This window comes from Populus nigra, chromosome 7 (assembly GCF_951802175.1).
Source record: "Populus nigra chromosome 7, ddPopNigr1.1, whole genome shotgun sequence".
NCBI lineage: Eukaryota > Viridiplantae > Streptophyta > Magnoliopsida > Malpighiales > Salicaceae > Populus > Populus nigra.
Window position 1 is genome coordinate 11,586,354 of NC_084858.1, and position 60,948 is coordinate 11,647,301.

Consider the following 60,948-nt stretch of genomic DNA (forward strand, 5'->3'; position numbering starts at 1 on the left):
AAGCTTGTTGAAGGAGAAAAGCTAAATAATTAGGAGATTCAAGATATTTTGATTGTTCTAAAAATGTAATTCATCCAAGAGTGCTTGTGTCTAATATGCTTATTATATATGTTTTTCATAGCTCTTTTCTTCTTTGTTGTTATTTTTACATGTTCACCCAACTAATAATCACAACTCAAGATATCAATTTGGGGACTTTATATGTGTTTAAGCCACCCTATCAATTTTAATGAGATCATGTATTTTTCTTCCTTCTCTTATCTTTACTTAATTTTTTTTGTTTATATAAACACCTTTTGTCTTTCAGAAAATCTGAAAGCAGAGCCTCAATAAACATGCAAACCTATTGCATTGAGAAAAATTAGTCAAATCTTGATAAAAACACAATTACTATGAATAATGAAGAGTTTGAAGAAGAAGACATAACATAATTCATTAAGAAAATTAAGTAGTATGAGAAGGCCTTATAACCAGTTAAAGAAAAATTAGAAATGGTTGGTGTAGGCACTAAGCATGAGAAAAAAGAATTAAAGATCATAATATAGATTTCTAATTATATAAATTAGAAATGGTGGTTTAGTATCTTTGATGAAAGAGTTCTCTAATATATTTGCTTGGACATAAATCAATATGCCTAAACTGGATACCAACATTGTTGTACATAGGTTGCCTTTGATACATGGGTGCAAACCTATATAACAAAAAATGAGAAGAATGAGGCTAGACAAAGTGAGGAAGCAATAGGATACAGGTTTACTAGAAGTGGTCAATACCCACAATGGGTATCCATTATAGTGGCAGTACCTAGAATTGGTAATAAGATCCTAGTAGGTGTGGATTTTAAAGACTTGAATAAAGCTAGCTTGGAAGATGACTTTCCTCTCCCTCACATTGACATGCTTCTATATAATGCCACCAAGAAATCCACCTACTCTTTTATGGATGGCTTCTTAGGTTATAATTAGATCAAGATAGCCAAAGAAGACAAGGAAAAAACTACCTTTGTTATCTCATGAGGAACATTTTGTTATAAGGGAATGCCTTTCAAATTGAAAAACATTGGAGCCACGTATCAATGAGCAATGATAACTCTATTTCATGATATAATGCATAAAGATATAGAAGTATATGTTGATGACATGATCGTTAAAACCCATATAAGAGAATATCATGTGCAAACTTTGAGTAAATTCTTTGAAAGACTAAGAAAATATCAATTAAAGTAAACTCTTTGAAAGAGTAAGAAACTATCAATTAAAGTTGAATCCTAGAAAATGTATATTTAAAGTTAAAATTGAAAAGTTATTGGGATTTATAGTAAGCAATAAAGAAATTGAAGTGGATCCAATTAAAGTTAAAGTCATCCAAAATATATCATCACCCAATATCAAGAAAGATATAAAGGGATTTTTAGAAAAGTTAAATTACATATAACTACATGCGAACCAATAAAACCAATCTTTTATTGAGGAAGAATAATCTAGGAATTTAAAATAAAGATTTTCAAGAGGATTTTGATAAAATTAAGAAATATCTTATAAAACCATCTGTTTTAGTATCACCAATTCCTAGGAGACCTCCGATACGATACTTATCATTCCATGAAGCAAGCATGAGTGGTGTTTTGGTTTTTCAGAATTCACCGTAAATCTTGTTATTATGAATAACGTAATCACAAGGTTACCAATTGATATTAGCTATGACATGCACCTGTGAGCTTTGGGAAAAAGTGTGAGCTTTGGGAAAAAGTCATAAACATTTTAAATTGCTTTGTCACTGTGCACTTGAAAATAAATTGATGCCAAATTCAATTAGAACCATTTTCTGCTTCGATTATTTCCTTGTTCTTATGATCCAGTCCAAAAGCGAACGTGGAGAAGCTGCTGTATTCCTTCTGTTCTTTTAACTAACCCGTGCAGCTAATCCCATGTGTTATTTTTGGATATAGAACAAGGCATCTATCAATTGGCTAGTTTCTACCGGAGGTAAAATATAGGAGTGGGCTGTTTCTCTTCTCAACAAATTCATATTTCCTACTTTTGGTTTTGTGTGCAATCCATGTATCCTGCTTAAACTATCTGTAGAGTAACATAGATATTCAGATTTAATACGCACAAGAGATGGAAATACTTGAATTAAAGAAGGGGAAAAAAACAAATAAAGATTTGATTATTGATAATTCTCAGATTTGTGTTCAACAAAAACTGTTCTCCATGAACTTTACAAATTCATTAAAATCTAATCTTCCGTCTCCATTTTCATCGAAGATTCTGATAATCTTTCTGCACTTCTCTAGCTCAAGTTCCTCCTTCAATCCCAATATGTAGAAAACTCTCTGCAACTCACTTGCTTCAATAAAACCATCACTGTTGTGGTCAAAAACATTGAAAGTTTCCTTAATTTCCTCCAAGCTCGGCTCCTTCTCATCAAACAGCTGTGAAAGTTCATCAGAATCCATCCACTCCTTAAGATCCTCACTTTCTCTGCTGCAAAAAAGTCCAAAGTTTGCCATCACCATCTCCACATCTTCTCTGCAGATATTCCTTTCGTCTCTCTTGTTGTCAAAGCAAGACTCCTGGGATTTCATTGATGTCTCAGAATCCCGATTTCCATCATCAAATTCCCAAAGCTCTGAGTTGCCAAGGCTTAGTTGGGATTGGATGATGAACCGAAATCTTGAAAAAAACTTCTGAAAATTATTGAACCTACTAAATATCAATTTAGATAAGAATAAATGAACCATTTTAAACAATAGAGAAAAGGATTGGTTGGCGTTTGATGATGCCTTTTGCACTGTGATTAAGCTGGCTAAATGGCAAGCCTCCATTGACAGAGTAATATATTGCTGCAAGAGAGGAAACTCAAAGGCTAATTCTCTTCTACGGAAAAGAAATTATGAATGATGTGCTTCAAGGAATGGAGAGGAGGGATGCTAATTATATAGGCTCAACATAGTCATAGAGGCGGCATCTGAATGCGTCGAAGAGTAAGCTTTCAAAGGAGGTGAAGGGAAGCTGCTTGTATGTTGCCCATGGCGGCAAAGAAGTGGAAAAAACACGAGGAAATGGTCACTAAGATCCCAATACTTGGATGGAAGTTTCTCTGCTCCTTCACCACAAAGAAAAGGAAATTCAGGCAGGAATGTTTTAAAAGCAAAGTGGGGTTACTTTTTTATTTGTTTATTTTTATATATGGTGATACGAGTGACTATCTTGGAATTTTCTTCTTATTCCTCTACCATTGTTGACTAATATTAATTAAATTATTGCTTTACTTAGTCCCTGTATTCTTAGAAAAAGTAATTACCTAGTCCCTCTGGTTTTAAAAGTCCAATATAGCATCCTTATGTCGCTCTTTCCATTAATCTTTCTGTTACCTATAAGGTTACAAGATGATTATTAAAACCCGCGGGTTAGATTTTTTGATATTTATTTCTTATTATTCATCCATCAAGATAAAAAATTTAAATATTTATAAAAATATCTATTGGATTATAGATATCCAAATGGTATCTATTATAATCAATAGAAAATAAAATAATTAGCGTGTGTGTATATTTGAAGTGTGTATATGTATAATAAATAATTAAATGATAAATATTATTCAAATATATGTGTTTTATTTCAGTATTAAGGTATGGATATATCTTATTGTATTTAAAAAATCTAAATATTCTACAAATATATTTATATAATATAAATATATATTTCGGGTTAGGTTCGGGCGGGTTTCGGGTCGGGTTTGTTAATATTCATACTCTACTTATTATCTATCAGGTTCAAAAAATATTTATCATCAAGTCAAGTTGAGTTGGTATCATCAAACTCCATTAATTTATCATCTCTAAATAAGGTGTTGAGCTATCACTTATTCATTTATTTTTCTTTTCAAAATACCCTTTCTACTGTATATTAATTGAAAGATATGTAGAGATGGTTTGGTCATTTAAAAAAAATAAAAGTCAACAGAGATTTTAAAGAATTGATAGTGATAGAAGGTCAAAGGACTAAGATGCTGATTTTTTAAAACTACAAGGATTAAGTTATAGTATCACTAAAGATAAAGGGAGTAAACTATTATTGTATTTGCGGTTTCCAATCATGAATCACAATGTTCCAACAATCTATTAGCATTTTAAAAAATAAAAACTTATTATTTTTCTAAAAATATTTAGCATTATTTCCAAATTAAATAGCAACTGAAATTCAAGGTAGTGTTTGGTTACAATCCTGAGATAAAACAAAAATAAAAACAATAAAAATATAAATGTATTTGATTAAAGAGAAAGAGACACAAATAATTTTGCCTTTCAAATATTTTTAGAGTGAATTTTTTTTATTTTCAAAACAAAAGATACAAAGAAATATGTTTTCAGAACCAATATTTATTTATTTATTTTTCTAAAATATTCTTGTAAAAAATTTTCAATTCCAAAATTATTCAATTAAGACATATAAGGATAAAAAAGGTTATTATCGTAGTTTTTAAACCCAACTCGAGGGGTCATTCCAAGAAAAGTTCAGGTCATTGTTCGAGGTCCAGGTCACAAGTTAGGTCAACCCAAGTTAATATAATGATAAATATTATTATTATTATAATTTTAAAACCCAACTCAAAAGTAAATTAGAACAAAATCCAGGTTACAAGTTAAAAGATTCAATTTTCTTAGTCAGTATTCTTTATTCATGTATTTTTTTTCATTCAAACATGTTTTTTTTATTCAACAATCTTCAAATAAAAACTCATCATTATTTAAAAACCAAGTTACAATGAAAAAAAAAAATCATATCAGAATAATTTTTACATATTTATATAAAAAACACAAAATAATAATAAAAAATCAGATAAAAAATTAACAATAAAATATGTATATTTTTCTCATTAAATATTTATCATCAATTTCTTAAAAAACAATTATGTATATTAGATTCATATATAATTATTTATATTTTTTATATTTTAATTATTTTTTATTTTCTTTTTATTAAAAATATAATTCTTTTTAAATAAAATTATTTAGATGGTATGTAAAAAAATTCAAAAATTTCACTATAAAAACTATAATCTTATTTAAAATTATGGCACAAACAAATAATTTTTAAAATATCATATTAATAATTTAGTTGAAGATAATTTTATTTTAAAATAAAAATAAAAACAGAATAATTAATTAAAAAAGAAAGAAAAGAGTGGGGGAACTTTAAAAAATCAGCCTAGGTGTTGCTTCGTCTTGAAGTCTAGGTCTATAACGCCACGCCCACACATTTGACTTTCCTTTTTAAAAAAAATTGAACGGACGCTTGGTTTTCAGTCATTTTCAATTATCATAATGTTGGGTCTTGTTTTTGAATCCTACAGTTTAATTTTTAATTTATTTTTATTTCAAAATATTTCAAAAATATATCCTAAAAATTTTGATAAATTAATCTTCAAACTAAATAAAAAGAAAGTTGTGAGCCTCTATCTTTTTTTTTTGGCATGGTTAAAGAAAAAAAATATAAAAAACTCAAGGGACCAAATTATACTTTTACCATGGAAGATCGCGTCGGAGAGGAATAGTGCAGTCAACATTGACGAGCTATAACAAAAATCCTAACTCTCAGTTATATTGAAATTTCTTAAACATGTTTTGAAGACATTATTTTATTTTTTTTAAGATATTTAATGTCATAAAGTTTTTTTATTGAGGTTTTTGGGACTCTTTTAGGGGTTTTATGGATTTTTTTATGGGTTTTTTTATTGACTTATTATGGGTTTTTAAAAGCTTTATAATTGATATAAAAAATTTATTTTAATTATCTAACTTTCCTAGACTAGAATTCTAGTTCGAAGGAGAAATATCTCCCAAATTGCACAAATGGTTGAAGTGCCACCCATTTCGTTGATCTTTGCAAAGCTTGCTGACATCAGCTATAGTCAATCCAAAATAAAGTTAACAACAAATCTCAGAGCTTTCAACCAACTTGGCCTTTCTTTCCTTGGAGGTCGCTTCTTCAAGTTGTGTCTGCAGAAAAAATCAAGATTGAACAAGATTCATCAATAGAGATATCCAGAATAGTCTTCATGAAAAGTTGTCAACTAAAGGGAACATTGCCAATCGTAGTATTAAAACCCAGCTTGGTGCGATGAGTCGATCCGGAACCCAGTTAATACGGAGTTGGAACCAGATTTATGAAAAAATAGAGGTAGTTAAGAATCCAGCCGACCCGACGGGTTGACCCAATAACCCAGTTAAAAATTAGGTTAAAATCCGTTTATTATTTTTTATGTTTTACCAAAACAACGTTGTTTTGATTTATAAAAAAATGAGGTTGATCCTGCGTAACCCGGTCAAAACCCATGACTCAACCCATGGATTGAATCGACCACCAAACCGGGTTTAAAAACAATATTACCAATAAACCACAACTCAATTAGGTCCCAATCCCTACAAGTCTCCTAGCAAGCAAGCAAAAAAAAAAAAGCTCACGGGTTTCTCAAATTGTGTATCATGATTAACCCCACAACATTTCACCAAAAAGATTATGCTGAGCTTTTCATTTCAGTGTTGATTTGTTATTCACTTACAGTAAATAAAGCTAAAAGGACATGTGAGAATTGCAAGCAATTCGAACACCAATTCTTGAAATCATCGAAGCTTTGCATAATTTCATTAAAAAGAAAAAACACTCATAAATTACAAACAGATTTACACTAGAATTATTTATGTGAATTGCATATATATATATATATATATGAACAGATCAACATTATCATCAAATTTGCTTAATAAAAAGAAAACCCATTCATGAAAAACAAAAAACAAAATCAACAATCTCCTCAACTTTCATCTCACATGAGAATTGCATAATTACTGAAACATTTTTTAATTATGATATACAAAGAAAGTATTGCAGCTATACATGTGTGTGTAATTTCTTTTTTCTTTTGATAAAAATGAAACTTTATAGCTAAACGAAACGATACATGGTTTATTACATAAGGAAAAATACAGTATAGAATATAAATGCAGCACAAACACACCAAAAATAGGCTATGTCATGATGAGATGCATATAATTTATTGTTGGACTAGACAAACATACCTTCAATCTTCATATTTATTTTGAAATCAAAAGGTTTGATAGATTATTCACTGTATTATTAGGTTCTCAAATATCATACATGCAGTAAAAATAATACTAAAATATTATTTGAAAGTCTTTAAGATCTCATTAGATAGATCTATAGTTGTTTAGGAATTTTAAGGTTGGGTTGTTGCAAACCACAAATCATCCAATTGTCTGGCCTCCAACGATAATCCATGCAAACCACCAGTGATAAATCTCTTAAATCCTTATTTAAAATAGAAGAATTGTTATGTCTAGAGTGTCAGCTCTCTGTTCTGTGACTTACGTATTTTTTGTCTAACAAACAATCACCTAAAAATCAGAGGCATAGCTTACAGTATTTGTAGAAAAATATGAAATATCTTATTAATTGGTAAAATATCAATTAGTCCATTGAATAATATTCATATAGTAGTTCGAAATAATTTTAGAAATTAACTCAATCAGTTTTTTACTTGATTTTTCTAGGTCTAGAAATATAATCCATGTATTAATTATATTATAGTTCTTAATTTTTAAAATATATTTTAATCAATTCATACTTAATTAAATCTTCTCAGTTTAATTTCTAACTAATGGTTCTTAATATGTGTGACCTATTAGGTTCCTAATATGTTGACCTAAATATAAATTATAATTATATTTAAATAGAATTAAATAAATTAAATAATTTAATTTATTATCAATTCAACAATTAATTAATTTATATCTAAAGATCAAATACATCATCTATCAATGTGTCATGATCCATTAAATATTAAAAAAAATTATTAGTTGTTTGACTTAACTTTTTAGTGATTGGTTTCTCAATATAATTAATATCCTTACATCAATAATGTTTTGATTTAACATTAAAGAATGAAATATGCATGTTATGTTAAATCATGTTTATTCTCTACATAATAGTTATTGATTGTTTGAAGAAGATTTGAAACTCTTTTCAAATCTCATTCTACCTTGGCCAACAATTTCTCAGTCAATATTATTTGAGAACAGATAAATCGTTTTCTCTAATTCATCTAGGGTGATGAATCTTCTCTTGATCACTCATGTACCTTCATATAGTTCATGTTATACCTAATGTTTGTCCTTTTGTTACCTTAATTAAGAGAACATGTAACAGAATCAAGCATGAAATTCTCTATATAAGATAACTTAGTGATCTCAATTCTAAAAATCACTTATACAATCGTCATGTGAGCCTTTCTATAGACATAGGTGATCGCTCCATATGAAATTCTCATACGGGTTAGTTTAATGTGCATGTCTTATGACATTGTTTTTGAAAACTCACTTGGCTCCAATTATGTTGTGACTATTAGGACATGGAACCTATTCCCATAAATCATTTATTATGAATTGATTTAATTCCTTATGCATGATATTGGTCCAACTTTCATCTTGTATGACATCTTCAACCTTTATATGTTCAATCTGAGACATAAAACACACATATAAGACTTGATTGGTAACTCTTTTACTTAATTCTCGTACCTTCATTCAATTTTTCAATAATGTTCTTCTAAGGATGATTGTGTTTTATCCTTGAGGAATGTTCTTTCTTTCATGATTCTTCAGAAATAAATGAAGAACTCTTCTTCTAATTTTTTTCATCCTGTTTTGATGAGGTTTCTTCAGTTATCTCAATGATGTTACTGATATCTTTCTTGAAAAATTCCTTCATATAGTCATCAATAACCATATTGATTGATTCCATAACAATTTGAGTTTATAGGTTGTAGACTCTATAGGCTTTGTGTAATGAGTATTTAAGAAGACTATTTTATCACTTTTTCTATTGAACTTCTCTAAGTTTTTTTTATCTCTCAAGATATAGCAAGAACTTCCAAACACTCTAAAGTATTTAACCATGGGTTTTCATCTATTTGATAACTCATAAGGAGTGAGTTTTTATTTTCAAGTCTAAACACAACACAATTCAAAATGTATACAACAGTGTTAACAATTGTCCTTTAGAATTTCAACGCAACTTTCTTACTATTTAGCATAGTTTGAGCCATTTCTTGTATAGATCTATTCTTCCTCTCAACTACACTACCTTTGTACCCAATAAACCATAGATCTCAATTTTATAGATTGTTCTCTTATGCCTAGGTATAGAAAACTCGTGTATGATCAGTTTGAAGCAGAATTTAACTCAGAATCGAAACCCTAATCAAACAATATTAGAAAGAGCTCTAATTTAATATATAGTCTAATTTCACCTCAAAAAATTATTATATCAATTTTGAAGTGATTTCAAGATGGTTTGATTTAGTTTTTCTATTGCTTGTGTTATTATAACAGAATTGTAACTAGCTTGAATAACATCTATTCTTCTTCTTGTTTTTTTTTTTTTTTACTTATTATGTTACTAATATATTTAGGGGCAATAACAAAACAAAAAAAAATATCTTTTTTAGGTACCAAGATGCTAAAAAAACAAAGAGAAAAAAAACTAAAAAACACATCTAAATTTATGGAACATAAAGAAAATAAAATTTTCAGAAAGATATGACCAAATTTTAAAGCCTAGTTGTGATATCAACTGATGTGAATCTCATGGTCATGCAACCTATAACAAGATTGACAATGAATCCTCGAAAGACAAAACAAGTCTGACAAGAGTATGACACAATGAAAATTTATCCCAAAGCACTAGTACTATTGCATAAAAACTCCTACCTTAGAAATACCAATTTATGAATGAGAAGAATAAAGAAGATGTCACGAAGCCAATTAATCTTTGATAAGTCAATTTAGTTCATTAGAGAACCAAATAATACGAAAATTTCTCTCATATAAGCTGAATAAATTTAACAGCATTAGTATTATCATGTCTTCATATTTTGTCCTTACAAAAAGTATTTATACTCTTAAAAATAAAAACCTAATGGATCTACTTTTATGAGCTGAATTGACCCACGTATAGAATTGACTCCAAAACTTATACTAATAAACCTAAATTTATGGACCCAAACAAACTTTGGGCCATAGATGAGAACTAATTATTAATTAAGCCCAAACAAAACTTAGATCTTAGCTAATTAATTAAACCCAAGCCCAACATGAACTAAGCCCATTAGAAATAATGACAAGGTTGCTGACTCATTAGATAGCCCAAATAGAAGCTATAACAAAAATAAAACCTATAAGAATAAATTATCTTTTTTGTCGTGAGAGAAAAAAAAGAGAAGAAAACAGAATGAATATGAAACATGGCTTTTATATAGAGCTTTGTTGCTACCACTATTGTCCTTGAAAACAAGAAAAACTTCTCGCCTTTTACTTTCATATTTTAGAAGAGAACTTGTTGCCATTTTGTTTCCTTCTCAAGTATGGACTCCTTTAATTAGCCTCACATAATCTCTCTTTTAAATAAACAAATCCTGTAAAATAATGAAAAGAACAACAAAAGAATCCCAAACCTTTTTGCCACTATATGCATTCAATAATGGATATGGAATCCTTGTAAACTATAGATAATAGTTGCTGCCATAAATATCTCCTTGTTTGATATGGAATCCTTGTAGAATAGGTAAGCCAATAGTTACACACATGCTTCCAAGAGCATTAAGAAATCATTGTATTGACTGGAATCTATAATAAACAAAGAAACAATGTTTCTCCAATTTTTACATGTTCTTAACAGATTTTAGTCATAACTTCAAGCATGTCATTCTCTCTTGTTCAGATGAATTATTAGTCTGAGTTAATGCAAAGATACCACATTACCAATAAATATTCAAATCAAAATTTTTTGAAGGATGATATTTATAAACATTTTGAAAATGAGTAAAGACCTTCTAACTATCAATCATTTTGATTGGTTCCTTTTGTATTTTTTTTTCCTTTCAATTTTAATACCTAAACCATGTAGTGTTTGTATGAGGTTCTCTATCATTAGATTTCATCACTATTACGTTGAGTTTGATTGATGTACCGGGATATAAACATATTTTGTTAGATGAATAGAAACAAAGGTATAAAAGAGGAGACATATCCTCTTTGTCTTCTTTTTATCATTTTAGAGACGAGAACACCATCAAATGAAAGTTATGATGAACACAAGTTGATTTAAACTAATTTTAAATCCAATGATTACTAAATTTAAGTATTTTAAGATTTGCAAATTTCAAAAAAAAAAAAAACAAAAAAACTCAAATTTCGAGTTCATTTGAGTTTTGAAATGGTTTTTGATGTTAAAATATTGTTGACAAGATTGAAAGAATTATTCTAAATCAGCATATTGTAATTTAAATCACAAATCGAAGCAACATGTATCTGATACAACCCATATCTGAGATAACCCAACTCCAACCCATCTAAATTCAACTTCAAGTCTAGGATTTAGGATGATATAGAAAAAAATTGCATAAAGTTCAGGATGGAATTGTGAAATTACACTAGTTTTGTATGAAATCGATACTCAATAATTTACTATGTGGGTTACAGACTTTTTTCTTCTTCCCAACTTTTTCCAGCTGAAAACTAAAAATCTAATTCTCTTTCCCCTAATTTCAGCACATTTACACGACGAGAAGCCTTGTTTTTTTTTTCTTTCCCCTTTTCATTTGTTTCTAAGCAATGCATCAAGAACTCTACAGCAGTAAAGAACAGAAGAGAAAAACATTGAAGCATCTTATAATAATAATAAAACAGAGAGAAAGGAGACAGAAAGTATCGTTACAACAAGAGATCCAACATTGAAGCATCTTATTCACAAATTACAGTTTGCCAAAAAAGAAAAAGACACAGCCGGTATAATTCTGAAAACCACACTGTTTTACAATAACACAAAAATTAGAAAAGGAAACAAAAGAAGAACACAGACACAAACAACTATCAATCATCCTTGTGGAGGAGGGGTATATATATAGCCAGTTTTGGGGTTAGTATTTGGCTTTGGATCCAAATCATAGTCCAATTCATACATTCCCCTTGAATTCCCTGCACTTTCCTGCGAAACAAACAGGGATCAGTTTACAAAATTATCAGCAACAGTAACAATTATTATAAAGAGAAAGATAAAAAAAAAATAGAGGAAAAAAACCAACCTCTAATTCAACCGAAGAATCTCCAAACTCAAATGTCTCAATCACTTTCCGACCGAATCCTACAATTAACATAAAAAAATTGTAAACCCCCCTCCCCCGAAGAAAAATGATTCCTTAGAAAAGTCCTACAAAAATAACCCATCAAGAGGTTGTAACTTGTAATATACCACGTCCATGGGAGAAGCTTGGGAGAACCAGAAGAGCTAAAACAAGAAGCACCCTGAGAAAACAAGACCAACCCATCATTTTTTGCACAGTTCTGGGAAATGGGTATGCCTATGTATAGCTTTTGGGTGACTGTGAAACCGCCCAAGCTACAGATCCAAGAAAGAGGGTTTTTTAATGCCTTCTCCGGTGAGTAAATAATGCCATGGCACTTGGAAGAAATGCAATCCTACAATAAGGCAGTTAACGAGGCCTAGGAGACAGTAGGTGTACATTATGGTTTTATTAGGACATCGAGACCCTACTTATACTCAAACCTCTTTGACATGGAAAGTGCTAAGGAGGTTTCGAGTGTTTTCTATTTATATGTTGTTGGAAACTGCTTCGATGATGTCAATGAGAAGAAATCCTTGATCCTAGTCAGGTCCAACCTTGTGACGTCATTTCTACTGTTTTTTTTTTTTTTAACTAGTTCTTCATTTTTTACAGGTAGTTTAAAGGCATCAATCATGCCTGTTTATTATTTTTTTTTAGTTGATCTTTATTTTATTTTCTATTTTAGATGATTATTATTACTGCTCCTTGGTTCTTACAACTTTTTTTTTTTTTCTGTTACAGCAAGAATATCTTTGTTTCAAAATGTATGGTTACTTTATTGGGATAAAATAACAAAAAATAATAGAGGCGTGTTTGGTTGAAAAGAATAAAAATAAAGATATAAAAATGAATTTGTAGTTAATTTTTATAATTTCAAAACAAGAGAGATAGGAAACATGTCTCAAATAACAATATTTTTTATTTTTATCTCTAAAATATCTTTATAAAAAACATTTAATTTCAAAATTGTTAAACTAGTCATGTAAAAATAAAAATAGTTATTATTATAGTTTTAAAACTCAACTTGAGAGTCGATTCGGGGCAAATATCGGGTCACGAGTCGGATTGACCCGAGTCAATGTAAGAATAAAAATGATTATTATTATAGTTTGAAAATTTGATTCGAGCGTCACAAGTGAGATTGATCATTGACCCGGGTCAAGGTAAGGACAAAAATGGTTATTATCATATTTTTAAAATCTGACTCGAGGATCAACCTAAGATAAGGCTAGAGTCAAGTAGTCAAGTATAGGAGAGTCAACTCAAAATAAAAAATTTTATTATCATAATTTTACAACTTGATTTGAGAGTTAACTTAGGGTAAGGTCTAGGTCACAAATCAAGAGGGTCAACCCGGGTTGACTCGAGTCAATATAAAAATAAAAGTTGTTCTTATCATAGTTTTAAAATTCAACTCAGGAGTCAATTCAGGCAAGACCCAAGATATTTATTAGGAGGATCAACACGAGTTGACCCGAATTAATGTATAAATAAAAATGAATATTATCATGATTTTAAAATCCGAATAGGGAGTTAACCCAAGGCAAAGTTTAGATCACGAATTGGGAGGGTCAACCTGTCAAGTCGGTCCTGGTTTGATAACTAGTGTTACTATAATATTATTAATGTCAACACTCAATATAAACTAAAGTAAAAGCAAATATATCTAATTATTTTTCTAAATAGATAAGTTTGACAACAATAAATATTAAAATAAATTATTATTTTATTTTATTTTATTTTGTCTTATCCATCATAACCAAATAGAATAAAAAAAAACAGTCATTTTGTATTATACATCACTACCAAATATAATTATATCTTTGCTTTATTTTTTGTTTTATCTCATTTATTTTAATTATCATCTTTTCTATCATGAGATAATAACCCAACACTAAAAAGAATAACCTCTTTTCTATCCCTTCGTAAGTTCCTTCATAGTCAATGCTTGGAATCATTTATATATATATAAAATCGAATCTTAAACTTATCAATGCTTGGAATCATTGATATATATATATATATATATATATATATATATATATATATATATATATATATATATATATATATATATATATATATAATCGAATCTTAAACTTATCAATGCTTGAGTTGAAATACTTCATGATATGTCACTACTCAAGAAGCTAAATTTAGTGTACAGAAATTAAAGATACTCAAACTTAACCTACTAATTATATATTTAATAACTTTGTTTAACCTAGTAATTGTGCATATGATAATCTCGTTTAATAAAAACATGTTTTTGATGATCAGAGGCAAAGTAAATTTTAAAATGGAGGAGCTGAGCCACTGTAAAAAAATCTTATGATAAGTTCGAAAATAAAATAACAAACAAAAAGACTAAAAGACTGCAGAGATATTACATAATTTTTTAGGTACAACATACATATTTTCTAAGAAATAAGTCTGAAATTTAAGGTATTTTTTTTAAAAAAAAAAACATCAAAATTGTAGGACTAAACTATAAACTTTCTCAAAGTTTAGAGTTCTGGCAGCCTTAACCCTATACCTAATTATGCCCACTACTAATGATTTGACTAGAAATTATCTAGTCAAGCATAGATGGTGCGAGAGTTGACCTGCCTGCATCCATTACAATCAGAAGATAGACTGCAATAATTGATATAAAGCCTCTCTATCTCTTCGTATTTTAAAAGTATTTTAAAAACAAAATTATTTTATTTTTATTTTTTATATATTTTTAAATCGTTTTGATATACTAATATTAAAAAAATAAATTTTTTAAAATTAAAAAAATAAAAATATTATTTTAATATATTTTTAAATGAAAAATATTTTAAAAAATTATCGTTACTAAAATACCAAATTACGATCATAATGTAGTTCAACTCCACGATAAAGTATCCTCATGCGGATTATCCAAAACTTTGATTATTAATGAACAATTAGATGCTTATGCATCAGTGCCTTGATCAAATTCTGGAATGCAAGCCTCCACCGTGCTTGCTGTGAAGACTTGAATGGGAAACACAATCATACCAAATAAAATTGAATAATTTTTGGGTAAAGATCGACAAAGACGTTTTCCTATCACTCTTTCGATTGCTTTGCTGAGATTAAATTAAAGATTCGTACAGCTTTAACAAATTAGGTCTTCTTGCACTCCACGGAAGCTAGCCATGTTGGAAAGCTTCGATACACCCACTTAATCGTTCTTTCTTTACTTGGTTGGCTATGACAGACTTGTTAATGTTCCTGTTTGTTCATTCAACAGTATATAAAACTCGAAATATGCTCCTTAAACATCAATAGAGGCAGGTTCTTTATAATTAATGGATATCCAAGTCATCATGCCGAGCCTCTAGCTCTCCTTGTTTGGATAGATGATTGGCTCGTCATATATTGTTTTAATTTTTCTAAACATGTTTAAGATGATGACCATCCTCAGATGGCATCCGACATTTGGATGCATCTTTCAGCTTAATTTTTATGGTTTCGCTGCTGCTACAATATCTCAAGGCGAGAGAGATGTAGTTGCATATCTTCTTCACCACACCCCCGCTCTGTCCTCCGGTTCTCTCCATTAATTCTTCCGTTCTGAACTCTGTACTCTTTGGCTTTGACGCACTGCTTGGGATTCGAAGTAAATGACTCCACAGTTTCAGGATAGAGCATGGCAGTGAGGATCAGATACACAAGATAGTTAAATTTGGTTTGCAGCTAGAGAAGTTTTGAGCTCACGGTGATGGTTTCTATCCACTCATGGGGTGTGATATTTGGATTACCTTTACATCAACTTTACTGCTATATATGACCTCAAGACTTTCAACTCAGGAATATTTGAAAGTGATATTTGAACTTTTTAGGAAACAGTGAATTCTTAACAAAGTTTCAAACTTAATTATTGTCACCTAAACTTTAATCAGACTAATAATCCAAGTCAATACCACAGCAGAAACTAAATTTCAAACTACCATCAGCACCGCACATAGTTTCACAGCATTTGAAGTACAAAAACATAACAATAATTGAGGCATGTTGAAATAAGTAACAACACAACAACCATGACAGTCCAAATAGTGGCGAGCAGTACACTGAAGCATCAAACCTCATCCAAACTGTTTTTTAAATAGAATAATTAAAATTAAAATTAGTATCATAACCTAATTTTTGAATTTCCAAATAATAATAATAAATAAATAAATAATTTGAGAATTAGGTCAAGACAACACAAATTAAAGGTTTGGGGACTACTAAGGAGGAAATTATAAATTTGGAACTCAATTTGGCCAAAAATTAGGAGAATTAATAAGTTTAGGGACTTAATTAAACTTTGAATTAGTTTAATTAATGAAATCAGGGGCTTAATTGAAGAAATATCAAAGTTCGGGGTCAATTTGATTCAAAATTGCAAGAAATTAAATTTCAGGGACCGAAGTGAATAGGGGGGTTAATTGATTTTTTCCAAGGGTAATTTTAAAAGAATTAAAAGTTGAGAAGTCAATTAAAAACTGAATTGATTAAATTTAAAACCAAGAACTATTTTGTAAATGACACTGAAATCCAGGGTTTAATTGCATTGATCTAAGGGTGAAGTTAAAAAAAAACAAAGAAAAAGATATTTTCAAAAATAAGGACTTGATTGCAAAACATCAGAACTTCAGGGGGCAAAATAAAAATACTCATTTCAGCCGAAGAAACAACATCATTCCAAGGAGGATTGATCACCCTCTTCCTCATTGGAATAAAGGAAGCCATCTGAATGAAAAAAAAAATATGATGGTCTCTGTTAGATCCATCGAACACCATCAAATCCAAGCACATTATAGAACAAATGGTCTATTAGAAATCCCAAAACTGATTCATTCCCCTTCACCCCCATGATACACCTTTGACATTAAGAAAACCCATCGCCAACAGTCTAACAATGGCAGGATTGTTGGTGTCCTCATCCTACCTAAATATGGAGTCAATTCAATCTATATAAGATCACGATCCCAGGAAGATAAGGATCAAATTTCTCTTGAAGTTTGGCTCTATAAAAGCCAGTAAAACATAGAACAAAAGGATGGAAAAAAAAACCAAGTAAGATTTTGTCTTCCCTCCATTTTGTAATTTTAATTACCTCCTCATTATGCAAAGCATGTGTGAATAAATTCACATGTGTTTGCTGCTGCATGACTTGGTCACTAGCTTGTATGGCTGGGCTAGATGCAGCTCGTAAGAGACAAAAACTATTGAGACTGGGTTAGACCTCGGCTTCAGGCCTAGCCGACCCAATTTTATTTAAGCTAAGGGTGTGTTTGGCAAAACAGACCTTTATCCCCTTTCTTTTTTAAAAAATATTTTTTATTTTTGATATCTAGCTAAAACGTCTTTTAACATATTAGAAAATTTTGAAAAACTTTGAGGACTCTTTTGGATTTATTTGTGGGTCCCCTGTTTTTTTTAACGATTTATACTGTGAAATGCGAACTAGTATGCAATACATATTTGTCTTTTCTTTTTTTTTCTCTACAAAAATAATAAAAAAATATATTTTGCTTTCAATTTAAATTTTATTAGTTTATTCACTAGCACAAGAGTTCGGAATATTCGTATTCACTAATGTCAGAATTAGAAATACCTTCGATGTTCACTAATATTAGAGTTAGGAATATTGACAATAGAATTGAAAATTATTCTGAACCTCAATATTCACTGACGAAAGTCAAGAATACCATACTTGTTTTCGTAATATTTACCAACACTAAAGTTTGAAAATATTTGTAGTTGAATATTCACTGATGTTAGAGTTAGGAATATTATAGGTAGACCATTAAATATGCTTGATGAATTTTCTAAACAAATAAGGATTTTTTATATAAATATAAATAAAAATATTTATTTTTTTATATCAAAAAATCGACCACAGGATGATACACTTCTAAAATAGATCTTACCCTCGATAAGTCCAGACTTTTTTGTTTTCTAAAAAATATATAAATAAAGATATTTGTTTATCAAACTCAACCTATGGATGGTGCATTCCTTGAAATTATCCTGACATTGAGAAGTCGAGACTTTATTTTTTCCATATAAAAATCAAAAGTTCATTTTGATTATTTTTTTTAAGTGAGAGTAATGGTCTTTGGACTTGCTTTATAACATAGACAAAAAAGATGAGTCAAAGCTAAACTAACCATTATCATCAATTTAGGTCTAACACCCATTTTTTAAAAGTAATGAGTAAGTCTTATATCTCGGCTTAGGTCACAAATCATTGTTTTTTAAGCATTGATAATAAATACACACATACTAGTTTAAGCAAATTTCTTAGCACCTAGACATAATAGACACCTTTTATTATAAAAACAAATATGAAATAACTTATTTTAGGTAGGATATTTTATGGTGCTTTTAATCTTGCTTTTAGCAGAACTATCTCCTTACCTAGAAAATTTTGAATATAAGTTAAGGTTCCTAGTTATCATAAAAATAGACGTTAATTTTGTTTTGTCTATTTTACCCCTATCAATCCTAAATCAACTTACCTAGATGTCTCTTGTGACAATTATTGTTATTAATTTTTTTTACTTAATTAATTCTAAAGGATATACAATATATTTAATAGTGAATTTCTTATGTGAAATTACACATTTAATTTTAGAAAATGCAAGAGTAAAAATATTATTTTAATAATGAAGTGTTGGGTAATGTAAGTTTGAGACTTTAAGGTAAATTTTTTTGTTAAAGTATAATTAGATTATAATTATAAATAAAAAATAAAAGATCTAGCACATTTATTGTACTAGCTCTTATAGTTGTATACTAGTTTATTTCACGTGTTATCGTGGCGGCTTGGACCAAAACTTTTGGAGCATAAAAAAATAATATTTTGATTGTTGGAAACATTTTAGCAATGTCATTAAACATGGTACAATGGTTTAAATTTGAAAAATCTTGAACCAACTATTTGCTTAGATCGGGTTTTACATTAAATTATATGGGAGTTATCCCGATCTTTTCAACTGAGTGCGTCTAAAGGAAAAAAAAGGTCAGGTCCACCCTAGTCATTTTATCAAACCCACGACCCAGGTTATGGACTCCACCAGGTTGAATTAATTTTTTTATTTTGTAATATGGTAAAAAATACAATAACTTATTTACCACTAACCCAATATTGAATGATAAAATTCAATAAAAATCCTATATTAAAAGATAAAATTGGTTAAAAAACTTGAAAGATAAAAAAATAAAAAAAAATGAAGTGCTAATAAAAAAAAGTCGTGGGTCCACTACAACAAAACCCAAGCATGTTGGCTTAAGAGAAGCCCGCACACTTGGGCCAATATTTATTTTTCTTTTTATAAGGAGCAGACGAGTGCCCTTTTTTTTTATAGAAAAAAATAGATAAATGACAGGTCATTTGTCTTCTAAAAAAATGATGTCAGCGTCACTTAGCTCACAACTTTCAACTAATGAGCATCACATGTTAACCACTTAAGCTATGACAAGAATATGTTATCAAATGATTAAAATAATATATTAACCTAGTTCAATAGTTAAATTAACCTGAATTTCTTTAGTTATTTTGATAATTTATGGACACTATGGATTGCATTATGCAATCCACAAAAGTCCTTTTTCCTTTTCTTTTTTTTTGTGTTTTAGTTCTGCATTTGCCATGTAACCATATCTTTTGTATAAATATCAAGTAAGGTGAGTCGAAACTCTAGAATTTAACTTATAACAAACCTTAAGTCAACTTTTTCATAATAACAACTTCAACTTTTAACTTTTTATCAATTGACTTTGCACTATTGATTGAACTATAAATATCATATTATGTATTGTTCAATATATTCAAGATAAAATTACAATACAAAGATACTAATATCCTCATTAATTTTTCGTATAGTTATCACAAAAAATTATAAACTAAACAAAGACTACACATATAAAGCCTTAATATTATTGTCAAAAAATCACAAAACAATTAGACATTAGACAAGTGAGAAAAATATATTTAGTTTATAATCATGCAATATAATATAATATAATAAAAATATGACAACTTGCAATCATATTAAAAAGGTAAACATGTTTACTATATAAATATATAAAATTATGTTTACTATATAAATATATAAACTTGCTTAAATGATTGAATCACAATCCTAGCATGCATACTAATGTATAAGATTAAACAAAACCAAATAGGAAACTTACTTGTTAAAGCATTTAAAATTCATCAAGCTTTATTGTTGTTAATGATTAATTATTCATCTTTAAGACTTTATTGCTCATCACTTGGTGCAAGTAACCTTTCTTCTATATATGCCTTACAAGATTCTAACAACACCACTTTTTTTAGGTGAAGTCCTAAACAAGGTCCAACGAACTGAGAAAATTACACTCGATTATCTCTCAACAAAAACTAAACCTAAGGTCTAGATGAAAAAGAAATTAAAAAGGAAAACAAGAGTTTGAAATGGAGGAGCAAAACTTGAAAAATTAGGTAGAAGAAGAGTTGACAATTCTGCAACAATATTGTCCAAAACTGTGCAAAAATACCAACTTGAAACTCTTCTTCTTCAACCTCTTTTAAAGAGAATTTTAGGAGCCTAAAGCTACAGAACTCCCCCACTAACTTTGATTACCTAATATAAAACCAAAATTAAAAGTGAATATTTTTTAATTTAAATCACATGACTTTTGAACTAAAATATATGTTCAATTACTACTAAAAGAGTTTTGGAAAAAGGGATCAAATTCTTCATTTTATAAGTTGGACAAATCAATAGGTTGGCAAAATAATTCTTCATGTACTAGGCCGAAGCTCAATTTTCATTTGGCAAAAAATAATCCTTTTTTATTCTAAAAAAACCATTTTACAATAAACCCAATTCAAAGCCTAGGCCTGCTCCGAAGGCTAAGCACACGCAGGGGGTTTTAGCTCAAAACTCACTTTACTTAGAATATCTTCCCTTTAAAAATTTGGGTTTCTCTATGGATCCAATTTTAACTTCTTGTTTTTTCACTATATAAACACTAAGAAAGTTTTGTTTTAGAGGGTTTTGGGTTTCATTAAAACTTGTTAACCAAAAGTTTTTTAAGATTAATTTTTCATTCACCTGTAATTTATTTAAAGCATGTTAATATTCCATACCAAAGAGTTTATATGAAAGATTAAATTCCAATAAATTGTTTACATGAAAACTTGTATGCAACCATTACACACTTATTTATATGTGATGAATATAACGGATCTTACATGAATAAATAGGTGAAATTACATCACAATTCTGCCATTATATCTGTTTCTCTAAAATTCATTAGCTTTTTTTTTTTTTTTTGGTCGTTTTAAGTAGCATTATTCATATGGAGATAACTATCCAAAGTAAATTAACGTTGCAACACAAAAGACACCACTTTTGGCCAATAACCATCACGATAAGCCTATTTAGATTTTAAGCCTATTTAGATATATAATAATAAAAAAAATACCCAAACAAGCTGGAATGTCCATATATTTATGCCAAAGTATTATAACCTTTATGATTTTTTTTCCAAAGATTAGGGCTCGGAGGAAAAAAAAACGTTTGTCCGTTGTGTTCAACTCTTTTGTCAATATGTAGCTCTCCTTTTTCTATGTTTTTTTTTTTTCGATTCCTTGGATCATATAATAAAGAACAAGAGGATTCTTTTGACAATCATGCCCTTTCCAAGCATGCCCAAATCCACTAAATAATATATATATATATATATATATATATATATATATATATATATATATGATAGGATATGGTACCTTAATGAGTGTAAGCATAACCCTATCTATCTCGCAATCTTTTTGCCTCTTTTGCCCCAACCCGTCATGCTTTTAAGCGTGTTGGCGGCACAGAAAGCCTCATTGCCGGCCGTCCCATTAACATTAAAATAATATTTTTTTCACTTGTTGACGTGTTGATCCATAATTAATAAGGTACTTATCTAACGCGAACAAAGAAAAAGATCGCAACGAGCTTTTGGCCTCCCCACACGTGTCAGTTCTGTAGAAAATCTCCATTTGCCAGGAAAACGCTGAGCCACTAGAAATGGAATCTTTCTGAAACCCCTGGTGGATGCTTCACACGTGTGATAACTGGGAGCGCGTGTGGTAAAAGTAAGGAAATTCAGTGCATGTTCAGTACAGTGGTTTGAGTGTTTTTGTAAGATATTTTTTATAATATCACATTAAAATCATTAAAAAAACAAAAATAATATTAATTTAATCATTTTTCATGCCAAACATACTGCAATACAATTTCAAATTGGAATGGGAGAATTAGAAAAAGTGGGTATTTTTCACTTTTATTTTTTATGATGGACCCTACTTGAAATATGTTCTGACGTGGCAAAAAGCTATTTCTATTTAGTAGGCGATTGCTTGTTGGTTTTGTGGAGTCTATCTCTCGTGAGATGCGTAACATCAGTTTTTTGACGGACTAACAAACTTAGAATGGTTGGACTTAGATATAAATATAAAAATATATTTGATTAAAAAACAGAAATAAATACATAAAATAAGATTTTCATTTAAATAGTTTTATAATGAATTTTTATTCTTCCAAAACAACATAAATATGGAAACATAATATTGATATTTTTTCTTGAAATAATCTATATAATTGTCATTATTATAAATACATATTTTATATGATTTAAAAATATTCTAAAGCGTAAAAGTTATGCGGTTATTATTATTAAAAAAAACTTTATATGTGATTATTCAAATTTTTGTTCACTTAAGTCTTTTTAATAATAAAAATAAAAATAAATGGTTATTGATTAACTTTATATGTGATATAATACATAATTAACATTGTAGCTTATACTTAACCAATACCATATCTATTCACGAATAATGGTGTTAATTATTCTCACTTTATAATTTTATTATTATCATATGATAATTATCTTTTTCAAATATAATTTCTTTGACAAATTTTTGGTCATCCAACATCTTTTTCATGTGCTAGCTCTGAGTGTCACAAACACATTCGGTTTTATTGTCTTCTTTTTTCCACTATCTTCTCGGTTTCCCTTTTAGCTGGATTTCACCACCATTAATTGTTGCTATAGGTGAGATGAGGTGCTGTCACCAAAATCAATGGTGAAAAATTATATTATTGATAAGAGATTAATTACTCCGTTTATTTTTGGCGTTTGAAAATATTTTTAAAAAAATTTAATTTTTTTCTTAACTTTGAATTAATATTTTTTTAATATTTTCATATCATTTTGATACGCTAATATCAAAAATAATTTTTAAAACAATAAAAAATATTATTTTAATATATTTCTAAATAAAAAATACTTTAAAAAATAATCGGAACTACACTGTCAAACATACTATATTTTCTTATCAAACTCGACAAATATCGCAAATATAGGGGGGGATCACATTAATTTATTCATGATAAGATAAGAGAAATTAAAACACCCCTCGTAATCAAAGAGAAAAAACCTTCAAAAAGAATAATAGGGTCAACAGACGATTTCGTCCACAAAATTGGTCCCCTCAAGCAAAATATCATGAGCGGGCAAGGTTGAGAAGAAGCTTTTTTCATTCACAGAGAAAAGGTTTTCGGTCCAAATTATTATTATTATTATTTTTCTTTTATATATATATATATATATGTATTAAGGGTTAGCATGATGGTTAAAAAGAGCTATTTTATTTTTTAATTTTTTTAATGTATTAAATTGATGCGATGAGTGTGTTTTAACATTATTCAGTACTAAAGAACTTAATTAGTTTTGATTAAAACATAAATGGATCCAATAATATTATTTTTATCATCAGATCATAAGCTGCTTTTAATTAATTAAATATCTCAATCACACCATATATAGAGAAAAGATCAGAAGTATCCTATTTATTCTACACTTTAGATTTGGTAAACCTCTTCATCAATCATAATATTTTTATGCTTTTTTCTAGAATTTTATATATAAAAAAAAAGAGATAAAGGTTCTAGTATATATTAGCTTAAAAAGAAATCTTTGAGCCATCAGTCATAAGTTAATCCATTAATTTATGTAATGCAAAAGTTATTTGTATATTCTCGTAGCTTTATCTTTTCTTGTTTGTTTTTTTATTTTAAAAATATTTTTAAAAAAATTAAAATTTTTTAAAAGAAAATATTAGAATTGAAACGAATAATAATGATAATAATAATAATGGTAAGATCTTGAATTTTTTTTTGAGAAGTTATTAGTTGGAGTGTTATAAATTTTAAAGTAATTAAAAGTTTATAATGTGTAAATTAGTTCAAATATTTATAATTAAATAATAATAAGGAGGAGGAGGAGGAGGAGGAGAAGGATCAAGGAGGGACAAAGCGGACATTTGAAAGAAATGGAAAGGGGGTGGCTGACTAGGACTGAAACGAAAAAGAGTGCTCGGAAGAGAATCAAAAAGAGAAGAAAGAGAAAAAGGAAAAAAATAATCTTTCCTTCAAGGCCACAAACAAAACTCCTGGCTCAGAATTACTCTTCTTGCTTACGTGGCACCACCCACCTGCAAATGGATCAAAAACGGAGAACAACAACTTTTGACACCAAAAACTTAACACTAGTGTCAGATCTCTTTACACACTTTCTCTCTCTAAAAATACCAAGTCTCTCTAGAAGCTTACAGTTTTTTTAGTTGAAAAAAAAAAAAAAAAAAAAAAGACGCAGAGAGCAGCAGGCAGAAATGTTGGAGCCAAAAGACCCGGCTATTAAGCTGTTTGGGAAGACTATTCAAGTGACAGAGATCTCTTCTACTACCACTACAGATAATGATGATAGTCAAGATCAAGACCGTCCATCTTGTGCAAGCTCTTCTCTTTATGACACCGATACTGATAATAATAAGAGAGATCATGGAGAAGAAGATATAGAAGCTGATGATAAGGTAAATGATTATTATTTGATTGGTTTATGAGATTTTGAGAGTGACCCATTTCTTAGAAAGTCAAAAGAATGAATGGGTTCTTCTTAGTTCTTGCTGAATTTGAAATTCACTTGCTTGCTGTTTTGGTTTCTAAACGCCAGTGTTTGACTGGTTGTGCTAATTATCGATTTGGTTCAGATGGCTTATGTAAATTTTCTTTCGCTTGGAGATTGCAGGTCTATAGTTAACAAGTGTGTTTCAATTAGCTACCTAGATGATTCGCAGAATTATTATATTTGATTTGTGGATTTTGTTTTTTAAATTTTCTTTCGCTTGGAGATTGCAGGCTTATGTAAATTTTGATTTGTTGCCTTTTTGTGCTCTCTCTCTCTCTCTCTCTCTCTCTTAAACCAACTTCTGTATTCTATTTTACCGTCTGGATTTTGGGTGCTGAATTGTTAGATCTCAGTAGTATAATTTCTTCCTTAAGTATATCTTTGAAAACCCATTTTCCCCCAAAAAATAATCCTTTTTCTTGTATAAAAAGTTGTTGGTATTTTGAATTGTTCCTTAAAAGGCTTTCTGCAATCATTTTCTGCGGTTAATTTTCAGTTTGACTTTTCTTGATAGCTCATCTAACAGTATTTCCTTGATTCATCTAAATAAAGGGTGGAAAAAAGGAGTGTGCTTGATGCTTGTGGTTGAAATTTCATACCACCATCCATGCTTACTGTCTACCTAACCTAGCCCAGCCTCCTTGTAGAGGTTTCTGTCAATTTTCCATTACTTAAAGTACACATGATTAGTGGTGCTTACTTTTAATTTAGGAGCAGCTTAGATCAATATACTTCTGGCTGTAGATTCTCATAAAAGTGATCAGCAAAATCTTATTTCATCTTCTAGTTTATCATTTTGTAATTCTGCTCTATTCAGATTTACATAGATTGGGGGGGTGGGGGGGATAGGTTTCTTTTACCATTCTGACCAATCAAGTGTGTCGAAACACAAATGCTCATCATTTCTTGGTTTTGTTATTTTGAATGAGAAATGCATCAACCTTGTCATACAACAATATCCTCTCTTGCCATATCCATATTGTCTGTGTGAGTAATCGAGTTGTCAATGGGAACAGCATCTAGTTTAGGGTTAATGGTTCAAGGAAAACAATGTCACTGACCCCAAACTGCTATTAAATGGAGGAATTGAGATAGGATAAACCTCATTTCACATTCTTATTCCTCTTCAAAGTTTCTCAAGAATCTAGTGTTTTTACTTGTATTTATTAATTGTATTACGATCAATTCAGGACTCGGTGGAAAAAAGCTTTACTGAGAAAGAGGAAGATGGAGTTTCTCCCGTGGCTACTGAACAGCCTTCAAATCCAGATGCAACCTCAGGGACAAGTGAAAACCCTACAACACCTTCCATTGAGAAAGAGAGTGAAGGATTGAAAACTTCAAGGACAGAAGAAGAACATAGTGATACAAGTAATTCGCAAGAAAAGACCCTGAAAAAACCTGATAAGATCCTTCCATGCCCCCGCTGTAATAGCATGGACACCAAGTTCTGTTACTACAACAATTACAACGTGAACCAACCCCGACACTTCTGCAAGAATTGTCAGAGATATTGGACAGCTGGGGGAACCATGAGGAATGTGCCTGTGGGTGCTGGTCGTCGCAAAAACAAGAACTCAGCTTCTCATTATCGTCACATAACCATTCCTGAAGCTCTTCAGAATGTTCGAGCTGATGTTCCAAATGGAGTCTACCATCCTTCACTGAAAACTAACGGAACAGTGCTAACCTTTGGCTCTGACACACCTCTTCATGAATCAATGGCTTCTGTATTGAACCTTGCAGATAAAACAACGCTGAATTGCACAAGAAACGGGTCTCATAAACCTGATGCAGTGAGGATTCCAGTTTCTTATGCAAGTGGAGAAAACGGTGATGACCATTCTAATGGATCTTCAGTCACAGTGTCAAATTCAATTGATGAGGCAGGCAAAAGCATGTCGAAAGAATCAGCTATGCAGAATTGTCAGGGCTTTCCCCCTGAGATACCATGTTTTCCTGGAGTTCCCTGGCCTTACCCTTGGAATTCAGCTCAATGGAGCTCCCCATTACCCCCACCTGCCTTTTGCCCTCCCGGTTTTCCCATGCCATTCTATCCTGCAGCAGCATACTGGGGTTGCACTGTACCAGGTGCTTGGAATATCCCTTGGCTTCCTCAGCCATCTTCTCCAAAACAAACCTCCTCGAGCTCTGGCCCAAACTCTCCAACCCTAGGGAAACATTCAAGGGATGAAAACATGCTCAAATCTAGCAACTCTGAAGAAGGGGAGTCGGCAAAAGAAAATAACAGTGAAAGATGCCTTTGGATTCCAAAAACGCTCAGGATTGTTGACCCAGGTGAAGCTGCAAAAAGCTCTATATGGACGACTCTGGGGATTAAGAATGATAAGCCTGACTTGATTGGTGGGCGAGGACTGTTTAAGGCGTTTGAATCAAAGGTTGAAAAGAATCATGAAGCCGAAACCTCTCCAGTCTTACAAGCTAATCCTGCAGCATTGTCTAGATCACTCAAATTTCAGGAGAGCTCGTATTTTGGGTAGCTTTTAACTTAGTATTTGTTCCAAGTTGTGGAAACAGATTCTGGTGTTTCAACTTTACAGCTTTATAAACCGAAGGTTCACAGTTCAGTCACTGGCCTCGTTTGTCAATAGTATCTTGCAGTGAATCTATACGAGGAAAGAGCATAGGAGAAGAGAACTATCCTAGTTAGCAGAAGTAGCCACTGAAGTATTTATCTTTTTGTTGGATGCAGTCCAAGACGATGCTTTTTGTGTCCAGTTAGATGGTTTGCCAAGTTAATGTACATATTTATATATGAAATAGTGAGAGACTGAGAGCTTAGCACAGAATTGAGTTTGTGCACCATAAATCCCATTTGTACTAAAATAAATTTGGGAATGGAAATCCAACTTGTTCATACTGGCACTACATCTATACAGGGAAGACTCCCATGTTTAGCTCATCCCTGGATTGTTCAGTGCAGGCATATTCTATGCTAGCTCTTTTTGGAAGCTCTAGAGATCAAGGCCTCATGATGAATCTATGATACAAACAAAGTTAGGTTGGAATTTATTCTCTTAAAATATTTGCTCACCAGTTTTTCATGATCGGGTATATCTCTTAAATCATATATCAGAATGAGTTAAATTTTACAATGAGATACTAGACACATGAAAATATAATTTGGTAAATTTCCAAGTCAAATGAAATTCGAGAACATATTATTTTAGAGGGTTGAAGTTATTAGACAAATCTTGTTAAATCTATCAGACTAGATATTTGTATATTATTTGGAACATATCTGGAATTATAAGTGGATGTTTGTTAATATCAAGTTGGGCTAGAAACTAGACATTTTAAGCTTTCCAACCTTATATGGTAGGCTTAATATTTCAATCAGACAAGAGAGAACGATGTACTTGAAGTTAGGACTGAAAATTTACCAAGAATATGCGAAAATTGAAGATTCAGGCTATATGAAGGAATTTTAGCATGAAGACTATGTTTTTATTATCTTATTTTATTTATTTAATGTTGAATTATTATTTTATTTTAGGTTTGCTCTGACCCCCTAGACAATGTTTAAGAGTATATTTCATTATTGGACTTATGTTAATTAATTATTAGTTTAGACTCATTAACTTGCAACCTAAAAGAGGTCCACTAGGGTTAGTTAGAGAATGTATTTTGTTTTTTAGTGAAAATTGTAATAGCAAGTTGGAGAATAAATATGAGTTTTCTTTTTGTTTATTTATGACAAAACAACTTTTCTTTACAGGGACAAAGATCGTTCTTATCAAAGAATAACTGACTTCGTGGTGTCATTCGCATACTTAAGGTTTTTAGATACAAGGTTATCTTTGAGTTGAAGTCTTTTTTCAATAAATTTGATTCTTAAATACATGGTTAACTCTAGGTTAAAATTTTAGCTTTTCAAATTATTATCTACTTTATTAAAGGTTACTTAACTACGATGATCAAGAGTTTTGCATCAATCCAGATTCACAAATTCTAAATACCTTAAGAAATGAATACCAAATTAATAATGTCAACAATGATCAGCCCAACCATCACGCAGTTGCTGATAAAATAATGCAGCCTTTTGATAACAAAATCAGGCGTTAGATTTAAAGATTGATCCTTTGTTCATTTCTATTGAAAAAAATAAAATAAAAAATTCAAGGATACAGTTAAACCGGATTGAATGAAGACAGAGAAGTTAATGAAGGCCCTTCAGATTTCAAGTGCATTGGAGAGAGCCGAACACCCTTGCTTTTCTTTATAACAGAGAATCCTACCAAACTAGGTAGAAAGTTTAGCATAAAAGTTATTTCCATTTCTTGTTGCTTTTTTTTTCCTTCCTTCTTTATGTTTCTTCTTTGATATGCTTATATTATCTATCATGACAAGAAAAATGACACATAATTTGGGATCCTCTTAACCCTATACCAAACAAACAAGGGTTCTTATAGCAGCCTATACCAAACAAACAAGCAGAAGTAATTAAGCAACTTAAGGTTAATCAAGGTGACTCTTCCCATACTCCTCTAATTTTGAGTTTTTGTAAAATTGGATACCTCATTTGTCTAGATCAAGGCTATCAATTTCATCATGTTATGTCCAAAATGACTAATATATCTTCCACCAGTTTAAAAAACAGAATAATCTAAAACAAATTTCATCTCATTCAAAATTTTAGGTCATTCCAGTTTTGTTTTGTCTATTCTGTTTCATGAATAGTATTTTTTTCCTCTTAAGTCGTGAATTATAAAAATTAACCTAGATAGATCCAATATATTATCATTTTTATTTTTTTTAAATACCATCTTGAAATTTTTAGTCAATTAAAAAGTGTGGATCCTTTTGTGCACTAATTAAATACCATACTTCAAAATTAATCATTCCAATTAAAAAACACAAACACAAACAAATTGATAACCTTGATTTAAAATATCTTGAAGTATTGATGTATTTTGTGGATCCTTTCGTGCACTAACTCATCTTATACAATAATTTAATGATGTTATTGCCAAGTAATTAGCTTAAATCCATGATATGTTATAACTTAATTATCATATTATTGGTAGCCCTGTGAATTTACTAGAGATGGTTTGATCCATCAAAATCAAACCAATGTCTTATTATATATATTATACGAGATGCAAGTCCGTGCGCTGCCGCGGGCTTATAAAACAAATATATTTAATAGTATTATAATTGTGAACCAGCGCTAGATAAGTAATAGAAACTAAAGGTATGATGGAGCCAATATTTCACGACGGAAAAAAAAATGTGTTGATGATCAAAACTTAGAGACTGAACAAAATGATTTGTAGCAATCCACGGTGTTTTAGGAGGAAAGATACAGTGCTTTCGCCACATGATTTAACTTTTCTAGTTAATAAAAAGCAAAAAAAAATTACAAAGCTAAATTCTCTACCAACTTAATATTAAAAAAAACCAACAAATATAATTTTGGAAGGAAAAAAACCTATGAGAAAAACGTTGTAGCAATTGACAATGTTTTGTGAGGAAAACTACAGTGCTTTCCCCAATAAAATAAAATAAAATAACCATTTAGAGAAATACTATAGAAATCCATAGTGTTTTGTGAGAAAAACTACAATGTTTTCCCCATATGATTTAACTTTATTGTAATTATAATTCTTAACCAACTTAATATTAAAAAAAAATAGACAAAGATAATTTTGGAAAAAACAATAAAGCTAAATTCTTAATCAGCTCAATATTAAAAAAATCAAATCGACAGAGACAATTTTAGAAAAAAATATTAAAAAAAAAACACAAAAATGGGGGAAAAATTCATGTTGGAAACACTGTAGCAATTCATAGTGTTTTGTAATGGAAGCTACAATGCTTCCCCACATGATTTAACCTTATTTGTAATGACTTATAATTGTAATTTTCAACAATGTTTTGTGAGGAAAGCTACAGTGTTTTCCCCACATGATTAAGTTTTATTATAAAGTTAAATTCTAACCAACTCAATATTAAAAAAATAAAATCGATGAAGATAATTTTGGAAAAAAATATTACAAAAAAAAAAACATAAAAGAAACTAGAAAAAAACCATGTGAGGAAAAACTGTATCAATCCATAGTGTTTTGTGAGTAAAAACTTGTAATTGCAATTCTCAACCGGCTTAATATTTAAAAAATAAAATTGACAAAGACAATTTTAGGGAAAAACATAACAAAACAGAAAAAAATTATATGAGAAAAAACACTGTAGCAATCCACAGTAATTTGCGAGGAAAGTTACAGTATTTTCCTCACATATTGTAAATGTAATTTTTAACCAGCTCAATATTAAAAAATAAAAAAGATAATTTCAGAGAAAATCATAAAAAACAAAAACATAAAAAAAAACCATGCGGAGAAACACTGTAGCAATCAACAATGTTTTAAAGAAAAAAATTATAAAACTAAATTCTCAATCAGCACAATATAAAAAAAATCGACAAATATAATTTTAAAAAAATAAAATAGAAAAACTATATGGGAAAACACCGTAGCAATCCACAATATTTTAAAAGAAAAAAATTACAAAATAAAATTTTTAACCAGCTCAATATTTAAAAAGTAAAATCAACAAAGATAATTTTTTTAAAAAAAATTTAAATGAAAAAAAGAAAAGCAAAGTTGGAAAAAAAAAGCAATTTTGGAAAAAAAACAAAAAAAAAGAGGGAAAGTTGAGGAAAAATAAAAAAATACAAAAAAAAACACTATAAATTATTGTTATAATCCACAATCAATGATTTTTCCACGTCATTGAGATACTATTAATTAATTAATTAATAATAGGGTAGTAGAAACCATCCGAGATAGATATTGTGTTTTTTTTTCCGGCAAAGGGTGGCTGCGATTCCATGAAGCACGTGATGCCATGAGCTGTTAATGGGACCCAATGCACGTGATGCCATTAAGCTTCTTGACTTTCTCCCCCCAGGCCACTTCAGATGAAGGTCCCTGGATTTATTATATCCGCCTTCTCATTTTACGCTTTTATTTAGTATTGCATTCCAAACATATATGGATTAAATTTTGATTTTTTTGTCGAATTTTTTTTATATATTTTAAATTATTTTAATGCGTTGATATAAAAATATTATTTTAATATATTTTTTAAAAAAAGTACTTTAAATAAAAACCATTATCCTAAACTAATGGTTTTAACTCTTAACGTTGTAGATGGGAGCCGGGACCTCCCACAAGTCATGATAATATCACACACACTTGAGGGAATCTTGTGGTTCTTCTTTCCCTTCATGAATTTCCAGCTCTTAATTTTCTTGGGTGGTGGCCCAACCAGTAAGAGTCCATGAATGGACCTCCAATCACGTCACAAATTCCTTTATTTTCCTTTTTTTCTTTAATAACATGAGAAATTCTTCTAGTAATAATTGAGGAAAACATATAGTTGATGGTGAGATTTTATCAATGAGTAGTAGAGGTGCTATCTTCTTATATATTCTCCAAGATTTGTGTCCATGACAGGATTCTTATTCATATGTTCTTGCTTGTATACAAATATTCTTATTACTGTATTTGATATAGAAAGTTTTAACCCAATATTTTACATTATTCTTCTTAGACCTAAAACTACTCGGTGGGTAAACCTATTGATCCGGGACCTTGCTCGGTTCCAGTTCAAGTTAGTGAAAAAAAAATAGTGTTTTCTTTAAATTAAAATGATATTATTTTCTAAAAAGAGAGATTGGATGCTCACCTTTTATTATTAACATTGTTCACTCTATATTCACTATGTGTAAAAACTCTACGCTTTAATTGAATTTGGTTAGGTTTTGTAAACATTAAAATTTTAAAAGTACAAATCATGGTTCAAACACTTTGGGGTGTAAGCTGGTTGGTTTGGGCTCAAAATAAATTATAAATCTAGAGTAAATATATTTCATGATTCTTATTTAAAAGATATTTTAAGTAATTTCTATATTGATTTTTAAAAAAAATTTCCCTTTAATTGAAGGACATTTGAGATAAACAATACATGATATGTTAATGAATAATTAAGAGAGCAAAATAATAATTAATTCCTTTTTAAGTCGGAAGACAAAGTTCACAAAGAATGGAAATGATCAAATGTCTTTACTTTCAAGTCAAGTCAAATAAAGACTTCACATGAACAAAACTTTGAAGCTTGTGGAAGATCTTTACATCCAAAGCAAATATTCATATCCTTTTAAAGTCCACAAAGAATGCAAATGATCAAATTTCTATGCTTTCAAGTCAAATAAAACCTTACATCCACAAAAGAATTCATGCACAAGAAGTATACACTAAAGATTTCCCAATTATTTTTGTACCCAAATTAAATATTGTAATTTCCCCCCCATCACTAGTGTATTTAAATATACAAAATGTGTGTGTATGATCGGTCTTACAACTAGAGGTCACCAACATGGCAGGACAAGTTAAGTGCTTGGAAGCCTCTCCCTTAACTTGTTATAACATCAAACCCAACAATAATATTTAAAATATTAATCATAATATTTAATTTATTTTTCAAAATTTTTATATTTTTTAATCTTTCAAAAAAAATTATGGATTTTCTTTGATAGTAATAATAGTTTTTTTAAAATTTAATAATATTAATATTAATTTTTAATTTTACATTTCAAATCAAATATATGGTTATTTTTCAATATTGATAATAATGTTTTTCAAATTTATTAATTATTTTATTAATAATATCAATTATAATAAAAATAATAATATTTATAGCATAAATAATAATATTTTTATATTAATATTTTTAATTATAATAAAAATAATAATATTTATACTACAAATAATAATATTTTTAATATTAATAATTTTAATTATAATAAAAACAATAATATTCATAATACAAATAATAATATTTATAAACCTAAGACCTGGAACTTTAGGTCATGAAGCCGGACCCAAGAGAATTGGATCTTGATGCAGGACCCATTAGCCATGAATCTAGATGACAGACCTGAAAAATGGAAGGAGGTGGAATTTAAAGGTGAAGGAAATGGGGTGTGTGTGTGAGAGAGAGAGAGAGAAAGAGAGAGAGAGCGAGGGGGGTTGTGTCAACACTCACTGCTAGGAAATGGTGAGAAAAAGGGGTCATGTCTACCTCACCTATGTAAAGGAAGAGGGGAGAAAAGAAATGAGATTGATGAGAATTTTAATAGCACGAGAATTTCTAAAGGTATTTCTAGAAGACCTGCCAGGATTGCCTCCCGGACGGGAGGTTGAAATGTCAATAAAATTTTTGTCGGGTATGGCCCCAATGTCGCAAAATCCTTATAGAATGGCCCAATTGAATTGTTAGATTGAAGACTCAACTACAAGAGTTATTGGAGAAAGGATTTATCCGACCTAACAACTCATCTTAGGGAGCCCCGATATCGTTCATAAAGGAGAAGGATGACATATTTTGGTTGTGCATCGACTACCGACAACTAAACAAAGTGACAATAAAAAATAAGTATTTGTCACCTAGGATTGACAATTTATTTGACAAATTAAAGGGAGCACATGTGTTTTTGAAGATTGATTTAAAGTTGGGTATCACCAGTTAAGCATTAAGGAACAAGACTCGTTATGAGCACTATAAGTTCTTAATAATGCCTTTCGGATTAACAAATGCTCCCGCAATGTTTATGGATTTAATGAACAGAGTTTTCCAACCGTATCTAGATAAGTTTGTAGTAGTATTTATTGATGACATCTTAGTTTACTCTTACTCCTAAGAAGATCATGAGCAACATCTGAGGATAGTATTGAGAAACATTGAGAAGAAATCAGTTGCATGCGAAGTTGAGCAAATGTGAATTTTGGCCATTCGAAGTGGTATTTTTAGGCCATATTATATCTAAATAAGGGATTTATATTGATCCTAGAAAAGTAGAGGCCATTTTGAAATGAGAGCAACCTGTAAATGTGACACAGATTCAGAGTTTTTTTAGGTTGGCTGGGTACTATCGAAGATTTATCAAGGGATTTTCAAATATAGCATCCCTAATGACCCAATTGACCCCTAAAGGAGTCAAATTTGATTGGATAAGGGAGTGTGGAGAGAGTTTCCAGGAGCTTAAGAAAAGATTGATATCGGCCTTGATGTTGGCCCTTCCAAAAGGATTGAAAGGGTTTGTCACTATAGTGATGCTTCAATAAAGGACTGGGGTGCATACTAATGCAATATGACAAGGTAATTGCCTACGCCTTTAAACAACTGAAGACACATGAGATGAACTATCTAGTATATGACTTAGAATTAGCTGCAATTGTATTTGCCAAACGAGTTTGGAGACACTATTTATACATGACTCAAGTACAGATTCTTACCGACCATAAAAGTCGTAAGTACTTGATAACACAAAAGGAGTTGAACATGCACCAGAGAAGGTGGGTGGAACTAATCCAAGATCACGACTACATAATCAATTATCACCCAAGAAAGGCAAATGTTATAGCTGATGCCTTGCACTGAAAAAACAAGGAAGTGATAAATGGGTTAATATTACGAGATCATAGAGAAATTTTGGAGTTAGAAAGTTTACAAGTCCAACTAAATATAGGGGTAAGGGGCTCGTTGTTGGCTAGCTTGAGGGCCCAACCATTTTTATGGGATAAGATCCGGGAAGTGTAAGAACGAGATGTGAATGTACTTAAAGAGAAAGAACAAGATGGAATGAAGTAAGGATTTCCCATTTAGAATGACAGAAAATGGAATAAGGTTTATTTGCCCAATAATAGGGAGTTGAGGGAGGAAATACTTAAGGAGGCCCACGAATCAAAACTGAGTCTTTTTAAGAGTTGATCAAATCCTATAAAAAGGAATTGATCGTCAGGTAGTCTTTAAACAAACCATAAACAACTCTATGTTGTCTAATAAAATCCATGGATTTTGTTTTTTTCTTTGTTTTTAAATACCATTTCCTTTGCATTCATGTCTTTTGAGAAATCCAATAATTATTACAGTTTATTGAGTGTTAAATAGACTATAGAGAAGTGGGAGAGTGGGAAAGATTGATTAAGTGTTTTTCTATAAGTGAGTGTGTTATTTGAAATTTGTGTTCTTTTGATGAAATTATAGATGAAATTTCTCAACATTAATTTCTTTGGAAATAGTGATATGATAAAATTATAACAAAGAAAGATACATATTTGTTAAAGCATTTTAAAATAAGGAATCTTTTATTGTTATCTATAATAAATTATTTGTCCTTGAAACTTTATTGTTGATCACTTGGTGCATATAGAATGTTTACAATAATCCTTTCAAGATTTCAACAACACAACTTTATTTAGATTCACTTCTAAACAAGGTCAATGAACTCAAGATAATAAACTCAAGTATCTTTCAACAAAATCAAACTTAACTTATAGATTAAGATGAAAAACAAAGCTCAAAACTAGAGTGAGAAAAAGTGTAAAAAACCTAGAAAAACACTTTAGAAAACTCTTTCAAAAACTATTTTTTATATAGTGAATTTTTGAAAGCAAGATTTATAAAAATTATTTTTATATATAAATACCAAAATAAATTCCCTACGTTATCAATTTTTGATTGCTTACCATAAAACCAGAATTAAATTTGACAATTTTGATTTTATAGAGTTAAAAAAACGGTTCAAAAAACTATCAAAGTTATGAAGAGTTATTCTGGAAAAAGAAATTGAAGAAACTTATCAAACATAATTCATAAGCTAGACAAAAATTAAGAAAGGCTCGACATGTAGCTTAGGATCTAACGAGGATGCAATAAGTTTCTTTATATTATGGACGGGCTAACATGGGAAGGGCAAAATACAAAATTAACAGAGAAACTAAGATCTAGAATTTGCATCTAAAATGGTCGACAGCTGGCACACTCACCTTCAACAATCGATCATTAGATCTATTACCTTTAATACTCCTTCTCTGAATAAAAACTTTAAAGTAAAATTAGGCAACTTGGACTGACAAAAGAAAATTAGTCGAAATAATAAAAAAATAATCCATATCTAAACTTATTTATTTATTTATTTATTATTTTTTAAGTAGGAACATATATTATGCAATTTATAATTATGAAATAAAGACAAGTTTTATTAAAAGGAAATGATGTACGAAATGACATAATTATAGATTTTTTCAATTTTTTTACTGTAGTGGATATTATAGAGGTGGGAAATCTGTATTATTTTAGGAAATGATAAATCACCGGACAAAATAACATAATTATATAAAAAAAATTATTTTTTATTTTTTATTCTTGAAATATTTATTACTATACACTTGATTTATTTATATTAATTTTTTATTCTTGTCTTCATTCTTTTATAATTTTTTTGGTAATTGTTTTATTTTTTAATTATATTTATTTTTAGAAAATAAAGACTAAAAGAAAATGTTGTTTCACTGTAGCAATATTGTTTTATTTTTTTAATCATTAAAAATTAACATGAGATTTTAAACGTTTCTATTAATGAATATAATCTTTTTTTCATTTTATTATAGGTAAATATCAATTTTTTGATTCACAGTTATAATTTTTACTTAATGTAAAAAAACACGTTAGTAACACCTATATAAAAAAATTGTTCAATATAGAACAAGGCAAGTTGAATAGACATGTTAACACTATTTTTTATATTTATGAACACATACGATTCTTAACTTATTTAATTAATGCGTGTATATATTTTCAATTTATAATTAAAATTTTTTTATTTAAGAAACCTATATATTCATTTTAAAAAATATAGATTATCTGAGCCACGCCGAGTTAAATTCTATTTGTTAGATAGCAATGGTTAGCATATAACATAACAAATATGTTGAAAGTGCAAGTTTAGCTTGATTATAATTATCAAGAAAAAATAAAATGAACGGAAGTCGAGAGGAGAATGAAATCTGAAAGTAATTAAAATAATAATAATAATAATAATAATAATGAAGAAAGGAGGTCGGCCAAGCCCATAGGATACCCCACCAAATCATTCAAGCATCATTAGTCCGAGCCCACTTCATATCAGCCCTCGTATGTGACCACCGAGAATGATTCTCTTTCTCTCTTTAACTAACGTGTATGACCTTCTCTTTATTTATTTATTTATTTATTTATTTACTTCTAAACCAGAACATAAATAAACAAACAAACCATAAGCGGCTGTGATGGATTAAAAAAATCAAAACGAAAAGGGCTAGTTAATGACTCTTCTCTGCTTCTTCTTGGCTTGGCAACATCATAGCCGGCCAGCCCTGTTAAACCCATTTAATTCAATCCAAAAACACTCAGCTAAAGATTGATTCCTTTTCCTTTTCCTTTTGTGGAATCATTTCAGTCTTAATTGAGATTTACGGTCTTCTCTAATCATTTGTTGCTGGAGACACACACACACACATATAGGCACCGACGAGTTTGCTGCCTTTTGATCTTCAAGAGTAGGTGAATTTCTTGATCTTTTCGATTTTTTACGAGGTGGGTCGATCTGAATTTAGCTCTAGATTGGTGGGTTTCAATTGTTTTTGTGATCTGGACTGTTTAAGATTGCTGGGTTGGCGTCCTCTTTACTTTTCAAAAAACAAAATTATTGGGTTTGATTTGAGATGGTCTATTTTCATAGCTCAATCTCGGTCTGCAACTCATTTGACCAATCATCAACAGCTTCCATGGCAAATTCTGTGAATTCCAGTGAGTTTAATCCAAAATCAAGGCACAACAATAATCATGTGCACAAGAATAGGAAGACAGTGAATGGCTCCAATTGTAAAACTATACCTGTTTGTGATAGATCTCAGTCAGCTGTTATTGATGTTGTGATCTTGATAGCTGTCATTGGTGCTTGTGGATTCTTGTTATTTCCTTATATCCGGATTGTAACTCTTGGTTTTATTGAATTTGTTGCTGCTATTCATTATGTGGTCAAAGAGGAGGTTATGAGAAATCCAGTGATATACGGATCTATAGGGATTAGTTCTTTATGTGCTGCAATAGTTGCCTGGATAGTGATTTTGTGTGCTGCTAGGAAATGTGGGAATCCGAACTGCAAGGGCTTAAGGAAGGCAGCAGAATTTGATATCCAGTTGGAGACCGAGGAGTGTGTGAAGAATTCTAATGGTACCTTGGTGAAAGATGGACTGAAAAGGGGCCTTTTTGAATTGCCTCACGATCACCATCGAGAATTGGAGGCAGAATTGAAGAAGATGGCACCAACTAATGGAAGAGCTGTTCTTGTGTTTCGAGCAAGGTGTGGATGTTCTGTTGGAAGATTGGAGGTTCCGGGACCTAAGAAGACAAAGAAGATCAAGAAGTAGGATGTTACTTTTGTTGTTAATTCTATAGGGATGATACAACCAATAAAGGAGTGGAGTCAAAATGGAGAGAAGTGCCTTCTCCAATGGATCTTCTCAGAGCTACTGTGTACTTAAATAAGCTCATGGAAATAAGTTGTAAGGGATTATATATACATTTGGTTATATTGGAGAATATAAGAATCCTTTCTTTCATCAACTTGATATAATAATCCGTTTCTTTATTCCTGTATTTGGTTCTCCATTTTTGTTTTGAAATAGTCGTTGTTGCAGTATATCAAATCTCGTTGAAATATGGTGATTGTTCTAGGTTAACTTTAACCCATTTATTGTTGAACTTGATATTTCATAATTGGCGTGATCTTATTATAAACTAGCTGTTGTTGAATAGGTCTGATAAAAGTAAATTGCAAAGTTGTGTTCTATCATTTTCCCTTTGCATGAGTGATGGTTCTGCAATTATGTGCTTTGGAATCTATGAATGATTATGTAATGGCAAATCATAAAACTTTGGGCAATGATTGCATAACATGGAGCTTTCTAAATGTCAAGAGTCATCGAAGACATGAAACTTCTGTTCTGCACACTGAAGTATAGATTTTGCATGACATCAAGCAATAGTTATTTCACTGTACCATACAAACTTCAAAATTCTAAATAAGTTATTGCAAATAGTTCTGCATATATATTAGCCATTCAACTCTACCATACAGATTTCAAGATTCTAAATAAGTTCGTGCAAATAGTGCTCTATCTATATAATAGATAAGTAAATTTTGGAACTTGAAAAGGGAGGGGGTGGGGGTGGGTTACAGAAGCAAGGCTCTGTTCAATAAGTAGATGGTCTATAGCTCCTTTTTCTTTATTTGGTGTTCGATGTGATTTTCAGACTTGGCATGGCAATAGGAAATAAAGAACTAACAAATTTCTCATAGAAAGGTTTGTTCAGTTGGCTTGTGAAAGCAATTTTGTGTGCCTGAATTAATTGTAGGCCCTTGTTGGCAACAAGGAGTTGGCTCTTCTGCAATGTTATGGGGGTATGGTGCTTACCTACCCGACAGGAAAGGTTCTTTATCTAGTCTGTGAATATAATTCCTTTTTTGGGTCGGCAACAGAAAGGGTTTTTATTGAGCTGAAAGGACTTTTTCTCAGATCTATATTTTATCACTGTTATTATTTCGATGACACCTTTTTCTCTTAAGCTGGACGAAAGTTTTAAATTGCCTCTCATCTCTTCCATGTGAGCCACTTGCAGTTGAAGAGCACACTCTTAGAGTTTGATTTATTGGTTCACGTTGTTTTTTCTTTGCAAAAGAGATACAAACTTGTCTAAATACAATGATTCTCTGTTGCAACTTGCAAGTATCCTATAGCATCACCAAAGAGGAAATTTAGGTGCACTTGAATTTTGATGGTATTTGTTTTAACTTAAGAAGAAACTAGCAAAAACTTTTATTGATGCGAACCATGGTCACAATACTCATATGCAAGAAAGACAAATCTAAAAAAGTCAAAGAATCAGGTTTGATATAAGTATGATATAAAGATTACTTGAACCAAAATATCAACACAATTGGAATGAATCTCCACCCAAGTCATATCAATTCGCGAACAAAAAGTATAAAGAAGACACTTCAAGGTCAATTTTACCTTGATAAGTCAAATCTATTTTTTGTTCCAGTAAAGAGAAAAGCATAAGTTTATTCAAAACATCATGGTTTCAAAAGCTAAAAACCTAAAACAAGCAAAATAATCTTATTTATACTAGGTAGAAACGTTCTAAACTAGATGGAAAAATAATAAAAGAGTTACAAATAGAATATGAAAAAGAATCGTAAATCAACTAGAAAACTAATATATATCTTTATTGCAATGCCTTGCTGAAATCAGATTGACTTAAAATCTTAAAATAATATAAAACAGAATCTCTAGAAATGTCTAGTAAAATTTCAATTCGATCTAATGGTTGAACAAGAAATTATGCTTGTTAGGATAGAACTGTACAATAGAAAAAACCAGCCAAAAATCCTTCTAAGAAAAGGATTTTGGAACATTAAAAGAATCATTACCACACTTAAAAATTATATAGTTGCCCATTAAAGATCCTTGTAGAACTAGAAAACTCTTAAAAATAAGCTATTAAATATCCTTGCATTATGAGAAAATAATCCTCTAGTCCATAAGTCAAAAGACAACAAATAACAAAATATGTATTGTATTTGCTAACCTGTATCGTGATACCTTTTAGAACTCTGATAGACCTAAAATTTTAACCTAATGTAGAATAAGTTTTTCTGTAAAATCTTGGTAAACTTTCAACCTAGTCCAATGGTAGGATTGAGAGTTATGCTCGATAGCGTAAAACTAGATAGTAAGCACAATTACACTAGAATCTGAATTTCTTATTAAACCCTTTCTTGGATCGTATCATTTCCTCTCTCTTTAAGATGATTCATCCTTGAATTACTAATAGGTATAATGAATGTTTCATAAGCCTCTAGTTTAAGTCTTTGGAGCTCTTTTCTTCCCAACACTGTTAGGGCATTTGTTAACCCAAAAGACATCAATAGAAACTCGTAATGTCTATAATAGGTCTTGAAAGTAGTTTTCTATATATCCCGATCCTTAATCCTTAATTGGTGATACCCAAACCTCAAATCTATCTTAAAAAAGACTCTGACATCCTTTAATTGATCAAACAAATCGTTTATCCATAGAAATAGGTACCTATTCTTCATGGTTACCATGTTCAATTGATGGTAGTCAATGTACAACCAAAGGGTACTATCTTTCTTCTTTATAAAGTGTACTGGAACTTCCCAAGAGGAATTGCTAGGTCGAATGAATCTTTTATTCAACAGTTCTTGTAGTTGAACCTTCAGTTCAACCAATTCCACAAGTGTCATCCTATATTGAGATTGTGTTATAAAACTAGTTTCTAGGAAATTGTTAATTAAGACTTCAATTTCTTTGACAGGAGGCAATCCAAGTAATTCCTTTAGAAACACCTCCGGGTATTCCCTTACAATAGGAATATTGGCTAGTTCCACACTCTTTTTTTTTGTTTCCTTGACATGGGCTAAGAATACGTGACGTCCCTTCCTAATCAATTTCCCAGCCGTCATGATGAAAATTAAACAACTTGGAACTACTTTTCTCTCTCCCTTTAATACTACCATTTTTCCACCTATACCTTGAATTGTCACTATTTTGGTGAAACGATCCACTTTTGCTCTATATTTACTCAATTTATTTATACCCAAAATCACATCATAGTCATATAACTCCAAAAGCATTAAATCTACCCTCAATTCTAACCTTTCAATATATAGTTTTACTACTATAAACATTATCAATATATATATGTACTCCCCTAAAGGTGTACCATCCATTATCCCCATATTTAATTCGCTTGGCAATACATGCAATTTATCTACGATTCAATATGCTATAAAATAATGACTAGCTCCAGGATCAATTGAAGCATAAACTTGTATTGATTCTAACTGTAATGTGCATGCCACTATGTCAGGTGCAACTTCCACATCCTCTTGGAACATATGGTATACTCTACCACAAGTCCTCTCCTTTAGGAATCTAGGTTGACCTTGATTAGCACTCATCCCAGACTAGGTAGGTCTTACAGGTCGACCAATAGTAACCGACTGTTGCTGACTCTGTGCAGCTTCTTACGAGGACAATCTCTCTTCTTATAGCCTGCATCCTCACAGTAAAAACATTCTCTCCCTAAATATTGGTAGTCCCTCCAACGGTGCCCCTTACCTCTACAAATAAAACACCTACCTAGTATCGCCGAACAATATTCGGTGTGTCTCAAGTTACATCTCCCACATAATGGATACACTTGTCCCCTCTACTCAAAAGACCCCTTTATAGCATTGGCTCCCTGTTGAGCCAAACCTTCTGAGGATCCCCTATTAGTAATCTGTCTGGAACCCCTAGATTCTCCACCTACAATAAAAGTCCCCCTCCTCTGAAATTGTCCTGAAGACTGCCCGTTTTTCCCACTCTTTAAAAGAGGAGACCTATTAGTAGAATATACAAAATCTCTCATTTTGACCTTAGTCATCTGGCCTTGTTCACTCACCGGTTTTAGTATGTCCTGAATTACCTTCTTCATCCTATGAGCTATTTGTTCTAATTCACGGATGGACTGAAATAGCATCAATATCAACATTATCTTCAACTCCTGTCGAAACCCATCTCAAAACCTCTCTACCCGATGGTGCTCTGTAGGGAGATAAACAGAAGCAAAGATAGACAAATCTTGAAACCTCCTCTTATACTTAAGCATAATTATATCTCTTTGTTGTAAGTTTAGGAACTCCTGATCATTTTCTTTCCTATACTGCCATAAGTAGTATCTTTCCTCAAACTCCTCCCTGAAGTCTATCCACATAAGTGCCTCCCCAGATCTCCTCTCTCACACAGTTTCCCATCAGAAATGGGCACTCTCAGCTAACAACTGGGCAACACAATCAACTCAAGACTCATTTGGCATTGGTATTTGAGTCATCACCCTTTCTACCTTTTTTAACCAATGCCTCGCTACCTCAACAGCCTCTTTTCCTAAGAAGGTCACACAACCTATCTCTCTCATCCCTTTAACACAATGCACTAAAGGGACTACCCTTTCCAGTCTAGGAGATGAGCCTAACGCTTCAACCATTTTTGTTGCAACAGCTTTTGCTATCTGTTCTAGAAAAGCAAGATCAAAGTATGGATTAGGCGCAACTGTTGGTGCCCTAGATGGAAGTCCATCCGGTCATCTTTATCTCTTAGACACTCCATGTAATGATAATTCTGCTCATTAGGAACTAGAATCTTTCTGATTGCCTGCAAATTCACCCCTCTCAAAGTGAGCTGATGCCACTGGTACATAAGTGGCATTATCTGTCATCAACGGATCCCAATCTGGATCACTCCTAGACTATATGTTATCATATCCTCCCCGCACAAGGGGTAAGTTAGTATGTGTCCCTTGTTTAGTCCGGACCATCCTGAAATACACTTTAAAATTTCATTAGTATTCCAATCCCTGGAACAGTAACCAGTAGCTCTGATAACAAATGTAACAGTTCCAAATTTCTAGGACAACACATAATAGGTAACTAGAAATTTCAGGAATGTTTTTTTAAATCCATTGAAATTTAAGTCTCCCCTAGGAGGTCCTAAATTATCGACAATACTAGATTTACACTTCCTATGTTATTTCAGAACCCGATCCAATCATCTTGGATCTTAACCAAACTAATTATCATCAACACAACACATCTTATTCAATATCATTACAAAATTCAAATTCATAAAAAAAAAACAATGCATAATTCAATTGCTACATATTATCATTACATAAACTATATCATGCCTAATAATATCATATAATGAAATTCAAATGAAGGATCCAATTTCAATTATAAACATGCATGGTTAAAATAGATACTTAGAATTACATCATTAGATTAAAGTCATACGTCTGAATTTATAGGTCAATATTACATTTTAAGTTTAGGAGATAAGTGTCTTGAATTACAACATAATTACATAACAAAAGATAGTTAAACTAAGATCACTCCTGACATGACCCCGATGGACCTGAAAATAACAAATAACATTTACATATAAATATAAAAAGGTAATAACAACAACAATAACAACGATAAGTAATAATTTTCATGGCATTTCTTTTAACACATAAAATTTAGACACAGATTGTTTTTTACAATAAGTATTTTTCATTTAATATCCTAATCAATTGCTAAGAATAGTTTCATCTTGAAAATCACAACATGACTAAAATGATTTTGAACGTCATCTTTTTATGGGTCAATCCTCATTTGATACCAAGATATTCTTCTCTTGATATCATTAGCTTATCTCGTTCTTTTGAAATAACTATTTAACACTTTTCCTCCTGTTCGTCGGAAGTTAATTGTTGATAATAAAGAATCTTATTAGTATCATTAGTTTTCCATTACCAGGTTAGACTAATCAATTATATTCAAGTGTCGATATCAATACAATTGATTGATATAATTAACTATTTCTAACCTATAATAGTTAATTAATTCTTATACATATCTGGTTTACCATCTAAGTTATCAATGTCAAGAATCCTTGACATCATTAGCCTCTTTATCCAGAGTAGTTAATTACACCATGATTATGATTATTAATAAAGATAGTTGTACTAATGTTACTAGCACAACTTTGGTTAGAAAGTTGAACTTGATTACTACTAAGCATGTTACACTGTATAAACTTTAATGGTTGAATGAATGTAAAGAAGTTAAGGTGACTAAACAGGTTTTAATCTTATTTTTGGTAAGAAGGTATAAGGATGAGGTTTTAAGTTATTTCTTTGCATGTTGCACACCTAATATTAGGCAGACTTTGTCAATTTGATAGGAAAACCAAGCATGGTGATTTTAAAAATAAGTATACAATGGAAAAGGATAGGAAAACATACACCATTACATCATTATCACTTAAACAAGTGTATATAGATCAGTTAAATCTAAAAAAAGCAAAAAAAGCTGAACAAACCTCATTACAAAATAATGGTGAGTATTTGAGGCTAAGTAAAAATAAAGTGAGTCATGAGTGGGAAACACCTAAGGATAAAGTTTTGGCCATTAAAGATAAATTTCAAGTATTTAGCCAAAAACAAAAGAGGAAAGTTAAGTGTGGAGAGAAGAAAGAAAGAGTGAGAAAACAAAAGTGTGTAGAAAAAATTAGGGAAACACGTTAATTTTTATACAAAACAAAGTGATCTTACACTTGTTTATTTTTCTGATATGTCTATGATTTTACTCTTGTATGAGGAGGCATACTTTAACACTAACAAACTTGATTCCTATGTTCCTAATGTTTGTATTTCTTTGTTACAAGAATTTGGAGATGTATTTACCAATGAAATTCCAAGTGGAGTGCCACTTGTGAGACGAATAAAACATTAGATTGACCTAGTACCAGGTTTGAATATTCCTAATAGACCAGCCTATAAAAGTAATCTTGAGGGGAAAAAAAGCATCAAAGATAAGTGGAGGAGTTAATTTCAAAAGGGTACATTCGAGAAGGCATGAATCTATATGTTGTTACCGTACTTTTAGTACCTAAGAAAGATGGTACTTAGAGAATATGTGTTGATTGTAGATTAATTAATAATATAACGGTAAAGTATAGACATCTTATCCTAAATTAAATGATAAGCTTGATGAATTACATGAATCTTATTTGTTTTCCAAAATTGATCTTAAAAGTGGATATCATCAAATTAGAATGAACGAATGTGACAAATAGAAAATTGTTGTTAAAATAAAATATGGTTTGTATGAGTGGTTACTCATGCCTTTTAAACTTACTAACATGCCTAGTACTTTTATAAGATGGATAAATCATATATTACATGCATTCATTGGTAGGTTCGTAGTTGCTTATTTTGATGATATATTAATTTACAGTAAAGGATTGGATGAGCATATAGATCATTTAAGACAGGTACTTGATGTGCTTAGAAAGGAAAGTTCGTATATTAATATAATGAAGTGTGACTTTTACTTTGAAAAGATTATTTTTCTTCAATATATTGTTAGTACAAAAGGTATTGAGATGGATGAAGCTAACGTTAAAGTTATGAAATAGTGGCCTATACCTAAGACGGTAAGTGAGGTAAGAAGTTTTCATGGAGTAACTAGTTTATATAGAAGATTTGTAAAAGATTTTAGTACAATAACTACTCCATCCATTGAAATTATAAAGAAGACAACGAGTTTTAAATGGGGAATTGATAGTGAAAACCATGTCAAACCCAAGAAAAATTTCCTTTAGGGTTTAATTGGTGAAAATTAAGTTTGAGGGTCTAATTTGGACTTAATTAAAAAGATTGGAATTTTAGGAGACCAAATTTAATTTTTACAAAGTCAATTGGTTCAAATCAAGTGTAAAATCGCAAAAAAAATTAGAGTTTTTGGGTCAATTAAGGGCTAAATTGAAGAAATTCGCAGCTAATGATCATTTTACAAAAGGCGTCAAACTATGAGAACTACATTGATTGAAATTAAGGGTGAAATTGAAAAAAATTAAACATTTAATAGTCAATTGAGGGTCAAATTGCATAAATCCAAGACCAATGACTAATGTGAAAAAGGACTTGAAATTCAGGACTAACATTGAAATTCGGCAGGGGTAAAATTGCATAAAATTGGAAGTTTAGGGTCAATGAGGGGTGTAATTGAAATAAATTAAAAGATGGAAGAGCAAAATGAACTTTGGCCAAAACCCTAATTTAAAACCCTAAAAGTCTAAAACATCATCATTTTGAACAGTAAAATAAAAGGACCAGACAACACGCCGTCTAGTGACTGATCATCTTCTTCTTAATTTAAGTAAGAAAAAGTTGCTTCGGTGGCTTTCTTTTCAAGGCATTTAATGCTTCATCTCTCCATCAAATTTGACAAAACTTGCATCCAAACGATAGTCTGACATCTTACAACACCTTAGTATGGTCCTTTCTGTACGATTGATACCATAACGGTTGTGGTATCGCCCCAAAATGGTTAACCCAGCCAGCCTTCAACTGACAAATTTGACAGTTTATAATTGCCACTTTGAGCCAACTGTTATGATTCATTGGAGCTGAATCAAAGGCCAAGATTTGGCACCATTAAAGATAAAATATCCATCTTCCATCTTCTATAAATAGGGGTGGAATTAATGGCCCAAAAGAGGAGAAATAAGAAGCCAAAATTGAGAAAATATCATTTGTGCTCACTTTTTCTTCCCCCTCCCCCTCTCAGCCACCACTTTGGTCACTTTCTCCATTGCGCCTTAGTCGTCGTTGCCGCCACCAACCACTCGTCGGTCTTCCCTACAACACTAAGAATGTCGCCAACCTTTCTTCTCCCCCAGCCAGGCAAGCCACCCACTTCCTTTTATCCCTCAAAACCTCCCCCCCCCCCCGACCACTGCATGTAGAAGGCAAACTAATTAACATGGTTGCTAGGTTGGGTCCAGTAACCATATGGACTGTAGGTTGAACTTATTTCGGCCTAGCCCATATGGCTAGGACAGGTCCAGCCCACCTTAAAAAAAGAGAAGAATGGTTTGTTGGACCGCCTATCAACCTATCCCAACTAGGTGAGGCTGGACCTATTTGAGCCCAACCCAATGGCTAGGTCTGGTTCAGCCCAATTTATATTTAATAATATAATATTAGAAAAAAAGCAAAAAAATCCAAAACATTTCCAAGGGTCATTTCAAAATATTTTTTATTTTCTCACGTGTTTTTCAAATAATTATGCATAATATCATGTTGTATATTTACAATGTAGGATATAAATTCGATATAAAAATATCTGGTTTTCTCCGGAACTTTCCTTAAAAAAATTTAAATTAATTTCTTTTTTAAAAAAAATCAAAAACAAAAAACGTTATGTTTTCATATATATGGTCAAATCTTAAAAGTTTTCCAAGCATATTTTTATAATAAAACAAAAAAAAATTGCATTTTTCTTATGTTTTTTTTTATGGATATTGTAACTAGTTTATGATTATCCGTTAAGGTTTAACCAAAATATCTAAAATCATTCACCAATTATTTTGTTCACTTTGTATTTAAAGTGTTAGAGTTTAACTATAGACTTTAATATTCGGGGGTGTAAAACTACATAATAGAGTATACCCTCAGGTATTAAAGATACAAAATACAAAATAAATACGATGCTAAAATTTAGACCTTAGAATGATTATGATTTAACCTGATAAGGTAAAAACTTCCTCACAAAAGTAGATCTACCTTGAACCTTAGATGAGACCAACAAATAAAAACTTAACCTAGAAAAACAATCAAAGAACAATGCAACTTATCTTAGGTAAGGTGCACTGTGGTTGATACGCCTTTCTCTTACACAACCAGTCCCTTATCCGAATTCTCGCAGACCATAGGTTTCCTAGTAATCTTAATACTAGATGGCAACTCTTGAATCTTATAATCATAATTTTATGATTATACTCAAAATCCCTTCTTTTTTCCAACACACCTCTCAGGAGGCATTAACGCGTTGTTTGACATCGCCCCGCGACAATTATGATGAGAAAAATCCTCTTTCTCCCCTTTAAAATTGGGAATATATAGCTTACCTTATCAAAAATCTAAAGTTACATACCTGGTAAGGTGGTAGTTCTATTGCATAGCATATCTTGTCACGGATAGCTTACCCATGCCTATAGCTCACCTTGAAAGGTGGCAATTCTAGCTGAAGTGTAGATAAACTTTTAGCTTGTATTGCTCAATGTAGCAACCCAAAAAAATGAGAGATGGGTTATAAGAGAGAAAAGATGGTGGGTTAGGGCAAGATCGAGCCTTTTAAGGCTTTGTTGGGCCTCAGCCCAACAAAGCTTTGATTGGCTTGGTTGGGTCTCAACCGAACCAATCTTTATGGGGCCCAACCAATCTTTATGGGCTTAGTCAAGCTTCAACCCATCTGAGTTGGAAAAAAAAGGAAGCTTTTTTGTATTTATATTATCATTTTCCCTCCATGTAAATTTTAACAACTACATTGTTAAAAAATTACTTTACCAAAAATTCAAATGTAAAGGAGTGTTTTGCATCCTAGTGTGAGAATGTGAACTTATAATTAGCATGTGAATACTGGTGACATGCTTATTACAAGGAATTATTGATATTATGGCACTGAAACCCGATAGTTATAGGAGTAAAAGTTTATGGTTATGTCAAGATTCTTGGTATACCATTTTTACATGGTTGTGTTGGTGAATCTTGGTCCACCATGATAACAACAGTTATGTCAGGAATATTGATTCACTATTCCACTATTCCATATGGTTATGCTTGAACCATTCCACTATGATAATGGTTATTGCTAGTTATTCATCATCGTTAGAAGATTTGAAAAATGAAAATGATGCTCTTAAAAAACAAGTTGAAGACTTGACTTCAACTTTAGCCAAGTTTACTCAAAGTAGAGATAACTTGGATGTTTTGTTAGGAGGACAATAAAAGTGGTTTAGGTTTTAATTATGTAGAAAAACAAAAATCAAATGAGCATGTTAATCAATCTACTATGTATAGTTGTTTTTCTACATGTGATTTTTGCAATATGAAAGACCATTTATTGCATAAATGTAGATTAAAGAAAAATGGAATTCTTAAAAATTATTGTGGGTACTGAAAGGTAAAATGCCAAACAAACAAGGACCAATGTTAAAAGGGTACCTAAAAAGGCTTCTCGCTGGAATTCCACAAATAGAGGAACAAGGAAAGTGTTCCAGCAAATAAGGAACACAAGTCATAGACAAGCAAGGCCTCAATTCAAACATCTAAAATTGAGAGACAACTTACAAAAAAGGAACCAATGGCAAAGGCAAGAAAGGCCTTACTTCCAAAAACAACAAGTTGGAAGAAACTTGAATATGAAGAATGATAGTAAAAGAAATGTTAATCCCGCATTCATCAACAAACATGTGAAGAGGATATTACCACAACAACATTCAAGGCCTCAACCCTAAAGGTATCAAATAAAAGGAAACTGGTAGTGGAGACACATTGGAAGGATAAATCTTGTATTCTGGACATGCTTCATGGGATCAGATAAGCCATCAGTGGTCCAAATTCATATTGGCAACTTTTATCGTGATACATTTGCTTCTTCCACATAAGTATGATTTTTCATAGCTTGTTTCATATTGAAAAGACTTTTATCATGTAGTGCATAAGACATTTCCATAAGAAATAGTTATGTATACCACTAATCAAGGCTTCTATAACCATTGGTTCTAGCAAGTTTTCCACCTTTAACATCTCTTCATTAAATCTTCTCAAGTAGACTCTTGTGCTTTCTTCCTCAAGCTGAGTGATGGTGAAGAGTTTGGTTAAACTTTTTTTTACAAGGTACTCATGCTGAAATGAGTGATCAATTTACTACACAGGTTTTAAAAACTAGATATGGAACAGAGCTTTAAATTGTGATACCAGGCTCGTGTAAATATTTAAAAAGTGATAGGGAGTATTTTACACATGGAATTGATATCTTAAATCACCAATTCCAAGCTGCTCCTTACATTCTAGAGATGTTTCATAGGGTTAGACAAGTCATCATAATAGTTTAAGTTCATCTTGGAAACTATGAAGTCTCTAAAAAGATGAGAATTCAAAACACTGCCACATAGTGATGAATCTATTATCTGACTTGAGTCTTTTCTCTTTTTTCAATATGTAGCCTTTTAGGTTATGGGGTGTTGGAATGATATTTTGTAGGAGAACGAGGTTGATGGTGAAGGCTATGGCCTTGGGCCTTGCCTTTTGACTGATGGAGATCATATCTCAAGGATCCTTTATAAGAAGGCTCTTCGTGGTAACGTGATCTACTTATTACAGGATAAATAATATGTTGTCTATTATCTTTTACCTTAATTTAAGTAGTCATTTATAGGAATTAGGGTTGTCATTGCATTTGAGGTGAAATTGGTACAACAAAAGGAGGTGCAGGTGGTTGTATAGCAGTCTGTATACTCTATGAATAAGCAAGGAGAGATATGAGTTGTTGCTGAGTAGCTAGCACAACCTTAGTGACTTCTCTCATCTATAGGGCTAGTTGTTGAAGGTCCATTAGAGTTGATAAGGATGGTAGGAGGTCAATAACTCGTCCTCATGGTGTTTTAGTGTTATCCACCATGAAAAATACAAGGTTTATATTCATTTTCTATGGATGGCGCCACTGATAAGGCTTGAAAAACTTCACTGGATCTGGGTTTTCTTAGCGAAAAACAATAGGCTAGATGGTGAGTGTTGCTTGCAGAAGAACCCTTTAATACTAAAGTTAATTTAGGGTTGTTTAGGTGGTTTCGGCCTATTTGTTTTGGCGTTTCAAAAGCGTTTTTGAAAAAAAAAATTTATTTATTTTTTTCTTTACTTCAAATTAAATTTTTTTGGTGTTTTTAAATCAATTTGATGCGCCGATGTTAAAAATAATTTTTTAAAAAATAAAAAAATATTATTTTAATATATTTCCGAGTAAAAAACACTTTAAAAAAAACTAGAATCGCACTCTCAAACACACTCGAATGTAAGACGAGTGGACAAAGAGAAATACACAATTTTCTTTTATGTTGAGATGAAAAAAAAATCCTTTTTCTCTCTCACAAACTTAGGAATATATAGCTCACTTTAAAAAAAAAATCTTAAACAACTTATATGGCAAGATGACAATTATATTATATAGCTTATCTTATCACATGATAGCTTGTCCATGTCATCTATAACTCACCTTGAAAGATAAAAATTCTAGTTAAATGATAGATGAAGTTGTAGCTTGCACGGCTCGGCATGATAGCCTAAAAAAGTAAATAATAAATAATAAAAATAAAAAGAGTTTTAATTAAACTTCAATACAGTCGAACTAAAAAAAAATTTAATCAAAATGTAACAAGAACATTATACAAAAATTCATAAATAAATAAAAAAGCATACATCATGTTTACCCTTTTCATTAATTAATTGAGGACAACATAAAATAAGAAATGAAAAAGAAAAAAGAAAAAAAAAACCTTATCAATTCCTATTAATTTTTAGTAAAAGCAAGCATTGCCTTACAATGTTCCAGACAAGTCTTTAACAAAACCCATAATTAAAAAATCAAAACTAAGATTCAGATCCACTAGCCCCGACCTCTGCTCCTTCCACAGGCATCATCGTAAACCGACAAACAGGGCAAGACCCATGAATCCTCAACCACTGTTCAATACAACCCGGATGAAACCCATGTTTACAAGGCATCTCTCTAAGTTCAGAACCGATTCCAATCTCATTTAAACAAATTGCACAATCATTCCCACCTTCTTGTACTGTTATTCTTGGCATGGCATCAATTGCGTCCCTCGATGCTGGCAACCGCCTCGCAGTAGTATTGTTATTACCATCTTGGTTTGTGCTTCGAATGGCTGCTCTTACTGCAAAAACATCATTGATGGCATGTTGGAATATTTGTCTTATGTTTCCAGGCAAAATATGGGGTTGTTGATGCGAATTTGAATCTGAATCTTGCATCATGTTTGTGTCACCACTAGACATCGTTTCCATAGATTGATGTCAGAAAATATTTGTGTTGATTTGTTAAGATCAAGAAAAGATTTGAATCTTAACCATTTGTGAAGAAAAAGAAAGAACAGGTTGGCGTATTGGTGTTTTTATAGGAGGTGATGATGATTGGAGGCGGCAATATGCCGGTTACGGAAGAGCATGGCAGAGCATTAGCTAAAACAGAATTGCTAGGGTTCCCTCTTGCTCGTAGTATAGACTGCTAGAATTTCTAGGGCTTAAATCTTAATTTTGCAATTGGTCCCTCTACTCAATTGTTTGTTAGTTTGATCCCTAAATTTTGTTTTATTCAATTCTTGGGCTTTATATTTTATAAGTATTTGGCCTTTCTATTGAATATTAAAATGATGATATATTGGATAAAATATTTTAAAAAAAAAAATTAAGACGGCGATACATTGGCTCGACCTGAGCCAACTATGGTTAACCCTTAATCTAAGACATGAGACAATGTTAATCCTATGAAACCTCAATCAAAACCAAATAGGGAGTCTAATTTAATCAATTAAATATTGAAGGTTGAAAATTAAAAAAAAAATGATCTAAAAAAGCTTTATTTAAGCAAACCAAAAAATAATGAAGTGAGCAAGATATACTTACATTTAAGCAATTGATTTAATTTAATTCAAAATAAAAAAAATAAAAATAAAAATTAAATTTAACAAATACCGACAAATGTTATTTTAAGATTGGTGAAAAAACCTTTAAAAAGCAAATAAAAAATAATAATGAAACCCAGTCCCCAATTAAATTTAATGTTGAAGGATGAAATTGAAAAAGTATAAGATTATAAGAAAAAAATAAACTTTAACAAATCTCCTAAACTTGGGTTAATCTTTAAAATTTACAACCCATTAAATCGTAGACTCAAACTCAATCAAGAAGTCTAATTCAATATTGAAGGTTGAAAACAGAAAAAAAAATCAATTTAAAAGTTTTGCCAAAGTAAGCAAACAGCAATAAAAAATAGAGGATGAAATTATAAAAAAAATCAATTTTAAAATTATCTCAAATAAAATAAATAGTAATAAAAAAAATAAAGAAAAAATCTCACAAACTTAAAAATTAAAGGAAAATAAATTTGAAAATAAATTGTAATTCTATAAGATAATTCAAATAAAAAATATCAATTGAAAGGACAGAGACCAAATCCAAAAAAAAAAACAAATTGAAGGGTTGTGAAATTTTGAAAGGTCAAGCATGAGAATCAATAAGGAGAGAAAAAATATATATAAGAAAAGCAAACTAACGCCAAACTAGAGAAAATTACATCACTCGTGCCTCCTAAGAGGTAGGCCCTGTAATGATGAATTGAAAAACACCAAAAAATATTGTTTTTAACTATCATAAGTCGTCGTAAGCTCTACTTAAACATGATGCAGCGACTTTACTCACTAGAATGTTCAATGTATGTGCCATTAGCTTTTATTTTTTTAAATTTATTAAAAATATTAAAGTGTCCTAGTATCACATGGTAATAACAAAAAAAAAACCAAAAATAAAGTAATAATAAGCCCTTGAAGACAAGGTAATGAAATTTTAATTTTAAGAGCAATACAATCATTTTACTGTATTATGAAAAGTAAAATATCAAAAATTTCTCAAGGTCCAATTTAAATATTTTTTAAGGGCAATTAGTGCAAAAATATAAAAAGATCGAGTTATCTTCAATCAATTCTAAAATAATTAATGGATCCCTTGAAAATATCTAAATATCCTTAATAGACAATTTAGTTATTTTAGAAGGGAAAAATAATAATTTCATTATTTTAATTCCTAGTGAATCAAGACATTTCTAAATTACTTTTCCCATAAGCTTTAGGTTTTTGTTAATTCTATTTTTATTCTAGATAGTGTACATGCAAAATTATGGATACATATCTCGTGAAAAAAGAATATTATTTTATATAATATTGCATGGAAAAAATATTTCTTAAAAAATAATTAAATATATTACAACTAAAAATCATGATGAAAAACCAAAATTATTACATATTTGGTATGTAAACGTTTTAATCTTTTCAATTGAAGTGTTCTAATTTTTTTTTTAGTTTGTAAATTTTCAAACCATTCCAATTAAGTGTTTTTGTTAGATTTTATCAAATATATGTTTATGTGGTTGTTGAACATTTTACTTTATTTTTAATCAAATGGATGTACTTTATTTTGTTTTTTATTTGAGAGTATTTGATTTTATAGAAATTGATTCTACTTGCTTTCAAAAATATATCAATTAGGTGTTAGTGATTTTAACCCATTTTGACCCCTAATTTTTTCATTTGTTTGCAAGGATATAGATTTTCAAAAATATTTTATCAATGAAATTCAACCATTTTCCATCTTTTTCATAATTTTCAGTACTTTTGTTATGTGTAATAAAATAGGAAAATAATAAAAAGGAAAAAAAAAATTAGGGGTGGAATAAGAGGTAAAAAAAAAAAGAAGAAGCGGGACCAAGATGAATGGGGGCTAAATAATATAAGGAGAAATTTGATTGCATAAGAAAAAATAAATAAAGATTATTTTTATTAAAGTATAGATCCATATAAAATGAAAAGAGGATGGTCAAATTGAGAATTTTAATGAAAATATATCAATGTATTCAAGAAAAAAATAATAAAAAATAAGATCTGGCATATGTAAGAATGGAACCAAATTCAAGATTTGTCATTAAAAAGAAAAAATAAAAAATTGTCAATTAATTGTTAGATTTTTATTTTCTAAGGGTTGGATATTATAAAAAGGGTCTTGAGATATAGAAAAAGGATGAAACAACCAACTTTACACACACACACACCCCTTTATATATAACATTTTATTTTATTTCTAATTAAATGGATTTACTTTTAATGTAATTATTGTGGAATGTGGTACTGGTTTTAAAACATGTTAAGACAAGAAGAACACTGAATAATGGAACCTAAGCTTTGACTAAGTAAGGGAATAAGATAAATAAATATAATCTACTAAATGTGTGTAAATGCATGCTATGGGGCAAAACAAACATTATTGAATGAGTTTAAAGTCATCTTGTTAATGGTGAACATAATAAATGATGTTTTGATGTAACAAATGCAAATAGGTATGGATTGTTGTGTTATTAGCATGCATGATAATTTCAAGAAAATGTATTAAAGGAATTAGGAATCTTAATCTTCGGTCATGAAGAAAATAATAAAGGGAAATTTCTTTTAACTAAGATGCATTGTATGTTTATGGATGAAAATGCTTTTACGAAGTAAATTATGACTTAAGTGTAGTTGAATATAATTTTCAATTGAGAAATGGGAAGACAATTGGGTACATAAGATATAAGTAAATGTAACAGATAGTTGATAAATATTATGAAGGCTTGAAATTTTATAAACTTGCTAAAAAATTTTTGAAAGGATGCCAAATAAAATAAGACCTAAATTTTGGCTAAAATAAAGGAAAGTGGAAAAAAAGAACCTTTTATGATGTATTAATTTGTGTACATGTATGTAATTGGGGATATTATGAAATTGTGATAGAATAAGGTAATTGAGATGGAATATGATAGAAATAACTCAAGATAATAAACAAATGTAGAAGAAATTGGATGTTTCTTGCTAAATATATAGCTGGCCATAATGAGAAGAAATGAAGAAATTGTCAAAATCACATTGAATATTTGTTTGTTGTATGTCTTTGATATGTGTTGGTGTGTCAATTATGATTAAAATGAATAAAATTATGGTGTTTGATTTTATGGCAATTTTAGAACAATGTGATTTGATTAAAAAAATGTGAGTATTATAGAAATTACTAAGTTGTGTTATTGAGTAAATATGTATATGATAAATGTGAATAGTGTTGATTAAGTTGGTAAAATGAGTTTTGGTTCAATGAATAAATTTCATGTTCTTTGCTTGAAAAGAAAGATGAAAACTATGAAATATTAAAAAGAAACTTCGATGTATATGAGTGTTGAGAACTAAATGGATTATGAATAGACTATGTGTAAATACATAAAATAATTAGGTTGCGAACTTATGTTTGAATGTGTTGTATGGAAAGATGGTATGGATGAAATTCATATTGGAATGGGTGAGTGATAGTGATTATTATATGGAGTTGTAAGAGAGACGTGCGGGATGAGACTCGACTTCTCAGGAGTATGGATAATAGGAGTCAAGGTAAGGGATTGACCCTCCCTTGCCTATTTATTTATTTAAACGTGTTTTTGAAATTGTTAAATTATAATGGTTGTTAAATTATATTATGTGTTGATATTATTAATTGAAGGCTTATGCCTTTGAGAAAGAAATCGGCATGTGTTTGTAATTGAAATGCATAGGCGAAAAACATGTAGTATTGATGATGTGTAATTGACCACAACGTTAAGAAGAACTTATAATTTACTTTTGACCGCAATAGTGGAAATTCCATGGATGTTGTGTGATTGACCGCAATGGTAAAACCTAATAATTATTCATAATCAACCGTAACGACGGTAATTAATTATGAATAATAAGCAAACATATCATATAAATGATTATCGTATGAGAAAAACTAGCTGAAGAATGGAAACTATGTTAAAGGAATTATGAATATCACGGTTTGACATGTGGATGGTGATTATGGATGTTGTTGTAGGATTAGTTGTCGCATGGATTGGGTCTTATGAATTAATTGACTAGCTGATCGAGAATGAGCTAGAGGCATCAATGTAGATGACGATGATGAATTAATTGGCTTAGTGACCTAAAAAGGACTAGAAACATCAATGTATCTGATGACCATGATGAATTAATTGACTAGCTAACCAAAGAGGGGCTAGAAGCATCAATGTATCTGATAACGAGATGAATTAATTGACTAGCTTACCAAAAAAAGGCTAAAGACATCAGTGTATTTGATGACCATGATGAATTATTTGACTACCTGATAAAAAAGAGGCTAGAGGTATCAACATGACTAATGACCAGAAAAAGAAGTATTGATGTGGTAAAGTTTTAGAAGAGGACTAAAATTAATTGTATACAATAATGGAATGTAAATTTGAAATTTGATTTCTTGGTCACAGTAGCAATTCTGGATCAGAAAATATTTGAAAAAGAGAAGATAATTGGTAGTATAAAAAATAAGCCAAAGAAAGTCATTATGAATTAAGAATATATACATATGAAGTTAAAAGGTACCACATAGGCGAAAGCTAGATAAGAATGAAAGATTTACCTAAATAAGCTAAAGAAGTACATAATTGATTTGAAGGATATTAAGTATCCGCGAATGAGTAAGATGGAAATAAATTAGAAAACATGTTAAGAATATAATTTGAAGGAATCAACCAAAGAGGTGAGCACCATTATTAATAATAAAAATATAACTTTTCATATGAGTGAAGATGTTTATGATGGTGTATCTAGCGGATATACAAGTTGAATGTCTTAGGTATAAGAATTATAGGTTACATATGTTGAGTCGGTTTTATTTAAAGGGACTAATATACACAAGTATCATAATATGATTTTTACTTCCTGTGATTGGAAATGAAACTTATAAATAAAGATACGTGGGCTAAGAATTTATGATGTTGATAGATTAGAAATGAGTTGTTTGGGTGAAATTCTAAGATAATGGTTTGTTACTTTTCTTATTAAAAAAAAATCTATTATTAATGGAATGTTAATAGTTGCTATTGAATTGAATATATTTGTTTTCTTTAATATTTACCAATATATGTTTTTACCTTACAGATTCATTTCATACACGACAAGATTAATGATTATCTAGTTTTCATCTAGCCTAGGATTTAACCTTATGATTTGTTAAATTATTTATTTAATTATGCAATAAGTATTCAAATTAAGAACAATTATTCCCTTTTTATTCATTTAAATTTGTAAAATATTATAAATTAATAAGGGATGTCAATTAATAAAAATGATTATGTTTTACTTTGTACATTTAATTGAGATTTTGTGCATTGTTAAATTTATTGTGATATTTGTTATATTATCATTATATGGATTGTCTTATGATGAGAATTGTTGGATGTCAATTAATAAAAATGATTATGTTTTACTTTATACATTTAATTGAGATTTTGTGTATTGTTCAATTTATTATGGTGCTTGTTATATTATCATTATATGGATTGTCTTCTGATGAGAATTGTTATGAGAAATGTGGAATGAGGAGTAGGAAGGAATAAATAAAGTTAATTCTTGATTTGTGTTGCTTATGGAAAAGTTCGAAGATGGTGTTTTGATTGATGTGTCATTGTTAATGTTGACTGGTTGATAAAAATGAATAATAAAATTAACTACTATCTAATTTGATTGCTCAAATCGATCGATCAATTCTTGGGAGTTAATCAATCGTTATAGTTGGTAATGTACTACTTGATTGTAAATTCTTTAGAAGTATAAATTTTGTTAAGTAAGGAGGATTCATGATAATATATATAAGAGGTTGATGAAAGTTCATTCAGGGGTTCAATATTACGTGTGTGCGCACACACATACCCAAATTCTTACATGTATAATCGTTTTGATTGAATGTAAATGCACAAGAAAATACAGGATGTTACATGTATGATAAATGAACTTGAGTGTAAATGCATATGATAATGTGGAGTGTTATACGTTGTTTGCAGTCTAAGAAAATATGTCATCTATAAGTTTCATAGAAAAGAAAATGAGGGTGTTACATGTATGATAAATGAGGGTGTTAAATGAATGTAAATGCACAAGAAAATACAAGGTGTTACATGTATGATAAATGAACTTGAGTGTAAATGCATATGATAATATGGGGTGTTATATGTTGTTTGCAGTCTAAGACGACATGTCATCTATGGGTTTCATAGAAAAGAAAATGAGAGTGCATGACGCTCTAATATTTAGAAAAAATAAACATAACACATGGGTCAGGCTTTAGGCCAGAAACATGGATTGACCCACGTGCCTTGCTTGTTTCCTTCTTCTTTTTTTTAATATTTTTTCTATAGTTATTAGCCTGGGATAAAGATCCGGGAACGAGATAAGAGGGTTAACTCAAGTTTACAAAAAAATTTCTTTTTTAAAAAATAAATCAAAATAACATCTTTTTTAGTTATTTTTAGAAAAAGTCATCGGATTTTGTACTAAGTTTTGATCGGGTTTTACTATAGTCGACCAAGTTGCGAGTCAACACGAGATTTTGAGTGAGTCATACTAGGTCAATTCTTCCTTTTATTTTTTTTAACCCGACCTAGCTTAAGTCCCGAGTCAACTAGATTGCAGGTTAGCCCTCCGGGTTAACTCAAGTTTATAGTGACGGTGTTTTCAACCCCTTGGACTTATAAAAAAAATATTA

The 60,948-nt window shown here is 30.5% G+C and overlaps 4 protein-coding genes across 4 annotated transcripts; 2 read left to right on the forward strand and 2 right to left on the reverse strand.

Moving 5' to 3' along the window:
• Positions 1-2,150: 2,150 nt before the first annotated feature.
• On the reverse strand, positions 2,151-3,125 carry LOC133699048 (probable calcium-binding protein CML46). Its single transcript, XM_062122178.1, has one exon. The coding sequence runs from the start codon at positions 2,825-2,827 to the stop codon at positions 2,195-2,197; it is 633 nt and encodes a 210-aa protein (XP_061978162.1). The 5' UTR covers positions 2,828-3,125; the 3' UTR covers positions 2,151-2,194.
• Positions 3,126-24,777: 21,652 nt separating this feature from the next.
• Positions 24,778-28,093, forward strand: LOC133699895 (cyclic dof factor 2-like). Its single transcript, XM_062123407.1, has 2 exons — positions 24,778-25,120; positions 26,406-28,093. Exons 1-2 carry the CDS (start codon positions 24,920-24,922, stop codon positions 27,714-27,716), a joined length of 1,512 nt encoding a protein of 503 aa, XP_061979391.1. The 5' UTR covers positions 24,778-24,919; the 3' UTR covers positions 27,717-28,093.
• A 10,229-nt stretch (positions 28,094-38,322) lies between these two features.
• On the forward strand, positions 38,323-39,687 carry LOC133698339 (uncharacterized protein At5g19025-like). Its single transcript, XM_062121227.1, has one exon. The coding sequence runs from the start codon at positions 38,784-38,786 to the stop codon at positions 39,489-39,491; it is 708 nt and encodes a 235-aa protein (XP_061977211.1). The 5' UTR covers positions 38,323-38,783; the 3' UTR covers positions 39,492-39,687.
• A 13,482-nt stretch (positions 39,688-53,169) lies between these two features.
• LOC133700051 (E3 ubiquitin-protein ligase MPSR1-like) lies at positions 53,170-53,598 on the reverse strand. Its single transcript, XM_062123615.1, has one exon. It carries the CDS (start codon positions 53,596-53,598, stop codon positions 53,170-53,172), a length of 429 nt encoding a protein of 142 aa, XP_061979599.1.
• Between the last annotated feature and the right edge of the window lie 7,350 nt (positions 53,599-60,948).

Excerpts from the sequence above, each read along its gene's own strand:
- LOC133699895 (XM_062123407.1), top strand. The coding sequence starts at position 24,920 with ATGTTGGAGCCAAAAGACCCGGCTATTAAGCTGTTTGGGAAGACTATT. Across the intron at positions 25,121-26,405 it reads ATATAGAAGCTGATGATAAG|GACTCGGTGGAAAAAAGCTT; the intron begins GTAAATGATTAT and ends CGATCAATTCAG.
- LOC133698339 (XM_062121227.1), top strand. The coding sequence starts at position 38,784 with ATGGTCTATTTTCATAGCTCAATCTCGGTCTGCAACTCATTTGACCAA.
- LOC133700051 (XM_062123615.1), bottom strand. The coding sequence starts at position 53,598 with ATGTCTAGTGGTGACACAAACATGATGCAAGATTCAGATTCAAATTCG.
- LOC133699048 (XM_062122178.1), bottom strand. The coding sequence starts at position 2,827 with ATGGAGGCTTGCCATTTAGCCAGCTTAATCACAGTGCAAAAGGCATCA.